The 60,948-nt window shown below is 34.7% G+C and overlaps 2 protein-coding genes across 2 annotated transcripts; both read left to right on the top strand.

The window, feature by feature from the left end:
- The first annotated feature begins 894 nt into the window (after positions 1-894).
- On the top strand, positions 895-8,741 carry LOC308658542 (protein mago nashi homolog). Its single transcript, XM_081311297.1, has 5 exons — positions 895-1,030; positions 2,923-2,981; positions 3,613-3,723; positions 6,578-6,660; positions 8,382-8,741. Exons 1-5 carry the CDS (start codon positions 937-939, stop codon positions 8,479-8,481), a joined length of 447 nt encoding a protein of 148 aa, XP_081167423.1. The 5' UTR covers positions 895-936; the 3' UTR covers positions 8,482-8,741.
- An 8,291-nt stretch (positions 8,742-17,032) lies between these two features.
- LOC308658328 (killer cell lectin-like receptor 2) lies at positions 17,033-28,507 on the top strand. Its single transcript, XM_081310883.1, has 7 exons — positions 17,033-17,170; positions 19,557-19,728; positions 20,944-21,033; positions 21,942-22,166; positions 23,448-23,590; positions 25,085-25,191; positions 28,382-28,507. Exons 1-7 carry the CDS (start codon positions 17,156-17,158, stop codon positions 28,497-28,499), a joined length of 870 nt encoding a protein of 289 aa, XP_081167009.1. The 5' UTR covers positions 17,033-17,155; the 3' UTR covers positions 28,500-28,507.
- The last annotated feature ends 32,441 nt before the right edge of the window (positions 28,508-60,948 follow it).

The following is a 60,948-nucleotide window of genomic DNA, read 5'->3' as shown; positions in this document are numbered from 1 at the left end:
GTTGTTTGCTATTCATTTGGTTGATGATCAAACAAGCTTAGAGATAGTAGTGAATTGTACAAGGTTAGGTAGTAACAGTGTTGGGACTGAATTCTACATCTTCTGACAACCATTTTCTACTAAATTCCACTGAAGATTGTCAGTCACCAGATAGGATTACTCTCTGTGTTGGTAACAGAGGGATGATCAATAATATTTGAAGAGAAGATTAAGCGTAAATGTTCACTGTCTTTTCCTATTCCTCAAAACCCACACTGGAGCATTCTTTCACTTCCCCAATTTAACTATACCTGGCAAGAAATGTGGACAAAACCATTATTTGACCTTAGATCAAACTGCCAAAGTTTCACAGGCCACCACAAATTAAACCTTATTGAAAGAATTAAATATCTCAGAAGTTCTATTAAAGACTGGTCTGTCACTTTATTTCTGGAATGCATTTTCACTCATCTCACCAATTATAGGAAAATAAAGTCACACTCAACTTCACAGGATGCCACAAAGGTCGTGAGACCCAAAAAGTAAAAGGCTCTTGGAAAGCTTATTTTAAGATCACAGAAGCCATACCCATAACGGAGGAAGCCTTAAGAATTAGGAGGGCCGAAAAGTAAAATCGATTCCATAAACCTTGCTTCTAAGTCCATAAAAAAAGCTATTACATTTTAACACTTCTGTTATTTGTTAATGTAATGTACTCTATTTCGTTTAGAAAAGAACGCGATTCGATCTTGATAAAACGAAGGTCTAGCAGCTGCTAAGCTCCCTGCAGCACTGGAGAGCCTCTCACGCTGGCGGTTTCTTTCAAGCTTTTCTCCCGGAGTTCCGGAGGCGGAAGAGACGCTGCTGCAGTGACGCACTTATCTGTGTGACTGACGTCACTGACAAGCGCCAGGCGGCACGCTGGCCAAGCTTTCGGCGGGCTTCCGGGAGACCAAAATGTCTATGGCTAGTGATTTCTACCTGCGCTACTACGTAGGACACAAGGGCAAGTTTGGACACGAGTTTCTAGAGTTCGAGTTTCGGCCGGACGGTGAGCAGTGGACCGGGTCAATGGTGGGAAAGGGGAATCTGGATGAGAGGCGGACGAGGAGGCGAGGCGGGTAGAGTGGGCGAACCTCGGGCATGAATGGGATACAATGGCCACTACTCCTGGCGAAGGAAAAAAAATAAAGTGTGTGTGTGTGTGTGTGTGTGTCGCTTAAGGCTATAGAAGGCCTAAGTTGTTTTGTGAATAAAAGAGAATTAATTGCTGTAAATTAATTCAGAAAAGCGGACGATGCCACGTATTGAAAAGTTGAACCTACATTAGTCCGAATCCTACAGTCCGCGCACTAAAAGGGACTTCAAAAGCCATATCGTTATCAACTTAAAGTTTTAACATTGTTAAGAAAACCGGCCTCAAGTGTTGTTCCAAGGCTGCATAAAATGGGACTACTTATTCATTCAGGCGGTGTGTATTAAGGTCTTTATAGAGGAGCCCATCATATAAACAAATAGACGTATTTTAAGTACTTAAATACAGTTTTTCACCATGCATATGCATTAAGAATACCAAAAATGTAGAGAGGGGTGGGATAGGGAGAAGTTAGGTCTACCGGAGGGAGTGAGAAAAAACTTTAAATGATAGACAACGTGAGATGAGTTTTGGAATAAGAGATTTTCTTGGCTTCTGAGGGAAGGAAAAAAAATCCGACTGGGAGAGTAGCATTAGCCTGTAGTGTACAGCAGTACTGTCTTTGATATTTAAAGAATGTTACAGTATATTGAACTCTGTCTACCTGCAATAGGACAGTTCAGCTGCGTGGATTTTTATTGACACCATATAGCTTGTCCAAATAACTTTTAGCTAGGCACATAAGTTAATCACCCTAGTATTATCAGGGAAATTTCATGTTAAAACAGTGATTCTCATTTATTTAGTCTGTCACCACATCGCTTCACTTACTTAACATTAGTTATGATAATGAGTCATGAAAATTGCAGTTCCCAAATAGTATATCTCTTTAGGTTAACCTGTCATTGTAGAGGATCAGGATCACATCATAGCTGTGCTTGGGCAACTGAGTCGCCTTGTGGGATTGTGTGCAGTAGCCAGTAAAAAAGTTGTGATGGATTACAGTTAAATATACACCAGCTGATAAACTGATCAGTTTTATTGAGGAACAGCACATAGTTTATGTGCATCTTATTTACAATTCTGTTTTTTTTTTCTTTTTGGTTACCAGGAATTGAACCTTGGGGGTGCTTAACCACTGAGCCATAGCCCTCTTTATTTTTTATTTTAAGATAAGGTCCAAGTTGCTGAGGTGGCTTTGAACTTGGATCCTCCTTTCTCAGTCTCCTAAGCCTCTGGGATTATAGGATAGAGCTAGCATGTCCAGCCCCTATTCATATTCTAAAATAATTACTATAAATATGTACACATTAATTGGAAGGAAAATAATTAAAAGAGAACATTTTAGTGGATAAGAGAAAGCATTAAGGAAAGTAGATTTAGATCTTAATCTTGCGTGACCCTGGTCAACTTACTTTGCTCAACTGTGAATAGGTGAGAGAATAAAACCAACTTTATTGTTTTATGCATTAAATTTTCTGGGCAAAGTACTTAGAACCAAAACAGATACATTAAACTTTAAAGGAAATGTTCCTTTTTCAAATTCTTTTTCTAGTTCATGATATGGCTTTAAATAGGCCTTAAAAGTGACCTATCATATATTAAAGGCACAGAATATTTTAAAATTTGGCTACCCGTAAGTATTTATTATTATGACTAGCATGGATCTTACACTTGAGGGAGGAAATAGTAGTAAAATTGATAGTATAAAATGGTCTTTACCTTCAAAATCACAGTGTCATTTTTTTATTTTCTATTTTTTAGTATTGTTTGCTATTGTACATTGAATTTTTTCCTATTCCCCACAGGAAAGCTTAGATATGCCAACAACAGCAATTACAAAAATGATGTCATGATCAGGAAAGAGGTAAGATTTTCAAATGTCTTAATTTTTTTTACTTTTGGTCCATTTTCCTCTTTGTTGAATTTACAAAAGTTAATCTAAGACTATGTTTTAAGGAAAAAGGCAATTTATAGTTTGAAAAATTTCCATTTCAATTAGATATGATTGTAAACAAAAGTAATCTCAATAATGAGATATTTGAATCTATCATTTAAGTCATTTTACAGTTAACTTTGTCTTTTTACTCTGTTCATTATTTAAAATAAATAGTCATGATGTAAACATAGTCTGAAAAGAGTTCAGAGTACTAACAGTGATGTGGAATTGGATTTGTCTTTTTATCTCTTAGATATTGTGTTGTCACCATTAACCATTCAGAGGTACTTGACCCCGTGTTACAAAGGAAGAATATAGGATTTTAAAGGGGCCTGTGATAGGAAGACGTAAATATTAAAGGAAAGGACAAGAGAGTACAGAAAAAAATAATATTCTTGAGAAGAGTAAATGTCATCCTGTTCTTTTGGAATCACAATTAAATTTTTCTGTGGTGTTCTAATTGAAAATTCAGAATTTGTAACTCTTTTTTAAAATTTCCTGTTGAATTATGGAAAGATATAGTTGGACATTGTGAAATTTTATTATAATTTATTTTCAGGCATATGTACATAAGAGTGTAATGGAAGAACTGAAGAGAATTATTGATGACAGTGAAATTACAAAAGAAGATGATGCCTTGTGGCCTCCCCCTGACAGGGTTGGACGACAGGTTTGTATTTAGTGATTCTTCACATACATAAATGTTAAGTTTTGTTAATGATTGTTTTCTCTTATTTTTATAATGGTTACTTGTTGATTCTTTGGTTTTCCACTTAAGTAGGCATCTGGTAAATAGTCTACTTTTATTTCACTTAGCTTCATTTTCTCTGTTATTTCCTTGTGGTAAAGGAGTCAGCACATAGTTCTAAATTTAGGTAACTTTCTGAATAGTATTTTCCATAGCCACTCCAACCACAGTTATGATGCTTTCATTCTGTTGTTAATGGTTTCTACTATATTTTATTTACTTATTAGAAATAAGTACAAGTTGTATTTGTGGAATTTGAGACTTAGGATTCTCACGACTATATAAAATTCACTTTCTTCAGATTTATAACTTTAAGAGTTGTTATTTGTACCTTTATGCTCTAGAAAAAGATTTGATGGATTTCTTTGTTCAAATGGACCATTGTATTTGCCTCTCATATTCCCTTCAGAATAATTGATGTTTGTCAAGGGCGTCTGAAGAACTCTTAAAGGTGTTATTTCACTCTGTAAAAGGATTTGCTTTCTGGATTAAGTCTTTTCAACTTTTGGAAAATTGGATACTACCCATGAAAGGAAGAAACATTCTATTTCACTTTTGTGTATTCCTAAAGTTGTACTTTATGTCACCTTCTTTGACTAGAGGAACAGTGTGGAGAAATCAAACATGATGACACTCAGTAACTTAACTCTTCTATTTAAAGGAGCATTGTTTAGGAAAGTAAAGGTAATAGTCAACAGTTTATTTTATCCATTTTTATCACTTTTAAAGAGTAAATTTAGACTTTAGTTTGTTTTATGCATTTATACATGTGTACTACAAAACAGCAACATTAGCAACTAACATTTTTTATCTTTTAGATTCAGGGAGAGAACCTAGTTTTTCATCTACCCACTTGAGCATGTATTCATGGGTTTTGGTTAGTGGGGAGGAGTAGACATACTCCAGAAACTACCTGTTGGATCCTTAGGTCAAAAATTTTGTGATAAATCTTCATTCTCCATTTGGAATGTGCCATAAATTCTGCATAATTAGGTTTTCTAATTACATATATAACTAGAATTTCCTTAGTGACATCTGTTTGTTAATTTAACTTAAAAACTAGTTACAGAGAAGCCCCTTAATTATGAGTTTTAGATTTGCTGATAAGCAATATAGAGAAAAATTTATACACACTAGGAACCACTAACTATATTATATTGTATTTGTTTTACAAGTTCTTAATTTTAATTGGTGAATTCAGAAAAGTGTATTAGTCTTTAAGTCTTATAGTCAGTAGTATCACTTATTAGTGGTTATAAATCTTTTATATGTTTTATGAATTTTATATATATAAATTATATATTTATAAAATAAGGCTAATAAGACCTACTTAAAAGATTATTTTAGGGATTACAAAAAATGTAAAGTTCAAGCAGCAGGGCCTGAAACATATTAGGTACCAAATGGTAGCTATTATTAATGTCATGTATTTTATTTGTAGAACCTTGTAGAAAGGGAAAATATATTTATAATGTTAAAAATGGGCTTATGCAATAATAAATGCTGGAGTGGGTATGGAGAAAAACAAACTTTTACACTGTTGCTGGGACTCTAAATTAGTATAACCAGTATGAAAAACAGTATGAAAGTTCCTCAAAAGACTAGGAATGAAACCACCATATGACCCAGCTATACCACTCCTCAGTATTTATCCTAAAGAATAAAGGTTGGCATACTACAGAGATACATGCATGCCTGTTTATAGTAGCACAATTCAAAATAGATAAATTATGGAACTAGCTTAAGTGTCTGTCAGTGGATGAATGGAGAGAAAATGTGGTATGTATACACAAAGAAGCTGTATTTAGTCATAAAGAAAAAAGAAAATATGTTGCAGGACAACGGATAGAACTTGAGACCATTATGTTAAGCAAAATAAGAAACTCAGAAGGTCAGAGTTTGCATGTTTACTCATTTTTAGAATCTAGAAAGGAAAAGAGAAAAGAAAGGTGTGTTGGGGTTTGTGTCTCATGAATATAGAAGAGAGATCAGTAGAGTAGAGGAAAGGGACCAGCGGGATGGAAGAAGAAAGGGAAAGGAAACCTAGGGAGTGACTGTTGAGGGCCACAGCCCAGCCAGACTGCGGCAAATGACAATTGGCCAAATTATATTGTTATGTTGTATCTGTGAATATGTAGTAGCAAATCCCACCATTGTGTGCAACTATAATGCACTAATAAAAATAAAAAAGAGAAAAAATAAATGAGAAAAATAAAAATGTATTTAAGACTATGTAATTATTTTTACTAAATATGCCCAGTTATATCTCTAGTGTTTACTAGCATTATAATAAACATTTCTGTGTTGATTTATTTTATAGTATCTTCTATAAGCAATTCTTGGTTTGTTCTAAAATTGGAGATAGTGCTTGTAACTAGTCAGTTAGTGACTAGTCAGTGAGGCTGTTAGTTTTTTTTTTTTTTTTTTAAAGAGAGAGTGAGAGAGGGGAGAGAGAGAGAGAGAGAGAGAGAGAGAGAATTTTTAATGTTTATTTTTTAGTTCTCGGCGGACACAACATCTTTGTTGGTATGTGGTGTTGAGGATCGAACCCGGGCCGCATGCATGCCAGGCGAGCGCGCTACCGCTTGAGCCACATCCCCAGCCCGAGGCTGTTAGTTTTAAGGACAGTGATGCCTGACAGATTTTCTTTTTTTCCCCTCTGTTCTGTTGAATGCTAGAAAACTTGTAGCTAAAAATGGGATCTTTTTGTAGCAAGAATTCAGATATCTCTGGGATAGATTTTATATTAATTATAGTTCTCTCTCTTTTTTTTTAGGAACTTGAAATTGTAATTGGAGATGAACACATTTCTTTTACCACATCAAAAATAGGTTCTCTTATTGATGTAAATCAGTCAAAGTGAGTATGTTAAAACATTTTGGCTAAATTAACATAAATTATTAAATTTATCTTATAAATTATTAAAAAGGCTCATTTTACAACTATAGTCCATTTGCGAGCCAAGATTATTTCAGTAGTATCCTATCAATTTATTATACAGAGATAATTCTGATTTTTATGTCATTAAAGACTTGGTATCTTATCTATCAAAGAAGTTAAGGTATTTCAGTGTCAAATATTACCTTAATCCAACATTATATAGTAATGCCCAGATTTTATTAACTATTTATAGAAAAATCTGCATATAATGTTACAAAATTTAAAGGAAAATCCTTATTGGATTATATCAGCCTCGTTAACTCATATATTATTACTCTGTTTCATGGGTTTAATACTTGAAAATATATTTTCCAGTATAGCTTAAGAATGCTTTTAGCTACCTATCCTTCCTAAGTTTTGTGTCTCCTGCCTTTGGCTGATCTAGGCCATTTCTTCTTGCCTCTTTCCCTCAAAATGTTCCCAAAGTGCTTTTACTGTTTTCCCTCTTACCTTAATAACTTGTTTGTCTGCTTTACTGATTTGAGTGTAAGCTCCATGAGAATCTTGTATCTTCAGTTATTATAGGGCTTGACACATAATCTGTGCTTTACATAAAAATTTATTTGAGGAAAGGAAAAAGAATGAATGCATAATAACCACTGGACACAAACAGCTGTGCTCACAAAGAACGACCAGATACTTTTAAAATATATTTTCCTGTAGTTGGTGAGGATGTGGCATTGCATTTTGGTAATATGCTGCAGAAACTATTAATATTTTTCATTCATCTTTGCTCTAATAATTTCATTTCTGAGTGTCTATTTTTGGAAGTATTCTCAAATACTGGAAAAGCTATATTACACATCAAGATGCTCATTGAAACATTTATAATTGGGATAATCTGAATGTTTATCAAGGAGAAAATGTTTAAATTAATGAAAATTATAAGTGAAGTGTTTTATTTTTTAATGCTGTGGAAACAATACCAAAAAAAAAAAAAAAAAAAAAAGGACAGAGAATGATTAGAGTTATGGGAAAAAAATACATAGAAACACCAAAATATTTATCATTATTGCATGAGAGTGGTAGCATTATAGTATTATAAGTATTATGTTTTTTTGCTTTACATGTTTTTGTGATGCATAGCTATTACTTTCCATAAGGAGGTAACACTTTAAATATAAAAATGAGGGCTGGGGATGTGGCTCAAGTGGTAACGTGCTCGCCTGGCATGCGCAGGGCGCTGGGTTCGATCCTCAGCACTACATAAAAATAAAATAAAGATATTGTGTCGTGCTGGGGATGTGGCTCAAGCGGTAGTGCACTCGCCTGGCATGTGTGCGGCCCAGGTTCGATCCTCAGCACCACATACAAACAAAGATGTTATGTCCGCCGAAAACTAAAAAATAAATATATTAAAAAAAAGTTGTTGTGTCCACTGAAAACTGAAAAATAAATATTAAAAAAAAATATATATAAATGATACTAATAAAAAAACTTTACATGTTTCCTTACAGAAAAAATAGAATTGTTTGTTCCTCTTAGTTGTCATTCAGTTTGTCATTTTAGTTGTCAGCAAGATTCTTCCTTTATCCTTTCCATTAACTGAATTGTTACAGATTTTTTTATATTGTTTAAGAAATTTATAAAATTATGTTTCATTAGGACTAAAAAGTAACTTTCACCTTTTTATATTTTAGGGATCCGGAAGGCCTTCGAGTATTTTACTATTTGGTACAGGACTTGAAATGTTTAGTTTTCAGTCTCATTGGATTACACTTCAAGATTAAACCAATTTAAATTGTGTTTTTGAAGCTCTTTGTATATTTAACTAAGGGATAGGTAAGGGAGGGTTTATTTGCCATTTCTAATACTGGGATTTTTATGAATGTGAAACAAAATGTTTTTCTTGTACATAAACTGAATATTGGAAATAAATGAATAGGCTTAATGATTTTTCTCACTTGGGACCAAGTGGGCTAGACATCCCATATACATTAAATTCTGTAAGTAAAAGTCACTTTTGTTGAAATTTTGTTTTAATAAAACATCAAAGCCTGGATAGTGGTTTTATTTTGTTCTATTTGTTTTCAGGAGACTATATCTCTGATTCACTTTAAAGATAATAAGAAATTGTTCTAGTTGATATATCTTATGGCAGAAATTCTTAGGGTAGAAATATGTGGCCAAATTTCCATCTATTAAAGGCAATTACAGACCTCTTATTTCTTCCATACCTGGTGGGATTTTTTGGTGCTTATAGGACTTTTTACAGAAGTTTCTGGATTTTATACATTAATCACAAATCCCTCAAGATAATTCACATTTAAACCTTTTTGGTGTAAACAATGATTTTCTAAAGTTAAAAAAAAAATGTAGTCAGACTCATCTTTGATGATGTCCTTATTTTTTTTCTCATTTTTCAAATTTGTTCCTTTTAAATATACATGACAGTAGAGTGTATTTTGACATATCACACATGGAGCATAAGTTCCCATTCTTGTGGTTATACATGATGTGAATTTACACCGGTCGTATATTCATATATGAATATCGGAAAGTTATGTCCAATTCATTCTACTGTCTTTTCTATTTCCATCCCCACTCCTGTCACTTCATCTCCCTTCGTCTAACCCAGTGAACTTCTATTCTTCCCTTCCTTGCCTCATTGTGTGTTAGCACCTGCATATGATTATGCCCTTATTTCTTATTCATATGTTTGTGTCTAAGAACTGAATGAGTTTTTAGCTTTACAAATTGTATTAAATTTGTATTTATCTATAAATACTTATTTAACTCCTAATGAACACAGGTTCCAATCATGCTTCCCACTTCCCTTCAACCTCTTTCTTTTAGACTTCATCTTTCATTATTTCTGTTAGTAACTGGGTCCCTGGTGTTCTGTTCCTCCTCCTTCTGAACCCCAATCTAAAATTTGTGCTGTCAAGATAGTTGTTTTTATTCACTTGCTCCAGGGACTGGTAATATTGACTTTATAGTGGCAGAGCTTCTGAAGGCTTGCTAGGCTTCTAACTTGCTTGGAGCACAGCAATTCTAAGAAACTTTGCAGTAATGGGAATGTTCTGTTTATGTGCAATCCATACAGTAGCCACTGGCCACGTGTGGCTACTGATTACTTGAGATGTGCCTAGTATAACTAAATTTATAGAGTGATTTAATGAATTTGTTTTTACATTTTATTATAATAAATTTCAAATATACAAAATAGAATGTTGTAAACACGTGTCATTCTAGATTATAATAAATCTTATAGATTTTATAATCTGGTGTTTTATAAATTTTATAATTGTGGTATCAAGTGGCTGGGTCTGTGTGTGTGTTTGTGTGTGGGGTATGTGTTTAATTTTGATGAAGTAGTAAGTAAACACATGTTTAATGGCTACACTTTTGGCAGTGGCACACCAGCTGATTTCATTGCTCAAAATTGCATGGCTTGAATGAATTGGACATAACTTTCCTATGTTCATGTATGAATACACAACCAGTGTAACTCTACATCATGTACAATCACAAAAATGGGAAGTGATACTCCATGTCTAATATGTCAAAATATATTCTACAAATAAAGTAAAATGCATGGCTCTTCAGGTTTGTTGTGGAAAGCCAGTTTATCTATATTGTGCAAGATAAGACTCATCATCTTCAGTTTTACTGTATGGAAATAAATATTCCTGTTCAAATTGTAGGCCTTAATGAATGTACAGTGTAGAACATGTTATAACTCTCTTTCACTTATATGTCCACACAAGGAGAAAGGAACAAATGCTCTGAACTTCTAGGGTACTCACAGTTATTGGTTATTTCTCAAAATGGCAGTCTGAGGCTCAAGATTGAGCATGGTTAGGGAGAAATATTCCTTAGATTAAAAAGTTAACATATGAACTCTGAATCATTCTCTAACTTCTCTCTAGTATTTATTTACTTATTTTGCTCTATCCCCACTCTCTGAAGATTTCTCATACTCAGATCAAAATCAGAGAATAGGTGACTAGGATTAATAGCTTGTATTTTTATCTATGGTTTTCTTATACCTTGTGTGTTTGAACTGGCTTTTACTTGATTGTAAGCTGCTGATAGACAATGCTCATTTAAAAGTTCAATTTTGAATATCACTAGTTTTATTTGAAATTAGATTTACATTCTGCACTTAGGTCAGCCAACACATGTTCCCCCTTACCTCCTCCCTTAATAGAGATACTTCTCAAAATTATCAAACTTTTTCCCAATTGATGGTTTGGCATTCAAGGCCTTAGAGTAGCCAGCACCTGGTAGTCTTACTGCCTTCAGATTATTTGCCTTTGTAATTTACTCTTTTTTTTTTTTTTTTAAAGAGAGGGGAGAGAGAGAGAGAGAGAGAGAGAATTTTTAATATTTATTTTTTAGTTCTTGGCAGACACATCTTTGTTTGTATGTGGTGCTGAGGATCGAACCCGGGCCGCATGCATGCCAGGCGAGCGCTCTACCGCTTGAGCCACATCCCCAGCCCTGTAATTTACTCTTAAGGCAGGTGATATTCATTTTTGTTGCTGTGGAAACCTTTTTCATTACCACAAATCTTTGCATATGTACATACTCAATACCACAGAATCTCAAATTTGAACATAAGGTAAGGATGTGTCTTTTGGATGTGGTGTAACTGTGATTCTAAATTCTCATGTATAGTCTTGAGTAGAGCTCTTTAACTTTGCTCAACCAAAGCAGCATATACAAAACAAGAGAATATGGGAATATTTATGATCTGCCACGCTTTATTATGCTCGTATTTATTTATTGCCTTTCCATGTTCTATGCCTCTGCTTCTAATAGAGTGCAAGACAAGCATTTTATGAATAATGTTAGGGTTTAAATCTGGAATGTCCCTCCAAAGTCTCATGTCACAATCTGCATAGTCCCCAATGCAGCAATGTTCAGAGGTGTGGTTTTAGGAAAATGATTGGATCATGAGGGCTCTGACCCCATCAGTGGATTAATCCGTGGACTACTGGTAGGTAAGACCTTTATGGAAGAAGTAAGTCACTGGGGGCATGTCCTGGAAAGGTTTGTCATCTCTGTAGCTGGCCTCTTCCTCTTGATTTCTCTGCTTCCTGGCCGTCACAGCTGAGCAACTTTTCTTTGCATGCCCTTCCATCATGATGTTCTGCCTCACGTAGGGCTCAGAGCAATGGAGTTGACTGTGGACTGAGACCTCTGAAATGGTGAGCCGAAATAATCTTAAGTCCTAAGTTGTTCTTGTCAGGTATTTTGCTCATAGCTATGCAAAGCTGGCTAACAGATCAAACTAGGTTTATTCAGGTGGACATTTTTAATATGAATACAAATGTTAGCTGAGATCATTTTAGATATCCTATTGTTTGACTACCCTATCTTGGTTTAAAATGGGTGAGACTTGTGAACGTGGTGTGTGTGTTGTAAATCCATCCAGTGATACCTAATGATTATTTTAATAATTGGATTTCTAGCTTTAATGAATAAAGAGCTAGAATAAAAGAATCCCCCCAAATAGTAAAATGCCAAAAGTAAAAGAATTTGAAGGTGAGCTCAGAGTTTGCCTTGGAAAATTCCCCAAGTGAAGAACAGTAAAGTTGAAGAATTGCTCAGTGTCTTTAGTATCTGCCTTGTCTCATTTCTCTGAACTGTGTGATATAGTTTACTGAACACTGATTTAATAATCAAAAATCTTAATTATGGATTGGTACTTAACTATTTTCTCTTGTCAGTCTGTGCACTGACTTTTTATTCATTATTGGCACAGAGCCCAAGTAGCTATCTGAAATCCTTATTTGCCATTCTTTTATTATTATTCCTTAGTTCTGAAGGTGTCTTTATTTTGTTACTTTTACTGATTGAGGTCTCGTGGTCCTGTTAGGATAATATGGAGTATTTAAATCTAGAACAGTGAAATCTTTTTTTTTTTTTTAATAGAAAAAGGACAGGTGGTTAGAGTAACAGGAAATCTCAAAATAGAGGCCCTTGTTTTTTTACTCTAAGAGCTCAGAAACTTTGTATTTTTCAGTGGTATAAATATTAGTCATGAGGATGAGTATACAAAATGGGAAGCTTGGTCAGGAGTGGTTATTCCTCTCAATAAGGTAGTTCAGACCATCATTCCCTGTGAGCTGGTAGACATCTTTCACCTCAGCCTGGGACAGGAAGAACTACATAGAGCTGTGAAATGATAAAAACCATTGAGGTTTGAGGGTGTGACCGGAAAGTCTGAAGGTGTGATCATAAGCTGTGTGCAAAGCTTCTGGCTAACTGTATCACCAGAAAGGAATGAGTAAAATATGTGGTTTCCCAAATTTTAAAAAAAACCAAAACAACAAAAACCAAAAGCTTTTTTAGCAAAGCAGCCAGAAAATAAATGAATACATATTCATGTTTATATGTATATGTTTTATGCAAAAGTGAATTTGAAAGACAAAGTTCTAGAGCTTTCAAAACATTCTTCCAATTTTTCATCTTTGTTTTATTAATTTTGTTATAATACAGCTTAGTACTTCCAGTTTTGTGCTGCTTTGATCAAAGAGTTAGGAGTTTTAATCAGTTCTCTCTGAAGTTACTTCAAAAGTTAATTGTCTTCTCATTAAAAAAATTGCCTTTTTCAGAAATTTAGAGCTTAGTAAGAAAAAGAGTTTAGAGGAGCGTTACACAATGTAGCTTTCTAATCACTTGTATCATTCTGTTCTAAAACTGAAAAAAAATCTAGATTTTATGGTCATTTACTCAACATTTATCTCATTGCTCATCAAGCACACTAGTAGGCATCATGGCTCTTATTTGTGCTGCTGTTACAATAGTGAATAAGACGGATATGTTACTCACCTTTGTGGACTTAATGTTAGAAGAGGCAATATGTAAGAAGTATAAGAAAAAGTGCTCTGACTTCTTTAGCCTCCATCCTGAGGACTCTCCACCCATCACTGGCTATGTGGATGTAAATTAAAATGGGCAAAAAACCTTAATATCACCAATATCTTCATGGGGCAATATAATATAAATTTCCTGATCTGAAGCCATAGAATGTTTTTCTAAAGCAGTAGTGATATACTGCTGTATGTTTTACAGTTCCTAAATTATGTGCTGTCCTTACCTTGTTCTTCCCAATACTTGCATTCCAGGTTTGATGTGGTTGGATAAAGGGTGTGCATTGGTTTATTTTATGTTACTATAGCAGAACACCTGGGAGTGGGTAAGAATTTTATTCTGGCTCACGGTTTTGGAGGCCGGGAAATTTAAGATCAGGTGGTCTCATCTGGTAAGGGCCTCATGATGTTTCAATTCATGGCAGAAAGTGAGGACAATTGGAGTTCATGGAAGACAGAACACCAGGAGTGAACTAGTAACTAGTCTTGCCAATGAGAGAGGCATGAATTATTCATGAGGCTCCATCCCATAACCCAAACGCCTCCCACTGCTTTCTACATCCCAGTACTAGTGTGTTGGGGTCCAAGTTTCAACATGAGTTTTCATGGGGACAAACCATATTCGAACCACAGCAGTCTATTAGCATTTCTGGGTTGCAGTGCTGGTATTTCCACTCTAGAAATTAGGAGAGGAAACCAACCAAACAAACAAAAAATCCCATCTTTTTTTGAAGTCCAAGAAATCCCATCTGCAGTACTAATTTCATTTTATTCTTCCAAGGCTATGAAATGGCAAAACTCATATAAAACATGAACAAACTGAGTTTTGCAGATTCAGTGATTTATTCAAATTTTTATGACTAGGAAGAATTTGAATCTTGGAATCCAAGTAATAATAATATTTAGAATTCAGTGAGCACCTCCTCTATATATACTAGGTTATAGTCAAGCACTTTACTTACATGCCTTAATTCTGACAGCAACCTTGGAGGGCAAATAATTACTACCATTTTACTGTGTTGAATCTGAGGCCTAGAGAGCTAAGAGATTTGAACTAAGAGAACTAGAGAACACGAGAGCTAGAACTGGTATTCAAACACATTTTCCTGATTCCTAAATTCATGCTTTGTTGCAGTCCATTCTGAATTCATAGTCTATCCATGTCCTATATTGTCAAGACTTATTTTAAACATAGGTCAAGAATTGACAATTGGGCTGGGGATGTATCTCAAGCGATAACGTGCTCACCTGGCATGCGTGGGTCACTGGGTTCAATTCTCAGCACCACATAAAATAAAGATGTTGTGTCCACCGAAAACTGAAAAATAAATATTAAAAAATTCTCTCTCTCTCTCTCTCTCTCTCTCTCCCCCCCCCCTTAAAAAAATCAATGTCTTTATGAAAAAAAAAAAGAATTGGCAATAATGTGTTCTTAGGTCAAGTAACCTTTTAATAATAGTTTCTCTATTTGTAAAGCGGGGATAATAATATACAACTGCCAGTGTTGGGAGGTTTCAATATGGCTATGCACAGTGTCTCTGCCACTTTCTCAGTTACCACTATAACTTCCTCTACCCTCACTCTCTAGCTTTTCTCAGCAGAGTTTTCCTTCTTTACTTTTTTGACTTTGAGATAGAAGGCTAGGAATCTTCTTTATCTGGTTGAGAAAACCAAGGATTAGCAAGGGAGAAGAAAATGCCAAGCAGCAATATTCTGGTTTACCTTAAAACTCTGCTTACATTGTTGAATTAAATGAGTCTCTGGTAGATATTTTATCCAACTTCTGGGGCATGATGACAAGTGGCAGACTTCAGTAGTAATTCAGAGACCAAGGATTGTCTCAGGACACAAGTAGGGCAGGTGGAAACAAACAAACAAACAAACACACACACACACACAAAAGACAGGTAGCACAACTTAGACTATATCCAAGGGGTTAGAACACGTAGTATACTGTCTGAAGTAGTTTGGAGGAAAGATGGGAGGAATGACCAAAGTGAAGAATATGGAGACCCTCTGAAGAATAATGGTTCAGTGCTGACTAGAGGTTGGTGAAGGAAGAAAAGAATAAGCAAGGGATTTGGTTAGAACTAAACAAAGTATGGGTGGGGTTTGTCTCCGCATAATCCATTTTGCCTTCTATTCTCCCCCTCACTCCACATCCCCACACTCTATTAGCAACCATCATTTGATTTGAAAAACAATTTATTTACTTTAATTTTTTTTAGGTTTATGGCATATAGTTTAGGTAAACACACATACAAGGAGAAAGGAGAAGGGGAAATGGAGGTGTCAGAAGCAAAGCTGAGTGACAGTGAAAAACAATTTAAATTGGTTTCATAGAACCAAAGTCAGAAGATTTTAAAAGCCGGATCAAATGGAAATGAACTTCATCAGGCTCTTAATAATAGTTATAGAAATGAATTTCTTTTCTCTCTCCTTTTTTTTGGTTCTCTTCTCAAGTTTCTGGGGATTGAACTCAGGGCTCTATGGTTGTTAGGCAAGTGCTCTATGACAGCTACATTGCCAGCCTTAATGGATTGTTTTTAAGTGTTCTGCATATGTGAAAATGGGAGGCCTTGCTGAAAATTTGTAGAGGTAAATTTTTTCAAGTAAGAATAAGATTCATGATAATATGGTATTATATATATATATGTTATATATATATAAATGATAGTAATACTCTTTGACCTCAAAATATTTTTTTGATACCAGAAAAAAAAAAAAAGAAAAAACAAAACCCAAAACAACAAAAAAATTGGAGGTAACCTAAATATCCAATAGTAATGTATTACTGAAATATTTTTTATATCCATGTTGATAATAATTATATATGGTTTTAAAAATCATGTTTTAGATAAGTATTTCTAAATGAGGAAATACTTATTGTTTATTAGAAATTGATAAAAAATGCTGTGTGTGGAAAGATATCAAATTTAATAGTGAATATAACATGGATAAAAGTTATAAGAATACACACCAAAATTTTTTATGATGGGAATGTAGATGTTTTGAAGTAATTTCTAAAATGTGTTTATCTACAACAAATATAAATGAAAAAAGAAAAAAAAATTCCTAAGTAGTAAGAGAAATAATAACAAGAGGAAGTTTTTAACAGAAAGACTAATGTTTAAATTAAGAGCTAAAGAATTTAGATATAACGTTTCTCACAAATACGTATATATTTATATTTATATATGTAGATTTTTTAGTCATATCTTTTTACTAGTAGTTGGATTTTTTAAAATATATTTTCTTGTTTTTCCCAAAGATGTACTCCTCTGTCTTTTCAGTCCCCAAATGCTGATTTTGAATGTTTTGAATATTTTTCAGAGTACCAAGTTGTTGGTTAATTCAAGTGGAGGAATATATAACTCATGACCATCTTTCTTTTCCGTTAACATCAGCTTTTACCATATGATTTCCTTTTATCACTTTGGTCAAGAGGAGGGGTGGAACTTTTTGAGTTGGAGTGTCATTTAGAAGTAATTCATTTCTGCTTTTTGTCTTACTGTCTCTAAGGGATCCAGGACCAAAAAGGCCTACTTATTCCTCATTTTTGGTTCAGTTGCCTCCATCTGCATCACTACATGGCACAAATACAGGTAACATCTGCCTTTATTTCCTCAGAGCTTTGTACTTTATCCCACTTATTCTAGAGATATGGTATTTAATTACAAATGGCTGGACATGAGATTGAGATTGGTAGGCAAGTATTTATTGATTGCATTAGAATTGTATTAACTCTGAAAGATATGAAAACTGAAGTTTACCATTTTCTCTTTCTCAATATGCTATGAGTTTTGCTCTTTGCTATCAAAATAAAGGAAGAGGGATTTGGGAAGTTTTTTTATTTTAATTTGGGTCTAATGATTTAAATATTATCCATCTTGAAGATTTTAAAGAAAGATCTTTTTCTTAGGAAACTAGAGGAAACATGAATAATTCAATTTAGAAAAATTTGTACATTAAAAAACTTAGAAAAGAATACAGTTACATGTGCAATTTTTTGTATTTGCTATTTCATGGATGTAATCTTATTGAACTGATTAAGATGCAAAGTAAATTTTAAATATTTACTACTTATTTCTATATTGATATCCATTACTAGATTGAATCTTTTACTCATGTTAACTAATGAATGCCTATTGACAAATTTTATTTTTACATAGACTCGTTTCTGTCATCGTCACACACTAGAAAATTATTCAGAAAATCTTCATGTACATGAAATTATTTGGGATTGAAAATGCAGGTATTTGGGCTTCAACCCAAGAGATTTTTATTTATTACATTTTGTACAGGGCACTGGAATCTAAAACAGTTTGCAATATTAATCCTTGAATAATTATTTTGCTGATAGTGTCTGCAATATACTTGGAGAAACACTGGTATAGTCATGCAATATAAGTATTTTTTATATGTATGCCAGATCATGTGTAAGTTTTTTATGTATATTAAGCAGGTCTTAAAGCTAGATAAATTTTATTTTTATTCTAATTTGTTACATATGGCTGCAGAATGTATTACATTTCATATTACACATAGAGGACATTTTTTCATATTTCTGATTGTATACAAGGCATATTCATACCATTCTTGTCTTCTTACAAGAACATGGAAGTTTTTAAAAAGCAAAGGTATTTTTATTTTTCAGAATGCTTTGAATTGACAGTTTAAAAGTGCTTTCAGAATACTTTGATTTGACAGTTTTATTTGAATTGACAATTTATAAGTGTTTTGGTGGTTTGAGGTGGAAACAATTTGGCCTAACATTTGCATATGTATATTGAACATTTTAAGCAAAATTGGCTGGGCCAATAGGAGCATAATCTATTCATGGATTTTTCTCTTTATATTTTTTAATAACCCTGACAGTGATTAACTAGGTGCATAAATGACTTAAACAGAATTTTTATTTTAAATTTACTTATTTATTTATTTTACAGTAGAATGCATTTTGACACATAGTACACAAATGGAGCACAACTTCTCATTTGTCTGGCTGTACATGGTTCAGAGTCACTCCAATAATGTAATCATACATAGATTATTACACTATGTATATAGGGTATATAAGACATATATATCCTATATACTTATGTAATAGGGTAATAATGTCTCTTTCTACTGTCCTTTTCATCCCCACCACCTCACCCCTCCCCTCACTTCCTTCTACACAAACCAAAGTTCCTTCATTCTTCCCTATCCCCCCACCCCACTCTGGATCAACATCCACTTATCAGAGAAAACATTCGGCTTTTGTTTTTTTGGTATTGGCTTATTTCACTTAGCATGGTATTCTCTAGTTCCATCCATTTACCTGCAAATGCCATAATTTCATTCTTCTTTAACTAATATTCCATTGTGTATATGTAACACATTTTCTTTATCCATTCATCTGTTGAAGGACATCTAGGTTTGTTCCGTAGTTTAGCTATTGTGAATTGAGCTGCTGTAAATGTGGCTGCGTCACTGTGGTATGCTGATTTTAAGTCCTTTGAGTATAAACAGAAGAGTGGGATAGCTGGGTCAAATGGTGGATCCATTCCAAGTTTTCTGAGAAATCTTCATACTGCTTTCCATAGTGATTGCATTAATTTGCAGTCCCACCAACAATGTATGAGTGTACCTTTTCCCCCACATCCTTGCCAACACTTATTATTGCTTATATTTTTGATAATTGCCATTCTGACTGGAATGAGATAAAATCTGAGAGTAGTTTTGATTTGCATTTCTCTAATTGCCAGAGATGTTGAAAAATTTTTCATGTTTGTTGATCTATTGTATTTCTTCTTCTGTAAAGTATCTTTAATCAGAAATTTGAAAGATGTTTCATTTCTTTCATAAATAAGGTTCAGTCTACAAGCTTTATGCACTTAAAGGAGTTAATAAACACACACCCACAGATACATGTACACATACATACCTCTCAGCATCAAATCCTGGTTTGTTTATATAGGCTCACATTTTCATTTCTTCTTTATATAGAAGTCATCATATGGCAAGGTTTTTAATGTGAAACACACTTCTCTTCTAATTCTAAAGATGAGCAATCAGGAGGTGACTTATTCAACCCTGAGATTTCTTCAGTCTCCTTCAGAATCACCGAGTAGATTAAGGAGTGATTCTACTCAGAGTCCTAGAAAAGCTGTTGACAAAGGTATATATTTAAGCATCTAAATTAATGTTTATTGTGAATTGCCCAAATTTTGCAATTTGAATAAAAATTCTATTTGCACTTCTGGTTTTCTGCTGGTAATATGAACCATAAATAGGATAGAGTTGTAGAATGAAGTCTTTAAAAAATTTTGTGACAATGGGAAAATGAGTAAATATTTTTGAATTTGAGAAACTAATGGGATGTTTTGATTCAAATTGGACCAAAAAAATTTATGAGGGCTTTAAAAGTAAAGGACATACTGAAGTCTGAAGAAACATTGAATTTTCTAGAGAAATAAAATTCTTAGAGAAATGAAAAGCTTATGTTAAGAGTGATATTTTCACTTAGACAAAAGATATTTTAGGTATCTTAAATAGTTACCAAACTTTAATGGTAATGAAGCAGCAAAAATTTTCAAATCAGGGAGGAGTTCTAATTTTTTGATTCTGTATTTCTATTCTCCTTTCAAATATTGTCAAAATTAAACTCTAAGTTGAAAACTTACTTCTTTGATTTAGTGATTATCAGAGATACAGGCTTCAGATACCAAGGACTTCAAAAGCATAAGAGTAAATATAGTATTGCCTAGAGAAAACGATAATTGATGAAAGAAAACAGAAAGTTGATTTCTAGAAATTCCTTTAAGTATGGCCCTCTATCCAATTTGAGCTTCAGAGTATTCACTTTTGGCTATTAATTTATCAAAACTACTGACTTGGGGCTGGGGATGTGGCTCAAGCGGTAGCACGCTCGCCTGGCATGCGTGCAGCCTGGGTTCGATCCTTAGCACCACATACAAACAAAGATGTTGTGTCCGCCGAAAACTAAAAAATAAATATTAAAAAAAAATTAAAAAAACTACTGACTTATCTTTCTCTCCTCTACATGATTGTTTACGATCATAAGGACTGGGAGTACACATCAACTTGGGGTCTTCTATATGAATTGTGTCTATTGCCTTTGGTGTTTTTGTAAGGGATGTGCTTTTAGAATCCTATAGAACTGTTCCTACATGCAGGATTTATACAATTGGCATGTCAACTAGAAACCTAAAACTTGAAAATTGTAATTCCTAGATTACAATTTAAATCAACTTGTATAATATGTTTTTTAAAAAAATTTTATTTCCTTTTTTCATATGGTTTCCCACATTAAGGTTAATAGTGGGCCATAGCTTTTTCTGTGATGCTTATTTTCTTCTTTTTTCATTTAAAGAGTTTTCTGTGCCCTGGAACTTTATTGCAGTGACTCTTGGAATTTTCTGTTTACTTTTGTTGACGACAGTCATAGTGTTGGTGATCAAGAGTGAGTAACTGAAATCCATTTTTTCTTAATCTGAGTACTGAGCTTTAGACACTAATTGTACAGACTTTAACATGCTTCATCCATTAGTTCCTGTCTGTAGTCAGGGAAAGACTTAGGTGGCTCTGAACTTTGAGTGAGGCTTTTTTTCCTGGACATATTGCAGTGTCATTTTAATATTACTTACCTATTCCATGGACTCTGAGGCTGTGGTGAGCTATACACTTAATCTGATACATGGTCATAATTCTTCTGGTAGAGGATTGAGTGAAATTCTGCCATGGTATTCAGGTTATCATGAACCTGAGTTAAACATTTTTGAGAAGTAACTGTTCAAAGAAACTATAGCTTTTTCTTCTAATAATATAATTAGGAAATAGCTTATTAAAAATATGTATGTAGATGTTAAATGATCTTGAATTTAAACTTTATCTTTTTTTAAAATTCTGTCTTATCTTTAGAGAAAATCATTGATATATTATTATTAGATAAAATTAAATATCCCAATATTATTTTCTTGGTCCTATGGGCATTCCATCTGCTTCAATAATAGTTATGCCACCTCCTCATGTTTCTTAGTTCAGATTTTCATACTCAAAAGATGTATTAAATATTGACTGATTGATTTTTACTTTGATACTTATTTATTAAAAATGAACTAAACTGAAAGGTAAGGTGTTATCATCAAAATTTTATTCACATAGCTTATTTCTTATTTTACATTAAAGTTGCTAATACTGAGAAATTTGATGATTCCATTTCTATGATAAGTTCACTGAGGTGTTACTTTCTAAATGTCAAATTACTAATATGAGTTGGTTGTCAAAATGAAGCTTTTTCTTTTGGCTTAAATTTCAATGTTTATTCATTATGAATACTTTTTTGTATTACATCTATGCTGTTAATTTTAGTTATTCAGTGTGTTCAAGAAAAACATCACCAGCAGGAAATTCTAAGAAACATCAGCAAAGAGTATGACATTATGAAAAATGACGACTACTTAAAGGAACAAGTTTGGATAAATAAGTCTTTAGAATATGATAGTCTCAAAAATAAAACCCTTCATTTGGAATCAAATCATGAGAACAAATGTCATAAGAAAATTAAGATCTATTCAGATTTTTTGCAAAATAAAGGTATGGAGGAAATCTTGATTTAAATTACTATTTAAATAATATTATTTAAATAATTGCACTATTTCTTTTCCTTCAGAAGCTTTGAAGTCTAATAAACTGGGTTATAATACTAGTGATCTCTGGGCCTACTGGAAAGAAATTTGATTTGTCCCTCTTAGATATGATGTAGGTATTTGGGTGTGCTTATTTCAAGTATAGGGTTGGGGCCCCCAGAAGCCATACTTGGATTAGTAGGACCCTATATAGTGTCCCCAATTCAACTGCTATTCTTAAATTCCTACTCCTTTCAGAAGGTGAAAATATGTCAGTTACCCTGAAAATTCAGAGCATTTTGTTCCTGCAGGAAAATCAGACTCCTACTCTGTTGCTAACATTGGACATGGAGGCTGTCATTAAAAGTATATTTAGGCAAAAATGGGCTCAAGGACTTTTATTTGGATACTATTTTAAAAATAATTTTTGTGTATATATGTGTTTTCATTCTGCTATGGCTTCATATATTTGGTAGATAGATTTATGACCAGTGTAAATACTTATTACCTGCAGTATATCGGCAAGATTTTCCATATGGTTGATGTTTGTGCAATTCTGTGATAATGCCATCAAAACACCCAAGAGATACAAATGTTAAATTTCATGCAGTAAATTGTTACCTTGCATAATGACCTGATTATCTTGAATTGAGTTGATTAATCAACAAGTACTAAATATTTACTTAGGATTTAGAGTTTATAAAGACCTTTTTCATGTGTAATCTCACTTTGGTATTGTGGGATTTACTGTCTCTTATTAAAGGATGAATACTATTTACAAATTCCGTACATTATGACATAAATAAGAGAAAAAAAAGTTACAAAAAATGTTTCTCATATTTAGACGTCATTCCAGAATCCAGCATTCTTATCTGTTAGATATATCGTATAAGTAGAATCATGAAATATTATTTTTCTTCTGTGATTGGCTGATTTCATTCAGCATAACATCCTCAAGGATCATCATGTTGTCACATAGAAAGAATTTACTTCTTTTTAGAGGTTGAACAATATATTTTCATATGTAAACATATTATTTTAGGTTGTTTTCATCTTGGCTGTTGTAAATAGTACTGCATTGAACATGAGAGTGTGGATATCTCTTGGTATTCCAGAATTTTGGTGATCCTCATATTGTCATTACTGATAGCAATGAGATATTATTTAGACACAGAGGACTAATAAATGTATTTCTCTAGTTGACAGACTACCAGATAATAAATTTAAAGTTTCATATTATGTGTTGTAGGTTTGATCTGTGAAGGCCAATGGTCCTGTTATGGAGTAAAATGTTATTATTTTACCAAGAACAAAGAAAAATGGGAGGGATGTAAGAAAACTTGCCAAGACAATGGATTATCCCTTTTGAAGATAAATGATAAAGATGAACAGGTATTATGAACTCACATCCACTTTTTTTTTTCTCTTGGATGCTGTCACTTACCCTTGGATCTAAGATACTGAGGACAGGCAGGGGTTCAGAAGGAGGGACCTTCACCTATTCTTTGTGTTCTGTCTGTTATGTGGGCAAAAATTATATAATTGAAAGTTTCCTGGAAGATTCCTACCTGCTAAGAAGTATATAAACCGGCTATCTATCTATCTGTATAATCTGTAAGTATTCTATCTGTATAATCTATTATGATAACCATTATTATTAAGGACACAGTTTGGTTCTTTGCAGTCATTTCCCTTTCAAAGGAGTCTGTAAGAGTAACAGAAAAATATTCCCTTCCCTGAATGATATTTAACCCTTTGATAAATTACAGCCTGAACCAACAGTTATTTATCCCTATAAAATGGCAACTTTGGGCTGGGGATATAGCTTGGTTGGTAAAGTGTTTAATAAATAAAAACTTAGAACTTCCTGGAATCAAATTTATCTCTACCACTTACTAGCTGAGTGACTTCAGGTAAATGACTTAACCTCTCTGGCCGCCTTGAAAACTGGAGATGATTTTTAAAAAACATTTATTGTTTAGTTGGACACAATATCTTTATTTATTTATTTTTATGGGTGCTGAGGATTGAACCCAGTGCCTCGCATGTGGTAGGCAAGCACTCTACCGCTGAGCCACAACCCCAGCCCCACAAAATAGAGATGAGTTTAAGGACCATAAAAGTGATAACAGTTTTACCAGCTAGTCTCATGATGATTTTCATTGCATACATAGGCAATATTTACTTGGTTAATGTTCTTATATAAGAATATATAAAAGTGTGTATCATTTAAAATCTCAGCATAAAAGAATTCCTGATATCAAGTCATGAAATAATTTTGTTTGATATGGTAAAATATAGTTAAACATATATTTTAAAATCCACTTAGTCATTTAATCTAACATTAAGTGCTATATCACTCTGATATATTTCATTTTAGATAGTAGATTCTTCCAAATATTTTTCCCTTTTACTTCTTTCAGTGCTGAACTACAGAAAGACTTTCTCGTAGGATACTGAAGCTGTAATGTGCACCCTTTTCACATAATACTTCTTACTTTAGTAAATATGTTTTGAAGATTCCTTTTACTTAAAGTTGTGTGGTGATCATTTTTTCATATTCTTCATTATTCTTTTGGAGTAGGAATTTGAATAGTTTTGTAAAGTGTCAAAAATGATTTAACAATTTAAATATTTATTATTGCTAAATAGGTTTTTACATTATCCATGTTTTTAATAATTTACAAAAGTTATACTTTTAAAATAAATAATCTACTAGTGGAAAATTACTTTGGAAAATGAAAATGCAAGGATTGAAGAGAGAGAGGTAGAGGAGAATTAGCAGAGTACTGGTCACAGGAACACCTGGCCTTATGACCTGTCATTCTCTTTGTTTATCTAATAGATGAGAATTTTGTGACATAATGTTTTTTGTTTCCTGTATAGGCCTTCCTTAAAAAACAGACTTGTAAAAATAATTACTGGATTGGATTATCATATGATGAATGTGAAGGGAAATGGAAATGGGTTGACAGTGACACATCTTCTGGAATGTGAGTTTCTGGAATACATTCAAACTCTACCATTAGTGTGGGAGTTGGAAGGATTATGTCTGGAATGAATATTCTCTCATTTCACACAATTTAACACATTTTCAAATGGAAGTCACTGGTGAAAATAAGAAGAATGGGTTATAAAGTGTTTTAGAAAGTATAGTTAAAAAAGGAAGAGAGGTGTCATACAGAGTTATTAATAATAATAGTAGTATGATGCTCAGAAGTATGTGTTATGAGATGCAGAAAATGAAACAATCATAACTTTTTTGATGGCGGCACTCTACCACAGAATTCCATCCCTACCCCCTGACCTCCATTACAAAATTTATTTTGAGACAGGGTCTTACTAAGTTGCCCAGGTTTGCCTTGAATTTGTGATCCTCTTCTCAGAAGCTAGGATTACAGTGTGCTTGAGAGATTATAGGTGTGCACCACTACACCTGGCTCAAAATCATGAATCATGAATCATGAATTTTAAGGTGACGTGATTGGACCATCTGACTTAGCTACAATGAATATTCTGAATATCCCAAACATTCATTTGAAACTTCTTTATATAATTAGTTTATACGTATGTTTGTTTATGTTATTTATTGACATGAATATAAGAATTTGCATATATATACAATCATTCATATGAATATACATACCTTCCATTTTGAATTGCAGCAGTATGTAAACAATTAGGTTTACATTTAGTTCTAATCTGCCATAAAATTGTTCATTATTTAGAAATATTAAGTATTGTATTTTTATTTCTAGGAATTCTCTTTTGTGTTTTCAAATAATCTTGCTAGACATTCATATTTTCAAGCTGCCTTTTATTTCTTAAAACAGAGTGAAACATATTTCACATTTGATATCTGATAATTCTAGTATTTTTCTGTTATTTCTGCTGGCTTTTTTCATGATATAATTTTCTTTCCTTATCTATTTCTTCTTCTTTTTTTGGGGGGGGGGTTACTGAGGATTGAACTCAGAGGCACTTTATCATTGAGCCATATCCCCAACCCTTTATATTTTTTATTTTGAGACAAGGAAGTTGCTTAGGGCCTTACTAAGTTGCTAAAGTTGGCCTTGAGCTTTTGATCCTCCTGCCTCAGCTTCCTGAGTCACTGGGATTATAGGCATTCACCACCATGTCTGGCCATGATACAATTTTCTTTGTGGTGTTTAGGAATTTTTTTTCCCTCTTTAAGCTGCAGTGGAAACTATTTGAGGTCTGAGATGAAGATGGTGGCTTCCTCAAGAAAAAAATTGCTTTAGTTGGATGTTTGGCAGCACTGAATCTGGTCCACTTTTCACTTGGGGTGGGCAAGTATTGGAGCTCTGAGTTGTAAACCTGCAAAAAATGACCTGAAATCACCTTGACATACTTGTATTTTCCAAGGACACTGTTAGATAAATTACTCTGGAGGTCATAAAACAGAAAGACTCACAGGCCAAATTAAGATGCTCAGATCAGATGGTAAATCAAATCCACCTAGAACCCGTAGCTCAATGCAAAGGGAAAGATATAGGTAGGCTGTCATAGATACAGTAAGGTACAAGATGGGGAGAGGGCCATCTGAAACCTGGGTCAAGCAATCTTTTTATGCCCTGATGCTCTCTGCAGCAGAATCCTTCCCTGATGACAGTGTGGGTTATAGGGCCAGATTTGAGGTTTGAGTTATGAGGGCTGAAAAGAGAAAAACTATTGTGGTCAGCACACATATTTTCTCTACTGGGGAGTCACAGTAGCATATAAGCCTGGCTACAACTTTACCTCTCCAATTAACCTTATGAGCAGTTTTATGAGTTTAATTTGTGTTAATTGGGCAGGGGCTAGAATGCATGTCACCAATGGGAGATGGAATGACCTTGTGAATGTTGAGGATATGCTTCATGTATATTTTGTACATAGTTAGTGTCTGCTTAGTCTTCTTTTTTGTTTATGTTTATCACACATGATTTACTTACTGTATCTATACCTAACATTTCTCATAGGTTACTAATTTACCTATCTCTTCAAAACATCTTATGTGTTCTACCTATGCCTCACAAGTTACTTGGTTTCATTTATCTTTCTTATTTGTTTCTTATCCAATAGCAGATTTGAATATTTTAAATAATGTATCAAATATGTATTACATGATTTTGTGATTTTGAATTCTTTGTGATTTTGAATTCTTAGGTGAGGTTATTCTTTTTTTTTTCCTTCTGCTTAAATCTAAGGTTCAAGATAGTTCCTAGGGACTTTTACTGATGATATATCCCTTTGAGTTCTCAGCACTAGGTAGCTTGTGTGGCATTCATTATTTAGAATCCCCATGATGTAGAATTTATCATTCATCCTACTGTATCTATTAAGGGACAATCTTCCCTCAGTGCTTCACTTATCCTTTTCAGTTCCACCTTTACTTAAGCCTCAGCCTCTATAGACATTTGCTTCTTACCAAAAAGTTTTCAATTTTTTCTATTCAACATTTAGAATTATTTTCCACTGGAAGGTAGTTCTGGTACTTAGTACACCATTTTGCTGAAACTGATGTCCTGCTATAGACAGTACAGTTAATGAATTATCATGTTTTACCAATAACTGCTAGATATGGGGTGGAGGAGGAAACGATACAAAACAAACAAAAACTTCAATCAAGAAATCTTATCTCTAACTATATTCTAATTTTCCTTTAAAATATAGACATATGAGACCTGGTTATGTGTTACAGAAATTATTTTTAGTCTTTCACTTTATTGAAAAGATTGACATAAGAAAGCATGTTTGGGCTGGGGTTGTGGCTCAGTGGTAGAGCGCGTGCATAGCATGTGTGAGGCACTGGGTTCAATCCCCGGTACCACATAAAAAAAAAATAAAAAACAAATGAAATAAAGGTATTGTGTCCATCTACAAATAAAAAAAGATTTTAAAAAAGAAACCATGCTTAGTATATTGTAATCCCATGGTAATATTGTAAATTAAATGTTGTCTAATGATCCAAAAATTGCCAGTGTAAACATGGGGGATTATGAGTGTGATAAAGAGACATGATTCTATTTAATGGGCCTACAGCAAAAGAAAATCTCATAATTAAGTTATGATTAATATTTCTATATTCTGAATATTTAAGCAATAGAATTTTATATCATGATTTATATTATTATAAACTTCAGAATTAAAGAGTTGCCCCCCCTGTTTTCTCTTCTGTAGTCATCTTCCCGTAATGATGTCTCCTGCAAGAGGACATTGTGTTTTTTTATCTGCAGCAAGAGAAGTTGCTATTGAATGCAATAATAGCTACAATTGTATTTGTGAAAAAAGACTGTAAAGTATTTCATCTGCTTTAATGTGTGATGAGAATAAAAGGTAAACATGGAATATTGTAGTTTTTGTTTGTTTACAGTCATAATTTGTGATTACTTTCAAATAAATGTTTTTGACTTCTGCTATGGAAGCAGAGAGAGATGAGCTGCAAGAGGAAGAAAATGTCTTTTTTCATTACATGACTAGGAAATCAGATGCCATGTTTTTTTTTTTTTTTTTTTTGTAGAAAAGAGAGGAAGAAGAGCCTGTCTGTGGAGAGCAGTTTCCCTTTTCTGTAATGGCACTGAGGATTTATTCTTCTTTTCTTTTTCCTGAGACATCCTTAGAACCAATTAAAGAACCCTGATAAATAGGATCAATCATTTCAATGTCTTCTGGCTTTTATAATACATTTAAGAACTAGAATATAGTTGTGTTTTGTTCACATCTAAAGCTTACCTCATCTTTAAAATATTTTTTATTTTGTCATAAAATATAATTTTTAACATACTGAATAATTGCAAGGATAGTTCAAAGAATTCCCACATAACATTCACCCGAATTATCAGTTACAATTGTTTATATTTTGCTTTATGGTTTATATTCTACCCCCACCCACCTTTCTGTCTCTCTCTCTCCTTGCTGATCCATTTGATAATAAATGCCATCTTCTTCTTTTGTTTAAATATTTTTTAAGCACAAAAACTTGTCTTATATAGTAATACTACAATGATCAAAATCAGGAGATTTAGTATTGATACAGTACTATGATCTAATCTATAATCCATGTTCATATTTTATCAGTTGTCCCAGTAATGTCATTTATAAGTTTTTTCCTCCATGTTCAGGATCATGCAGTGAACTGTTCTTTAGTCTTTTTTTTTTCTCGACCTTGCCATTTTAAAAATCAACTTTTTAAATTTGTACTGTGAATATCATAAAATGCACCCACTGTAAGTTAAGAAGAATATGGGTTTTAACAAATATGTACCTCTAATACACTATCCAGCCAAGATGTAGGACATATCCATCACCTATAAAAAGTTTCTGTCTGTCACCACCCACCTGGCCCCATGCAAGTGGTGATATGCTTTCTTCCACTGTATATTAATTTTGCCATTCCAGCATTTTATGACTCATGTACTCTTTGTAATTGACTTTTTGCTCAGCATGTTTTTGAAACAATCTGTACTTTTTCATGTATTAGTAGTTCATTCTTTTTGTTTGTCTATTGTACTGATAAACCACGTTTTTTTATTCATTCATTGATAAACATTTGATGTATTTCCACTTTTTGGCTTCTATGAATAAAGTTGCTATGCTATGTACATTTGTGTGCAAATCTCTGTGTGGACGTGTTTTTTTGATCATTTCTAATTTCTTTTTTTATTAGTTGTTCAAAACATTACAAAGCTCTTGACATATCATATTTCATACATTTGATTCAAGTGGATTATGAACTCCCATTTTTACCCTGTATACAGATTGCAGAATCACATAGGTTACACATCCCCATTTTTACATACTGCCATACTAGTGTATGTTGTATTCTGCTGCCCTTCCTATCCTCTACTATCCACCCTCCCCTCCCCTCCCCTCCCCTCTCATCTTCTCTCTACCCCATCTACTGTAATTCATTTCTCTCTCTTGTTTTTTTTTCCCCTTTCCCCTCACTTCCTCTTATATGTAATTTTGTATAACAATGAGGGTCTCCTTCCATTGGACATGTGTTTTTATTTTGTTTCTAGAAATATCTGGGGGGCCTGATTATTGGGCATGTTTAATTTTATAAGGAACTTCTAGGTTATTTTCTGTGGTTATATGATTTTATTTTCCCAGGAGCAACAAATGAGTGTTCCTGTTGCTCTTCATCATTGATGATACAATATTATTAGTCTTCTTAATTTTAGCTATTATGGGGAGTGTGTAGTGATGTTTCACTGTAATGTTTTAATTTGTATTTCTCAAATGACTGATGACATTGAGCATTTTTTTGTTTGTTAAAAATGTGTATTTTCTTGTGTAAAGTATCTCTTTGTGTTTTGTTTACTTTTTAAAAATTGGGTTTGCCTCTATGAATTATGGAGTTTTAAAGTTCTTTATATAAATATTCAGATTATCCAAATAAGTCTTTTCTTAGATGTATGTTGTTATGATTTGGATATGAGGTGTCTCCCAAAAGCTCATGTGTTAGACAATGCAAGAAAGTTCAGAAGAGAAATGATTAGGTTGTGAGAGTCTTAACCCAATCAATGAATTAATTCCATGATAAGGATTAAGTGAGTGGTAACTGAAGGCTGGTAGGGTGTGGCTGGAGAGGTGGGAATTGGGGGCATGGCTTTGGGGGTATATATTTGTCTCTGGCAAGTGAAGATCTCTCTCTCTCTCTCTGCTTTCTGATCATCATGTGAGCTGCTTCTCTCCATCACACTCTTCCTGATGATGTTCAGCCTCACCTGCACGCCTGAATGGTGCTGGACTTCTATGGACTGAGACCTCTAAAATTGTGAGCCCTCAAATAAACTTTTCCTCCTCTACAGTTGGGCTGGTTGGGTCTTTCAGTTGCAGCAGTAAAAAAGCCGACTAAAACATGTAATATGAATATTTTCTGTACCTTACTTCTTCATTTTCCTAAGGGTATCTTTCAAGAAAGAGAAGTTTAAAATTTTTAATGCAGCCTAATTTATCATTTTTCATGCTTTTTTATATTTGAAAATCTTTCTATATAAAAATCACAGAAATTTTGTCCTATAATTGTTTCCAGAAGTTGTATAGGTTTAACATATTCTTTTAAAATATTCTTAACCTATCCTCATTTCAAATTAATATTTGTATATGAGAGATAAGAGTTGAGATTCACAGTTATTTCATATGGATATCTAGTTGTTGCACTGTTGAAAAGACTTTCCTACATGGCGATACTTGAATGTCTTTGTAGAAAATTAATTGACCCATCCGTGTGGGTCAGTTTCTGGATTTTATATTCCATTTTAGAAATCCATATTCCTATTCCCGCAGTCGCACGATAATGCCTCAGTTACCACACCTTTATATTAACCTTTGGAATCAAGTGCACTAAACCTCCAAATTTATTCTTTTGCAAAAGTGTATCACCTATTTCAGGTTTTTGGATTTTCTCAAAAAGGATAGGATTTTGATTGTGATTGCATTGAATATAGATTTATTACATAGATCTGATATCTTAACAATATTAAATGTTAAAATTCATGACCATGATTTTTTTAAGGGAAAGCAGCTTTATTAGGAAAATGAAAATGATTATATGCTAAGTTGAATAGCTAAGTTGTACAAGGAAGGAACTGAAAATTCCTTTACTGATGTTCTCCAAGACTTGTATTCTATTGATATGCACCTTGTTCTTTACTCAGACCTGGAAAAAAAATAAACCCATGTTTCCAACAGTGATGATTCTTTCCTTTACCATGCACAGAGATTCCTATGATTCCCTCACACAGGTCCTTCTGGACCAAACTTTCCTCTTCTTCCTCTACCTCATGGCTGTGATTTATCTCTTCATTTAGTTAGGTTTTCTTGCTCTCTCTCAACAATGTGCTACATTTTGAAATACAGATCTTACGTGTATTTTGTTAAATTTGTGTTTTTATGCTACTTTAAATGGTATTTATTTTTTCAAATTATGTTATTAGTTTGTAGAAATATTTTTTTTTGTTATAAATTTACCTCATATCCTATCATCTTGCTACATTTACTTATTCCAGTAGTTTATGTGCACGTTTATGTATTCCTTCAGACTTTTTCTTTTTTTTTTTAAATTTTTAATATTTATTTTTTAGTTTTTGGTGGACACAACATCTTTGTTTGTGTGTGGTGCTGAGGATCGAACCCGGGCCGCACGCATGCCAGGCGAGCGCACTACTACCGCTTGAGCCACATCCCCAGCCCCAGACTTTTTCTTTTCTATGTTCAAATCTTGTCACCTAAGAACATAGAATATTTTTCTTTTTCCTTTCCTTCTTCTCTTTCTGTCATTTTATCTTACTAGTGAGGACATCCAGCACAATGTTAGAGAACTGATGATAGTAGTCTTCCTTGTCTTGTTCCCAGTATTACAGAGAAAAACATTTAGTCTTTGATTATTATGTGTTAAGTTAACTGTAGTTTTTTGGTCAGAGATCCTCCTTGAATAGGTTGAGGAAATTGCCTTCCATTCTTTTTTTTTTTATTGTGTATACAGTCTTTTTTTTTTTATTGGATGTTCACAACATTACAAAGCTCTTGACAAATCATATTTCATACATTAGAATCAAGTGGGTTATGAACTCCCATTCTTACCCCAAATACAGATTGCAGAATCACATCGGTTACACATCACATTTTTACATACTGCCATATTAGTGACTGTTGTATTCTGCTACCTTTCCTATCCTCTACTATTCCCCCTCCCCTCCCCTCCCATCTTCTCTCTCTACCCCATCTACTGTAATTCATTTCCCTCCATGTTTGTTATCCCATTCCCCTCATAACCTCTTATATGTAATTTTGTATAACAATGAGGGTCTCCCTCCATTTCCATGTGATTTCCCTTTTTTTCCTCCCTTTCCCTCCCGCCTCATGTCTCTGTTTAATGTTAATCTTTTCTTCCTGCTCTTCCTCCCTGTTCTGTTCTTAGTTGCTCTCATTATATCAAAGAAGACATTTGGTATTTGTTTTTTAGGGATTGGCTAGCTTCACTAAGCATAATCTGCTCTAGTGCCATCCATTTCCCTGCAAATTCCGTGATTTTGTCATTTTTTAGTGCTGCGTAATACTCCATGGTGTATAAATGCCACATTTTTTTTATCCATTCATCTATTGAAGGGCATCTGGGTTGATTCCATTCTTGTTTTATAGTTTTCTTATGAATGGGAGTTGAACTTTTTTATATTTTTAAAATACATAATTTATTTAATGTAAATTACAACAAAATTAAGGTGTCAAAATAAATAGAGGGGAGGCTGAGGCAGGAGGATTGAAAAGTTCAAAGCCAGCCTCAGCAACTTAGTGAGGCCCTAAGAGCAACATTGAATCTGTCAGAAAACAAAACAAATACAAAAAACAAAACAGATTGGGGATTTGGTTAAGTGGTTGTTAAGCGCCCCTTGGTTTACTCCCCTTTCCTCCTCCACAATAAATAAAATAAAAAATAAGATAAAACTCTAAACATTCACATATGAAACCTGTTTTATTTAAACACTTATTCATTTAGTGAGACACTGTAACATAGGAGTTGAATTTTTAATACTCTTTTTTTTTTCTGCATTTACTGGAACAATTACATAGCTTTTCTCTTTAAGTCACTGCTATGGTTTGGAAGTAGTTTGTCCCCCAAAAGTTCATATGCTGGCAAGTTATTGGTCCTAAGGGTGGCAGTGTTTGGGTGGTAAAAGCTTTAAGAGGAAGAGCCTAGTGATAGATTCTTCGTTTATTGTGTCATTGGGGATGGTGCCCTTGGAAGGGATTAATACCAGTCTGAAGAATGGATTAGTTCTCCAGAGAATGGTTTGTTAGAGAGAACAAGACTGTCTTCTGTATGCTCTGGCTTGCTGTCTCATCATGTGTTCTCTCCCTTTTGCACATGCTTCTCCATGTTGTCATCCACCACATTAGATAGCCAAGGGGCCTTCACTAGACGCCCAACAGACAAAGCTGCCTAATCTTGGACTTCCAACCTCCAAATCTTTGAGCTAAATAATCTTTTATAAATTATCCAGGCTCAGTAATTTGTTACAGCAGCAAAAACTGACAAATATAGTCACGATCTGATGATTTGCATGGATAAATTTTAAATTTTTGAATGTTAAATAAAACTTGTACTTTGATAAATCCCACTTGGTTGTAATAAAATCTAACCTTTTTCATATTGCTAGACTTGCTTAGAATTTATATATATATATATATATATATATATATATATATATATATATCCTCTCTCTCTCTCTCCTCTCTCTCTCCTCTCTCTCTCTCTCTCTCTCTCTCTCTCTCTCTATATATATATATATATATATATATATATATATATATATAATATATATATGTTGCTGAGAGCCTTGCTTACTTGCTGAAGCTGGCCTCTAGTGTGCAATCATCCTGCCTCAGCTTTTTGAGTTGCTGGGATGATAGGCATGTACCTGGCTTGGGTAATATTTTTGAAAGGATTACTTTTTGTTCATTCTCATAAGAGATTTTTTAAGCATATTTTTGTTTATGATATAGGTGAAACACTAGCCTTATATATTCATTTGGAATATTTTTGAATAGCCTGTTCTTTTGAAAAAAAAGTTGGACAAAATTTGTATTTTCTTAAATGTTTGATCAAACTTACCAATGAAATAATCTGGGCCTGAAGTTTCCCTTGGGAGAAGATATTTAATTAGAAATACCAGTATTTAATAGATTAAAGGCTGTTTGGACATTGTATTTCTGTCAATTATGGTAAGTTTTGTCTTTTGAAAATTTTTTGTCTAAATTATCAAATTTATTGTCATATTGTTTTTCAAATAATTATGTTAGTTTTCTGGGTTGCTCAAACAAAGATCACAAACTTGATAGTTTAAAACAATACTTATTCTGTCACTGTTCTGCAGGTCCAATGTCCACAATTATGGTGTCAGTTGGGTACAATTCTTCTGACACTTGGGAGAATCTTTCCTTGCCACTTCCTAGATTCTGGTGTTGACCATCAGTCACTGGTGGTGTTGTCTTGCAGCTGTATCAATTTCTTCCTCAGTGGAATTCTCCCTGTTTCTCTGTGTTCATATGTGGTTTCTTCTTCTTATAAAGGCTATCATACTGGATTAGGGCCTACCCTAATGGGTTCATTTTTACTTGATTACTTCTGCAAAGACCATATTTTCAAAGAAAGTTGCATTCATAGGTATGGATGTTTGGAGTCAAATATCTCTTTTTTTGTGTGTCAACTCATAACAGTAATATTCCTTCAGTATATATGCATTGACTGTCTATAGGACAGTATACTGCCTGGTACATTTTTTCTTTTCTCATATTGATGTAGTTGTATTTTTTTCTTTATCAGTCTAGCTATTTGTATAAATTTTATTGATGAACAGCTTTTTGTTTCATTATTTTTTTCTATTATTTATTCACTTTCTGTATTGTCTTTTGTCTTTATTACTTTAGTTTTCTTCCTTTTGTTACTTTTATTAACTGCTTTCATTTTTCTGGCTTACATTTTATCTCCCCTTTTTTCATACCAAACTATTTTAAAGATATATATTTCCCCCAAGAACTATTATCCTGCATTCCACAAACTTTGTTACATATTTTTATTTGATCCATATCTTAAAAGTATGTTTAGGGATTTTCCAGATATATTTATGGAACTGATTTCTAATTTAATTTTTTGTGTGGTCAGAATATACTCTATGGTTTCAATACTTTAAAATTTGTAAATGTGTGTCTTAGTACATGGCCTATCATGATGAATATTCCATATGTACTAGAAGCAGTGTACATTTTGTTATTTTGGAGTATTTTTTTTTTTTTGTGTGTGTGTGTGTGATGCTGGGGATTGACCCCAGGGCCTTGTGCATGAGAGGCAAGCACTCTACCAAATGAGCTATATCTCCAATCCTGGAATGAAGTGTTCTACAAATGTCAGTTTGTCTTGATTGGTAGCTTAGTGTAGATCTTCTATTGCCCAGATGACTTTTTGGTCTAATTATCAATTTTTAAAAAAAAATTGCTTTGAGGTATTCAAATGTGTCTGTGACTTCTGTACTTGTCTTGTGTTTATTTGGGCTTCAAGTATTTTAAGGTTTTATTCTGTCTCATACACTAGTTTATGTTCTATTAAACTTAAAATTTATCTTTGTTTTCCTTAGTTATATCCACAGTTCTATAAAGGGTCTATCTCTTAGTAGATACTAAACAAATATTTGATGAATGAATAAATGAATTATATTCATGGTATGGTCCTGGGCATGGAAATAATTTCTTGGTATGTAATTGTTTTTGACTGTTTGGACTATTATAACAAAATATCATAAACTGGTCATTTTTAAATGCAGGAATTTGTTTTTCACAGTCTAGAGGATAATCCAAGGTCAAAGCACCAACAAATTCAGTGTTTGGTTGAGAGTCTGATTTATATTTGGCTGTTCTTGATGAGTTCTTTCGAGGAGGAAAGAGTGAGGAAAATCTCTATAGAGTTTCTAGAATACAAATTCCATTCACAAGGGATTTGCCCTCATGAGCTGATTACCTCCCAAAATCTCCATCTCCAATAGTATCACATGGGGAATTATATTTCATAATAAATTTGGGAGTAATATTATCACTCAGTCTATAATAATAGGGAATAGTTTCTTTTTAGTATCTATAATTAATAGAGATATTTATAAATTTGTAATTCAGTGTTTGATTTTCTTATTTGGATAAAAAGATAGGACACAATGATAATCTCATCTCAGCATGAAGCAGGAAAGATTGAAACAACATAATTGGCTTAAGAATGTGAAAGAGAAAAACTGGAATAGTGGCTTGGTTGCTGAAGCTGATTATGGTCATGCAACAAGGGAATGCAGAGAATAGCCCAAGAATACATAATGATCAATGTCAGTGGGTCTCAGACCGTAGTGAACATCAGAATCACCTGGAGGATTTGTTAAACACAGCTTTATGATTTCATCCCAGAGTTTATAATTCAGTAGGTCAGTGGGTTGAATCATATCCCCCAAAAGATATGTCCAATTTCTCACCTCTAGTACCTGTGGATGTGACCTTACTTAGCAAAGGATATCTGCATATGTAATTTAAGTAATGGTTTTGAAATCATGTTGGATTATGACAGGCCCTAAGTCCAATGATTCCTCACTCAGGCTCTGCTTCTATAATTTAATCAAGACTGTTATGCAAAGGAAATATACAATATGTGACCTCACCATAATTCCCTGGAGGTATCAACATTTTGATACTTTTTACTGATGAGTAGTATTCCTTAAAATGGATGCACCACACAGTTTGATTAACCATTCACCTATAGAAGGACATTTTGGTTGTTCCAATAGTTCTTTTTTTCTATTTTATACATTTTTTATTTTTTTATACCAGGTTTGTATTACTTTTATAATTTGAATTACAATTGATTTTTAATTTAAAATATTTCAATAAATACAATAATTTTTATCATTTGGCCTTAAATTCCACTTTTCTTTTTTATTAAATTATTTATTTATTCTAATTTGTTATACACCATGTCAGAATGCAATTCATTTCATATTACACATATAGAGCACAACTTTTCAAGTCACTGATTATACACGAATTATTTTCACACCATTTGTGTCTTCATACATGTACTTAGGGTAATGATGTCTAATTCATTGCATCGTCAATTCCCAACCCCTTGCCCCCTCCCTTCTCCTCCCTCCCCTCCCCTTTGCCCTATTTAAAGTTCCTCCATTCCTCCCATGCCCCCACCCCCATCGCCATTATGAGTCTGCATCCTTATATCAAAGAAAACATTCAGCCTTTGGTTTTTTGGGATTGGCTCACTTCACTTAGCATTATATTCTCCAACTCCACCCATTTACCTGCAAATGCCATTATTGATTCTCTTTTTTTTTTTCCATTGTGTACATATATACCAAAGTTTCCCTATCCATTCATCTACTGAAAGGGATCTGGGTTGGTTCCACAATTTTGCTATGTGAATTGTACTGCTATAAACATTGATATGGTTGTGTCCCTGTAGTATGCTGTTTCCAGTAGTTTTTTTGTTTTTCATTTTTTCTCTTTGTGATTACAAATAAAGCTGCTTTAAACAGGTCTAATAAATTTTGTGTGCATATATTACATTTCATTTCCTTGAAATAAATGTCCAAAGTTCATTTGATTAACCATTCACCTATAGAAGGACATTTTGGTTGTTCCAATAGTTTTTTTTTATGAAAAGGAAATTATACAATATGTGACCCCAATTGCTGGGTTCTATGGAAGATACAAGTTTTTTATTTATAGGAAAGCACCAAACTATTTTCCAAAGAGGCTGTAATATTTTCCATACAACAATAACATGTGAATGACCCATTTTCTCTAAATACTGGTGATCATTTTGGGTTGTCGTTCTTATTTTATGTTATCTCTTTTGATAGATATGTAGTGATTTCCTTTGAATTATTATTTTTTTAATTTTCTATTCTAAATTTTATTATTTTTTATTGATTTTTTAAAAATGAAGCGGAATGGGCCAAGCCGAGACATTGGCATTTGGCGGCCCGTGCGGGGAGCATCTGAAGAGAAGTTGCCTGTTCATAGAACTTTCTCAGGCAAACTGGGGAAAATGGTTGACTCAAGGTTTGAAGTTGTTCGCCTCCGAGGAGGAGAAATTGTTAGAGGTAGGAGGCACCCCAGTAAGACCAAGAACAGTTAGGACATATGTTGATAAAATACAAAAACGTAGCCCATGGCTTTTAAAAGACGAGTTATTAAATATATCAATGGGACCATCATGGTATCCTGTAGAAGGATTTTTCTTCAACAAGAAAGAGATGGCTAGTTTTGTTTACTACATTTGTCTAAGATCTTGATTACAGACATCTAATTAATTTAGAAAGCTAAAGTGTTAAAATATCAACCACAAATATGAAATCAAGTACTCTTTACTTATTAAGTTCCATAAGGTAATATATTTAAACATTATGTGTGTTTTCATAAATTGCCTCGTGGGGATGTGAAACCTCTAGTAATAGGACCACTTTTCGGTCCCCTTCTTATAGTTGCTGTAGGCCCCTGCCTAGTCAATAGAATAACACAATTTATTAAAGATCAAATTAACATTTTGACTTCTAAGCCAATACAGGTTCATTATCAACGCCTACAAACCAAGGATGATTTTGCTGAAGTTTGTCTCCGACCAATTCGAAGATGATTTTTCTACAATGATCCCTGCTTCATGCCTTCCTCCTTTCACCCCCCTTTCTTCTTTATTTTATTATACTTCTCCTCTGACTCTACGCCCTGTTGAACCGGAACCAGTTAAAGACCTAATAATGACTGGCTGAGTAGATACCACTAAACGCCTTGGCAACAACGAGCTGATCTTGTAGTACCCAGAGACGGGCAACTTTCACGCTTGCACTGCAACCTAAGACAGGGGAATGGGGCCTCCCCAAAGACGGGTAAGCAGTGTAAGGGCAGTGAACGACCTAAGACAGGGGCTACTTGATTCCCTTTGACGTGCAACAAACAAAAGAGGGGGAACTGCTGGCACGGACTCCCCCTGGCCCCCGGGGCTTGGGCCCAGCCCTGGTTTCTTGTTGTGCACGTCAAAGAGGCCAGCTCACAGGGCCTTGAAGGAGCTCACAAGGCCTTGAAGGATTTGTGGTGTCTGTTTTCATATTATTTCAGCCTGTAATGGTCATGTGGGGACGCCCTGACCTGCTTGGGTCTGATAAGGTTCCTGGTTGAAGGCTCATTATGAGTCGACATGAACCACCTGTTTTCCCCTCCTCCTTGCTCCCGCCTACTAGTGGCTTTCTATTCTATCTGAAAGAAATATATAAGTATGAGCTGAGATAATAAAGTCAGATTCCCCCTGGATGAAGGACCTCGGACTCCTGTGTCTTTTTAATCCCGACGTCTCCCGCCAGACTCGGCCCATTCGCCGAACGCGTGCGGCACTTACTAATTTAAATTAGGTAAACAGCTGTTAAGGATTGTTTTTAAAGGAGGTTAACAGATCTGTTTGTTTACTTTCACCTTTCCTTTTCATTATATTTAATAATTCTGTTCAGGATAATGTCTCTTTAGCATCTTTGCCAGAATTCCCATCTCCATCCCAGTGCCGGTGAAGACTGAGATAAAACCAAACTACAGCTTCTATGATAGCTATCACAGTAAACTGCATAAACTGATGCATCAATGAATATAACTCAACAAGTAATGCTCAATCAAGGACTCGATTTACTTTGGGAAGAAATGGACATATTGATAGACTCTTCCACTTTGAACTGCCTGCAGAACTTGCCTGGACTATACATCAGTTGTATGCATTGTGAACTATCGTCTGGTGCAGCGAATCGTGGTACTGCTGGCATATCTTTGCTGATGGTGTCACCAGTGATGCAATTTCCTTGCCAGCACACCCCATGTTAATTGTGGTAATGCTGGCATATCTTTGCTGATGGTGTCACCAGTGACACAATTTTTCCAAAGGAGCCGTCAATTGGCTTGGTGTCGTGGCATTTCTGTATCCTCCTCCCTTCTACTAGTGATGGTCTAAAATTTGGGGGCCAACAGAGGTGAAGCAAAGAACCTCACCCCCCCACTGGCACCAAGGCTAAATTTGGGGGCCAACAGAGGTGAGGCAAGAACCTCACCCCCCCACTGGTGCATAGGCCTATCCACAAGCATGGCTGAATGCTGGACCGGTAGTCAGTGACGGGTTGATCTGATTGCAGTGGATTCAACCTAAGACAGGAAGCTGACGCCTAAATGTCAGTTCTCCCATGACGGGTAAGAACCATATGTTGAATTGGACAACCTACCAGGCACGGTCCTTAAGCCACATTGCTTGTTGTTTAATTAATCAGAAGGGGGGAGATGCTGAGGGCCATTGCCAAGTAGGAATGACGCATCGATATTTCCTTGCCAGCGTACCCCATGTTAAATGGACTTGCCTTGGAAATTTGCTGTGACCTTGCATGTGTGTTTGAGAAAGGTGACCCTGCTCAATGACCAGGGTGGATCCAGGTTTTAGGAAGTATCCGGGTTTAAGATAATTTGGTTTTAAGGCGTTCCCGGTTTAAGACAATATGGGTTTTAGGGAAGTTGGAGGTTGAAGATTATTGCTGCCGGGATTAGGGTGTTCCTGCTGCTTGTTCCCGTTGAGTTCTCGTGAGATTCAAATGGGATATTGGAAAAAAAGCCTCATGGAGTAGGTGAATTGGGCGGAGGAGAACGGGGATTGCCCCAGAGCATGTGTGGAGGCCGGTGTGAGTTCGGGAATAAAGATTGCTGTTTGAATCTAAAAAAAAAAAAAAAAAATGAAGCGGAATGCATTAAAATTCTTATTACATATATATATACCACAATTTTTCATATCTCCGTATATAACGTATTTATTTTGACACCCAATTGGTGTCTTCATACATGTACTTTAGATAATGATGTCTATCACATTCACCATCCTTGCTAGTCCCCTGCCTCCTCCATTTCCGTCCCACCCCACTTCCCTATCTAGAACTCATCTATTCCTCCCATGCTTCCCCTTTCTACCCTACTATGAGTCAGCCTCTTTATATCAGAGACAACATTCAGCATTTGTTTTTTTTAGGATTGGCTAACTTCACTTAGCATTATCTTCTCCAATGCCATCCATTTTCCTGCAAATGCCATGATTTTAATCTCTTTTATTGCTGAGTAAAATTTCATTGTATATATATGCTACATTTTTTTTTATCCATTCATCTACTGAAGGGCATCTAGGTTGGCTCCACAGTTTAGCTATTGTGAATTGTGCTGCTATAAACATTGATGTGGCTGTGTCCCTGTTGTATGCTGTTTTTAAGTCCTTTGGGTAGAGTCCAAGGAGAGGGATAGCTGGGTCAAATGGTGGTTCCATTCCCAGATTTCCAAGGAATCTCCATACTGCTTTCCTTATTGGCTGCACCAATTTGCAGTCCCACCAGCAATGTATGAGTGCACCTTTTTCCCCACATCCTCACCAACACTTGTTGTTTGTCTTCATAATAACTGCCATTCTGACTGGAATGAGATGATATCTTAGAGTAGTTTTGATTTGCATTTCTCTAAGTGCTAGAGATGACGAACATTTTTTCATATATTTGTTTATTGATTGTATATCCTCTCCTAAAAAGTGTCTCTTCAGGTCCTTGGCCCATTTGTTGTTTGGGTTATTTGGTTTTTTTTGGTGCTTAGCAAACACCATGGATTTAGGATAACAAAAAACTAGAAGGCAGGTGTCCCTTTATCACTGGTAAGTATATCAGGTCTAATTTACATGATTTCTCTGATCTGCTCAGCCCTGTCTTCCTCACTTATTTGGATGCTTGCCCAGCTTCCTGGCCAGAGTAGCTCCAGCAATGCCCATTTTGTGCCCAGGGTTATAAAACTAGGTTCTTACAACCTGTATGAAGGCCAGGCTTTAGCATAGCCTCTAGTATGTCTACCTTGGCAGGAACCATTGCAGACCCAGTGCTCAGGTTGAGCAGATCTCTCACATTTTGACTTTCCAGAGGCTGCCTGAAGTGTTCAGGTAACACAATCTGGAAATGCAGAAAAGTATGCAGAAATTTGCCATATGGCAGACTTTCACTTGTGAAAAACAAGAGACAAGGAAGTGGCTGCCAGTGAATTGCAACACGACTATCTAAAGATGAAGTGTTTGTCAGATGTTCAAAGTAAACAAGTAAAAAATTTCTTTTGAACCTGTGGCCAGCCTGAAAATATCCACTCATACTCACTTTTCTTTTTTCCCTTCATTTCCCTTTCCTTTACCCTCCCATTGTTGCTTTCTTTGGATCTCACCCCTCCCTCATTAGGTGTTTCACATAATAATTGCTTCAGACATTGTTCTCCAAGGAAATCTGGGCTAAGATGGTGCTGTCTAATGAAAGCAGTCTTAGAGTATCCAGGGGAAGTTGTGATGAAGGTTAGTCTGCATCCTATAATGCCTCTCAATATAAGCATAGTCACCAGTAGCCGGTGAGGAAAAATTATATTTACAATATAACAGGAGGGAGAAGTCTCTGTTACTTTCAGTCCTTTCATCAGGATCCAAACCACATCTGGAGAGGAAGTGTAGGAATAGCTGGCCCCAGGCTATCATAAGCCTGCTTTGGAAATAAGAACTCAAATCTCTCCCCCACAAAATATGCAATTACTTGTACCACTACTATTGTGTTGTCAAATCATTCAGGGGGTTTGAATTTAATCATGTGTGATTAAAAATTATTACTTAAAACAGTCTTTTGAATGTAAAAATGCTAGTAATTTGTGACTACCATATACACATGGAAAGCAGTTGTTACGAATAGCTATCAAGTGTCTAGAAGATATAAAATATTGTTTCTTGATCTTTTGGTTAAGATGAAGATATAAACTTCAATATTTTCTCCTCCTAATCCTTTTCTTCCTCTCTCTCCTCCGCCTCTCCTAGTGACATGCTAGCTACAGCCTCTTGTCTTACCTTGCATTGGTTGAATCTGTGTAATCCTGGTGCTGGAAACACCACCGTCTTCCTTCCTTGCTTCTAATTTAGGGGTGATAGTCTCCCTGACATTCCTAAACTGAGTTTTCTTATTGATTCCTAGATTGTTTCTTAGCATCTTTGTCACCTGCTTCATCAATTCCTTGAGTTAAATTCCCTCTGATTACAGGAAATAGATTTCTGTTCTCCTTGCTAATCTGGACAAATATGGATATATTTCCTCATCATATAATTACAACATTGCTATGAAAGAGTATCACCATCCCCATTTTATACATGAGAAAACTGAGACTTAGAGTATGTATGTTATGATTTAGATGCAGAATATCTCTCAAGAGCTCGTGTGTAGAAAGGATTGTCAAAGCAGCAATGTTCAGAGGTGGGGCTTTTAGGCAATGATTGGATCATAAGAGTTCTGAGTTTATCAGTGGATTAATCCATCTGGTCAGTCGATTAATCCATTTAAAAGCTGTATGCATTTCTGGTAGGTGGAATCTAGCTGGAGGAAGTAGGGCACTGGGGCTGTGAACTAGAAGGGTTCATCTCGTCCCTGGCCTCCTCCTCTTTCACTGCTTCCCTGCAGCCATGAGCTGAGCAGCTTTCCTCTGCTGTGTCTTTCTGCCATGATGTTCTGCCTCACTTTAGGACCAAAGAAAGGGAGTCAACCTAATATGAACTGAGACCTCGGAAATTGTGAGCCCAAAATAAATGTTTTCATCTCTAAGTTATTCTTGTAGGGTATTTTTGACCACAGTGATGAAAAACTGACTAACTCAGCCATTTTGTGAGTGCAAAGTCATTCACCATAACCAGGAGATAGAAGAGTAAAGTTTATTATTAATACAAGTAAGGAAAGCTCTGGGGATAATTCCCAAAGCAGTGTATCTCTCCAAATAATGAGAACAAGGGGCTTTTATTGCAGAAACTATGTATGTTAGTATTGGAAAGACTATCACATGTAGAGGCAGGTACATTCCATGCTGCTTCATTCATCACATGTTCAAAAATGGCAGCCAGGAATACCTCCTGGGTAGAGAATTTAGTATTAAATTTAGCAAAATTTACATTAGATCACCTAAATGAATTCATCAGAGTTAAAGAAATTCTGGTATATATACACAATGGAATAATACACAGCCGTAAAGAGGAATGACTTTATGACACCAGTAAATGGTAAGTGAAATAAGCCAATCCCAAAAAAACAAAGTCAAAAAATTTTTTTCTGATATGTGGAAACTAAACCACAATAAAGTGGGGAAGGGAGGGAAAGAAGAAAAGTTCAGTAGATTAGGCAAAGGGGAACAAAAGAACGGGAGGGGGATAGGGATAAGAAAGACAGTAGAATAAATCGAATATAACTTTTCCTATGTACACATATGGAATTACCTAAGTGAACCCCACCATTGTGCCTACCCACAAGAATAGGTTCCTAATTAGGATAAAATATATCTTATGCTTGTATAATTTTGTCAAAATGGATTCTACCATCATGTATAACTAAGAAGAACCAATAGAATAAAAAAAAAAAAAAAAACCTCATCAGAGTGACTCAGTGATGTTTGACAAGTTGCTTGTGCATTCTGTGGAGGGCCTTATGTGAAACAAAAGAACAACTTGAGGGAGAGTTCACAGTCTTTTAAAGGGGCAAGACACCCCTCTCCCTGGTTCTCTGAAAGCATAGGTATTCCCCTAAAAGTTCCTTCCTAGCAGCTAAAAAAATGGCTTTCCTTTTCCCATTTGTACAGCTAAAATGGTTTTTCTCTCAAGAATCAACTTAAATGGCACATCCTCGTATAGTTGCTTATATTTCACCCCAGTGGGAATAAACACCTCATTTTCCTGCTCTATAGAACTTTGTCTCTTACCATGGTAATTTGGATTACATTGCATAAATGTTTGTCATTTGAACTGCACTGAAAAGTATTTCTTCACACAATTTCATAATTTTTATAAATTTCAAACATAATTAGTATTTGTAGTTTGCCTTTTGTAAGTAAAGTAATATGAAACAAAACTCATTAGTGACTTTTATCAGACAACCCAGAAGAACAGTGGTGAAAAATATAAGCAGAGGAATGCTGTGAGATTTCATTTGAGGAATCTTTCAAGGTAATTATTATAAAAAGAAAACTGTTGGAGAAAATAAAGCCCTGGGTGTCATGTATTCAAAATGGACTTCAAAGATAAATTATAAAGACATACTTAAAAGTTTATTTTTATTCAAGAACTATTTATTTAGCAGTTGCTGTGTATAGGAAGCTATGGTAAACACTGGCAATTAAAAATGAGTATGACATAGTCACAGCCTAAAATCAGGGAACTTGGCAAAGACAAAAACATTAATTAAAAAACAAGAATCTATGACAGCAAATTACTTCTTAATGAGGAATGCATACTCTAATTAGGGAGAGGCTGAGAGTATACAGAATATACAAATACAAGTTGGGAAGTACAGGTAATGTTTTTCTTCTACTTTTTAGGGATTAATTACTTCTGGAATGTGCAGGTTTATACTGTGAAAAATTTTGGAGACAACTCAAAAGCATATGCAGAGATTGATAGAAATGTTGCATTCATGTGAAGTAGCTATTCCTATTGTGCATAACACATTGTTAATGAGGGTTAATACTTTGAATAGATCATGCAACACCATTGTGTTATACAAATGTTATTGTATAACTTTATGTTTCCAAACTTGTTGGTCAAGTTGTACATATAATGTAACACATCCTATATAACTTACATATTTTGGCCATTATCTTTTTTTTCTTTCAGTGAAAGAGAAGAAAGTTGTGCTATTTTCTTTTGGATAATTTAGCAAAGTAAAACCTAAGAACAGTGCTACTTACCAAGTTAATTTTTAGTATTTATAATTTTTTTTGGCTAATGAAGATATAATTTTTCTTTCTCCCCATAGTTTGAATTTATAATGTTTCTGAAGCAGAGTTTTCTCTTTTGCATTTTCTCCTTTAACTCTGTCTGCCATGGAGTGGGAGGTGCTGCCATGACACTCTGATCTCCTTTGAATTCTGGGTGGGGCTGGGATTTCCTCTCCTCATGCAAAATCGAGGAAAGATAAGATCTTTATATGGAAACTACATGCAAAGTGATTGCAGAGATTCTGAGCTAACTCATTTACAGTTTTTTTTCCAGATTTATTTTTATTTTTTTATTGGTTGCTCAAAAGATTACAATGATCTTGACATATCATATTTCATACATTTCATTCAAGTGGGTTATGAATTCTTGTTTTTACCACGTGTACAGATTGCAAGATCACATTGGTTATACATATTTCCATACTGTAGTTATTTCTCACTTCCCTTTCTCTTTTCTTCTTACCTCTTTTTCACTTTTCTCTCTGTTTTACATACCACAGAACCTAGAGAGCAGAATCTCCTTCTTTTCTTTATCTACTCATTTATTTAGTTCAGAAGTACTTGTTTGGCTCCATTCTCTAGGCAAAATAGAGGAAAAATGTCCTTAAAATAATAAGTAAACATTTGTAAGAATTCTGACCAGACTAGCAACTCTCAGAATACCTGTGAAATATCAGGATCTCCTGAAATATTTTAGATACCGGAGAATATTGCTGCTGTTCTGGGTATCATATACTTTCTTCCTGTTCAACATTGATCAGGAAAAGCAAGCCAACCTCAACTCTGTTTCTGAACAAATTATTTGTGGATCTTTCAGGTAAGGACAAAGGAGTCCTAGGCTACTGATTCTGGAGAGTGAATGAACATCCTTAATTGTATCTGGTGGGTATTGATTTGAAGTCCAGGAGCGATAGAGTAAACTCAGAACACTAGAACTTTAGGGGAGAGAACTAAATCCCTTTGGTTAGAATATTTTCAGTAGAACCAAGTTAAATTTTGAAAGGTCTGGTTAGAGAATAATTCTGGACTATTCAGTATTTCTTTCTTTTGCAACTGAATAAAACAAATTACACAATGAGAAAAGTGAAGCAAGTATGTTTACCTTTTCCTTTCAATAGAAATAATATTATTTAGTTGAATATTTTGTGTTATTTTTTTCAATTTAGCCTTTGTTCTTAGTTTAAAGTAAACTAGACAGAGATGTTTTTTATTTTCTGGGGGCATACAAATAATCTATGGTATGAGATTTTTTCTTTATAAGTTAAAAACTTTTAAAAGATAAACACTTGTATTTTAGTTTAGGAACAAAATCATTCAAGGAAATCAAATAATTCTTTCATCAATACCTTAAAACATAATTAATTGCTTCTTTTAGTTTTCCTTGTCCATAATCGTTTCCTTTAATAGAACATTTCATTTACTCCTTTATTCCTTTGTTCAACAGTATTTAGCTATTGCTATGAGAGAGGCATTATACTTGGTACCGACATTATAAAGTTAAGTGAGTCACAGACATTTCCCTGAGGGAGTTCAAAGAAGGCAGATATACCTATAAATAATTGAAATGCAACATGGTGAAGACATCAGTAATTTTACTAGTAAGATGTTCTCTTGGAGTTGACCATACTGAGGTACAGAATGTTACTAGGGATGACTTTTTAAAGACATCCATTCAGTTGAGTTTGGAAGAAGAAAATGCATTTTTCTAGTTGGACACATTAGCGACCTATCCATAGCTGTTATCAGTTTCAATGTGTCCCTTATCATGCAGAAGAGAAGACTCACACTGAATTAAATTACAAGCAGATTGTCTGACAGGGAGGAACAGACTTATAGGAAAAGTAGAATGGGGACATCAGAACAATTTTGGATTTATTATCACAGTAGCTCTAAGTTTTGTTCTTACCTTATGACATCACAGTATAGAGTGTACTGTGCTAAAAAGCAAGATGGTTTAAGACTAAAAACAAACACAAAACAAAGCAAAAAAAAAAAAAAACCAAAACAAAACAGGAAACCATTGTGATTTGTGATTGAGGAATTAACAGTCTTAAATCTCTTAGGTAATCAAAGCTACTGCAGTTTTGGTCTGTTCTTTTTCTGAGAGCCTTCAGGAAGGTATTGCAAGCTGTTACTTTAATTATTTTTTTTTCCAGATCATAGTGGGAGAGTTTCTTTGAAATGATAATATCTTATAGTTTTGTCCCCATGAGATCAAACTATTTTTCTATTCATCACTAACACAACAGCATTGCTCAGGCCTATAGAAGACCACAGATGGTGGGAAACGCCAACTTGACTTAGAAAGGGCTTTCAAAGGAATTCCTGTAAGTGAAAAAGAAAATCTACACCAATATGCTTTTTGTTACCAGCTACGTGTTGTGTGGGATGCATGAATTATAATGACTTTTTTCTTGAGTCATTGTGGAGGAAGTTCCACTTTCCCATATCTTATTATGTTTCTCTGCTCTCCAGAAATGACTGAAGAGAATATTTACACAGTGGTGAAATTTCATGACAAAAAGAAGAAAATATGATGCAGAACTTCTGAAAGGAAATATGATTATGGTAAGTATCTATTCTCACAGAATCATAAGCTTTGAATAGGATCTTATATGTCCAGTAATTCAATGAACTTGTGTTTTTCTCTCTATAACTTCCCTGCCTTATCTACCATATTGGAAAAACTCCAGGGAAATATAACTCATTTTCCCCTTAAGGAAATCAATCATGAACTTTAACTTCTTATTGAATATTTTTCTTTATTAAAATATTTCTTCCTGTACCTGATACACATGTAACCTATTTATACACCTTTAAGTAGTGAGGATGTCCAAGATACCTAGTGACCTCTGAGGCTGAGTTTAACATCTCAGGGCAACAAGTCACCAAATCTTCTTGCATCTGCAAATCACTACAGTACTGTGCAGAAAGTGCACTGCAGTACAGTGAAGATGTTTTATTTGATATGGAATCCAATAGAGTAAGATAAGACCCTTGTTATTTGAGGAAATAATACTAATGTTGGGCTATTGTGTAAATGCAACTTACAGTAATGTTAGGGTTCATAATCATTCTTTAATCTCTTTTGATTATCCTATTCAATAATACAAGTGGATACTTCATGCCAAGACTTGTTTCTTCTCTCAAAAGATGGCCAGTAACACTGAAAGAAAAAATATTGTCGTTTATGGCTTTTAAAAGCTTTAGCAAACACTTTACATATAAAAGTCTGATTTATAATTTTTTTTTTACCTTTGTAGTTATAGCAGTTGCAAAAAAATTGAAGAAAATAAATTCACATGATATATTTTGTAGTGAGTGACACTGGGAATTTGGATTTAGGATGGTGCAAATCTTATCATTCCAATTAATGTTTTAGTAAATATTAAAATTCTGCATATTCGCCATCATTTATTCCTAGATAATGTAAGGAGTCATTACTTGTATGTGTAAAGTGTATATGTCTGCACACATGTGTAGATGCATTAAACAATTTGATAGCATGTTTCAGTGAAAAGATATTTTCTTTCTTTCTTTCTTTTTTTTTTTTTTAATTTATACTGGGGATTGCACCCAGGGACACTTGACCACTTAGCCACATCTCTGGCCTTTTTTATTTTTTATTTTGAGACAGGGTGTCACTAAGTTGCTTTGGGACTCACTAAATTATTGAGACTGGCTTTGAATTTATCATCCTCCTGCCTTGGCCTCCTGAGCCACAGGATTATAGGTTTGGGCCACCATGACCGGCCCAATGAAAAGATTTTCTTAAACTCACCTTTTTCATTGTCTTTTATTGGGCTGTGTTCCAGTATATGCTATACCATCTCTGAAAATTTTATGCTTCTGTAATTGTACTTTGACCTACATCATTAAAATGTTTTGTTGGAAACACTGTTGTAATAATGGTTTAAAAAATATAGTCCAGTTTCTTTTACCTGGTTTATCATCCTAAGATGCTCTTGCTTTAATATAATTAAAAATCACTTTCTTGCAGGTCAACCCTATTCTAAAGAAGATACTGTATTTTATTTTTTGTTGATGTTTACTGCAATGCTTTCTTCAGTTAGACTAAAACATTCTCAAGATCAGAAATTATACCCAAATACCTGTTTTGGTACATATGAGAGCCAAAAGGAGGTCAGTGTGGGAAGAGATTATGGGAGTAGGAAGAGTCACAGAAAAGGAAGCTAAAGAAGGAAAGACCAGATAATCAGGCAATTATGGATGTTTCTCTTACATTCAAAGGAAGTCATTAAAAGCTTTTATATTGAGGGGAGAAAGGGTAAAATTAGAATTTTAAGAGAATAGTCTGGATGCTATGTGAAGGATATATTAGATGAGGGTGAGTAGGTACAATCTGAAATTTCAGTGTTGTATAAAGTTGATGAATCTCATAGTGTAGGAAAAGTAGGCAGTGGCAAACTCATATGTTAAATAAAAATAAAATAAAATGGACTGAAGTAAAAAAAAATCTATGACTATAAAACAACTTCATCTCCCATGGTGCTCACTTAAAAAAATGGCAAAATAATATGCATTTTGCTTACTTCACATTGATGAGCCCTAGTTCCAAGCCTTTGGACACTAATGTTGTTAGCCTCTTAAGAGAACCAGAAGTCTCTGAAATTCAGCCAATATCATATATTGAGAAGGGAAAAACTGAGGTTGGACCAGTAATACATTTTACTGTTATCGGTAAATAAGGTAACACTTAAGACAAAGGGTACTTCTGTCAAATTAAAAAAGACATACTGGCACAAGTAGTCTTACAAAGGATAAAAAGTTAAAAGAATAACAAAAAATGAAGTTAGAAACTATCATGTTTAGGATTAGGTATAAAAGTAAGAGGTGTTTAATAATATTGTAATAATTTTTTTCTGTGTTTGTGTGTATATATATATATGTTTTTTTGGGGGGTAGGGGTGGGGACTAGAGATTGAACCCAAAGGTGCTTTACACTGATCCACATCCACACAGTCCTATATACTTTTGTTTTGAGATGTTCTCACTAAATTGCTTGGGGGCTTGCTAAATTGCTGAGGCTGGCCTCCAACTTGAGATTCTCTGGTCTCAACCTCCTGAGCATCTGGGATTATAGGGGTGGGCCTTTTGCCTAGCTGCTTAGGTCCTCTCAAAATTGGTGGCTGGCCTTGAAATCGCCATCCTCCTGCCTCAGATTTCCTAGTCACTGGGATTATAGGCTGGGCACCACCACACCCAGCATACTTGGATGTATTTGTAAATTAACATGTGTGAACTATTCAAAAGAGTTAGCTAAACTAAACCTTGATTGCAGTTTAAATTTTGTAAAAGACTTCATTTGAGTTGTTGAAATTAATGTTCAAATATTTGAATATGTTTCAAATTCTTTTAAATAATGAATTTGTTAGCTATTTCTTTGTAGCAAATTATCCCCAAATTTAATCTCACATCTTTTGTGAGTCAGGTACGTATGCAGGACTGAGCTGGGTGATTCGGAATTAGGGTTTTTCACAAGGCCATCGTAGAATACGGATGAGGGCTACATCCATTTGAAGGTTCAACTAGGGAGGATCCGGGTTCCAGCCTTACTGGCTTGCTATATTGGCTTTTCTTAGGTCTTCCCAGGCTACTTATGGGAGACATCACTTCTTTTGCCACATAAACCTCTTGCTGGGATTATTCACAGTTGATTGTTTCCTGTGGGAGTGGCGAAGAGAGAGAGAGAGACACACACAGGCTTACAGGATAAGACTTCTGGGAAGAGGATTAGTAAATATTATTTTGTATTTGCAAAAGCTTTTGGTCAAGTTTGTAATGATAAGTTTGCTTTCATGTATCCTAATTAAGCTTTAAAGTCCTTAAGGCCACACACTGAAACTTCCTCTCTGACTTCAACCCTAGATATGATTATTTGCCATGTGAACGTGGGAGGTGCTCCAGAAATTCAGTGGTACAGATGAATTTTAGAGTATCATGTGAGACTGTTTGTAAACTTTATTTCATATGGCTTCCAGGAATTTTAAAAAGTTCAAATATGAGAAATGCTTTTTTGAAAACTTTTAAGACCTGGGCTATTTGCTTTAACTTTAAATCATATTTCCGAAACGTCTTTTCCACTTCTGATTTTGTCATTTTGAACTGTGGCCACCAGATGGCATCACCACATAAACCAAACATCAACTCTTGAAGTCTTGTTGGTCAGAATAAATTAATAAATATATTCTCATAATCTATTATTGGAAATATTAGAAGACAATTCATTGCACATAAGTTTAGCAAAATATATTGGTAGCTTTAAAAATGGAAGTACTTTTTGAGACTATGATTCTACTTCTAGTTTTCTATCTTCAGAAAATAATACATGTGTACAGATGCCACATATTTTACATGTTTAACTAATACATTATTTGAATTACTAAATTCCAGGTTAAATCTTGTGTCCAACAATAACATAAGGGTTAAGTATATATGATATGATCATATATATATATAAATACAAAAATTTAAAATGACTTTATTAAGCATTCAATGATATGAGAAATGCTTCTGACATGATGCTAATTAAAAAATGGAGTCATAAAATAATGTGAGACTGCTACTGTATATCATAGAAAATATATAAATGAAACATATTTTTTTTTTAAGAGAGAGTGAGAGAGGAGAGAGAGAGAAAGAATTTTTAATATTTATTTTTTAGTTCTTGGCGGACACAACATCTTCGTTGGTATGTGGTGCTGAGGATCGAACCCGGGCCGCACGCATGCCAGGCGAACGCGCTACCGCTTGAGCCACATCCCCAGCCCCATAAATGAAACATATTGATGTAATTTTATAAGAGACATTAGGATTTTTTTCTTCATATTTTTTCCTTGTTGCTCCAATTTTCAACAATGATTCACTGAAAATGACAACATGTTATTAATAAAATGAAACCAGGTTGACAACAAAATAGCAAAAGAATAAAAGTTTTTTAGTACCTATTATAATTTAAAATTCTTTGTCTTGTATTATATTAAACAATTAAAAAATACATTCATGTAATATTTATCTCATGGGGTTTTTTTTTTGCAGTACTGGGGATTGAACCCAGTGGTGCTCTACTGCTGAGCTATATCCCCAACCCTTTTTATTTTGAGACAGTGTTTTCCAAGTTGTCCAGGCTGGCCTGAGACTTGCAATCCTCCTGCCTAAGCCTCCTCAGTCACTGGGATTACAGTACAGGTAGGTGGACATTGCTCTGGGTGTTGGTAATTCAAAAATAAGACACAATTTTTGCCTTTACTAAACATATGGTCCACTTGAAGAGACAGATTTAAGTAGATGTTTAGAAAAAAAGTATAACAAATGCAATGCTAAGACTCATGATGATGTAATACATTTTCTTTATCTCATTCAATAGTCTCAACTTTCCTAATTTGAATTCTTCTCTAATATTTGATTTATGGCTGTGACATGCTGAACTTTGTGCTTAGTTTTCATTGTTTTGAGATTTACAAGAGCAAACAAGGTAAAAGAGTTATCTGTGCATCAGTTACAACTATTATTGGTGCATCAGTTACAACTGTTTTTGTGGGAAAGGATGTTACCTATGTGTTAGAAAGGGGCTACTGGGGGAAAAAAAAAGAAGCAAGGGGCTACTGAACATGGTGTGGCGATGCATGCCTGTAATCCCAGGGAGGACACTGAGACAGAAGGATTGCAAGTTTGAGGCCTTCCTGGGCAACTTAGAAAAACCTGTCTCAAAATAAAAAGGACTGGGATGCAGCTCAATGGTAGAACGCCTCTGGGTTCAATCTCCAGTACAGAGAGAGAGAGAGAGAGAGAGAGAGAGAGAGAGAGAGAGAGAGAGAGAGAGAAGGAGAAGGAGAAGGAGAAGGAAAAAAGAAAATATTGATGCTGTTATTTAAGGAATATCATGATATAAAATACTGTTACTAAAATATCTTGATTTTTTTTGCCAACATTTGGATTGTGAAACCAAGATGATTTTTAATAACATGGATTTCCTCAAGATTCTTTCCACCAGAACTCAACTTTTTAGCACAATAAAGAGCATATGTGAAGAGGGAGAGGAGCATGTGTAGGCAGCTATTTATGAGCAGAGGAAGGAGTTTAGTAAGCTGCCTTTTGGGATGGTTTTCCCATTTTAGAAGCAGATGATTGAATTAGTAAGTGGAAAATCTGTTAAATTTGAAAAGCTCTGGGCTTTGGACTTAAGGGAGGTTTTGGAGAAAATGAGATCTTACTTTAAGATCTCCTTTTAAACACTGAGTTTATGATGCGGGTCTGGTCCAGGGCTGTCAGCGGGCTCACCATAAAAAAAGCAGTGCTGACAAGAGGGACACTGAGCAATCCTTCTGAAGCTGAAAGGCGAGTGGAAACACTCCAATGTGGCAACGACAGTGAACATCTTTCCTTATTTTGGCAGCAAAATGGTGCTGGAGGTTAATGGCTCTCGCCCTATTGCTCACAGGTTTTCTACCAGAAAACTCCCAGTCTGCCTAATTTTGAGCTACTTCCACTCTCCTCACTGTCCTATTATCATTGTGGGCTCATATTGGTCATCTGGAGGCAAAAATGTGGCTTCCTCCAGGATTGTTCCTGTTTCTTATAAGGAAATTTTGTGCATGCTGTATCTTGAATGTAAAAAGCAAAATTTGGGAAGGCCATAAAATTAATATCTTCTGATATTAATTACAGAAAAGTAGGACAAGAATGTTATTCTTCACCTATAGATGTATAATAGAGTACCAAAATATACTGCATAAATGCATAGATGTGCATTTATCAATTGAGTGCCCCTTTGGGAATCACTTAATATTCCTAAATCTTTTTTTTTTTAATCTGAAAAATGAGGAAGGATATAGTCCTAGGTTCAGTTTGTTGAGGATTAGATGAAGTAATTTATGTCAAACAGTAACAACAGCAATGACCCCCCAGTCCTCATAAATAATACTTGGCATATGAATTCCTTACATACTGGTTTGCCTCAGTAAACCATGGAATTTGGATAACAGCACCAACAGCCTGCATTCATTTTTATTTTATGTGCAATTCTGTTTATTGTTGAATTATAATTGCACATATTAGTTAAGTTTATTATTACATATTCATACATGTACACAACATAATTTGGTCAGTTTCATTCCTTGGCCTGAATTCACTTGTGAAGAGAGTCAGTAAAGATTAAAGAAGTCAGTTATGGTCTTACTTTCGTAAATAAAACCACCAAAGTAAATATATTACAAAAACAAAGAACCTAAAGTTTCCATGACTGTGATAAAGTGTAAAAAAAATACAAAAACCAAAACAGAATCAACCAAAAAACCAAAATAAACTCCTACTGCCCTCAACAAAACAAAACAAGTTCTGGAGCCAAGCACTGTTATTTTGAATCATCATACTGTTTAATACAATATCATGTTCTCATGTGAACGTTTGTTAGAGTAAACATACTAGACAATCCATATTCAGGAAGCCAAACTTAAAGTCAACCAAGGAGTTAAGGGTAAATCTTGAATCAATGTTATTTCTTTTTTAAATTAAATTTCTCCTAGTTCTGGCCGTTGGATGCAAGGGAAGAAAAAGGGACGGTCCTTGTCAAAGTCTCTGCTGGTCTCTGGAGGTTTACAGTAAGTGAACCCTCAGTGAGACTTCCTGTGTGGTTTTAGTTAAGATACCCCAGGGAGCTCCAGCCACTTCTCTTTCTCTGCTGGGCTAGATGTGTTGTTAACCTCTCAGGAAGTGTCTGGGTCTATTTTTATGTTTTATTTTTTATAGAGAATTGTGTAGAATGTTTTATAATGGACTTCTGCTTCTCATGATGGTGGAGGGTTGGGTTGGCATAGGCAAGTCACAGGTGGTCTAGAACTTGCTCAAGTGTTATTTAATCATATTTTATATTTTAGTATTGATTTGAATATGCTTTGACAAAACAATATCAACTGATGGCATTTGCTGAGTTTTAACCAATGAATGTCCAGTAAAAGTAGTATAAGAATGGTGAGGTGCCAATAGGAAGCTAGTTAGGTGTGAAAAAAATGCTATGTAAATTCACTAAGTCATTGGAATGTATCACTGAGAAGGAGTTCAGAGCCATACCTCTTTCTGGGATATGAATTGACCCCCTTTGGTCACTGTGCCTATTTGTGGTATTATTACCTTTAGGTGAGGGGTGATGCTCTACTAGCCTAGACCTGGAGATTATCTTTTTCGGGTATCAAAAATTGGGATGAAAGCTGGGCACTGTGGCTTTTGCCTGTAATCCCAGTGGATCCGGAGGCTCAGGCAGGAGGATATGAATTCGGAGCCAGCTGTAGTAAGTTAGTAAGGTCCTAAGCAAGTCAGCAAGACCCTGTCTCTAAATAAAACATAAAAAAGGGATGGGAATATGGCTAAGTGGTTAAGCGCCCCTGGGTTCAATCCATGATACAAATATATATGGATGAAGAAAGAAACATATACATCAGTCTGGTTTTCATTCTCTAATGAAATCCTGTTACTTGTCACAACATGGATGAACCTGAAGGACATTATGCTACTTAAATTAAGACAGGCACAGAAAGATATTGCATCATGTCTCTTATATGTGGAATTTAAGAAAGGTGAACTCATGGTAACAGGGAGTGGAAGAGTGGGCTATTAGGGGTTGGGGAAAATGGGAGCTATTGGTAAATGGCTAGAAACTTTTAGTTACAAGATGAATAGGCTCTGGAGACCTAATGGTTAGCATGTTGCCTGGGCAGGAGGATGTGAATTCAGAGCCAGCTGTAGCAAGCTAGTGAGGTTCTAAGCAACTCAGTAGGAGAAATTATATGCTTGAAATTTGTAAGAGAGTAGATTCATGGGTTCTCACCACTCATACACCTAAGTGGTAGCTAACTGAAGTCACAGATATGTTAGCTTGATTGTTATGAATACATATATTCATAACATATATAACTCAAAATTTGTACACTGTAAATATATGGGTTTTTTTGTCAATCATATCTTAATAAGCTGTATAAAAGCAATGAGCTATCATGTAAATGAGTCAACACATTCCCATTTTGTATTTAGGTAAAGAAAGAATTTTATATCCAGCTACATCCTTACTTCTGAACTGTGGTCAGCCTCTGATATTTAGATTGCTAGTTTCTCAATATTTTTATTTGTTCCACAACAGAGTTTAATGTTGGGGTTCTTCATAGCTGTAATTCATTTCTTCCAGCACTCATACCAGTGGGTTTCCAATTTTAGTTTGCATTAGAAACACGAGTAGAGCTTGTTAAACTACAGATTGTTGGGCCCCATCTTAGTTTCTGATTCAGCAATTTGCATTTTTAATAATGCCCAGATGATGCTTATGCTGTAGGTTATGGGACCACACTTGAAGAACCTCTGGTCTATGTTATTTTCCATAATTTTACAATGGGAATACAATTAAGCTTACCAACCCTTTGGTCAATCTGAGAATTCCCTTGTTGGAATTGTTTTCTCTGGCAGGAGAAATCGCTGTTCATTTTCTTAAAGTCCCAGTTGGCTTTTTCTTTTCAGAACCATAATTTCTGGTCAATTTTTTTTTTTCAGTAGACTCACCTCTCATCCCTCATCAGGTTTCCCCCTTTCTTCTGTAGTAGTGACAGAGGAGCTTTGTCTGTTTATACAGGAATTCCACACATGAACAAGGAGTTTCATCCAGGTTAGGGGCAAGAGTGCCTCTTTGTGATTCCAAAACCCACCTGGGTATCCAAGTTTCCTACCTTTTCTTGAGTGGAACTTAAAAGTGTGCAGTACTGTTAACTGGCACATTGTCCACAGGTGACAGACAGATGGTAGGGAGTGCATGACCAGGACAATTGGGCTCTTTCCTGCTCTCTAGAAGTTCTACTATGTTCAAAGTGTCTCTGTTAGTCTGTACTCCCACTTCATCTCACACTCTGCTTCTCTGCCTTCCCTTCTGGAGTGTCTGGGAGAAATGTCTGGATCAGCAAGTGAGCATCTACTTCAGACTCTACAAGTAGAAGAGTGCAAATTAGTTCCAACTTGGTGAGACAAAGAGGGCCTTTCTAGGGTATGAGTGGGAGGAAGGGAAAGCCCTGAGAAAGAAAGTAATCAGAGTGATAGCTCTATAACTCTCGATTTATATAAAAATTCATATATATATATATATATGTGTGTGTGTGTGTGTGTGTGTGTGTGTGTATTAGTTTAATCACAATTCTTTTTTTTTTTTTAAATTTCACATTAGGAATTTATTTAATTAAATGCCTTCAGTAACACACATAGAAAAAATCAAATTACAGTGGGTCAGGAGTATTAAAATAATGGAGCTACTAAACAAAAATTTAAAAAACTACACTCTATTGAACAGTGGTCTTTAGTATAATAGAAAATGTTATGAGGTACATAATGAACTTAATTCTGAGAAATAGAGAATTTTGACACAAACAAGAAAATAAAAAAAAAAATGGTCAAAGAACAATGATTTAAGGAAAAGAAAATGTTAAAATTTATAATTTTGTGTTCTCAGGAATAAGCATCTTAATTATTTGAATTCCTGAGTTCTAATTAATAGTAAGAAATAGTTTACCTTTTAACAATGAACAAATAAATGTCTTTTTTATAAAGTTTCCTCATATAATCTATCTTGTATAAAATACCACATTGAACCACTACTTAAATTTCATAGCATGTAATCTTACAAAAATATACAGTAAAACTGACATACTTAGGTGGCAAATATTTATAGCTCCTTTTCAAGATTTATTTTATTTTTTATTGATTATTTAAAGCATTACATAGCTCATGATATATCATCTTTCATACATTTGATTCAAATTGTGTTTTGAACTCCCATTTTCACCCCAAATACAGATTGCAGAATCACATCTGTTACATATTCACATTTTTACATAATGCCATATTAGTGACTGTTGTATTCTGCTACCTTTCCTATCCCCTACTATCCCCCCTCCCTTCCCCTCCCCTCCCATCTTCCCTCTCTACCTCCCTTGCTGTTGTTCAATTCTCTCCCTTTTTTTTCCCTCCCCCTTGCCCCTCATAACCTCTTATAATTCTATGTATCATTGAAGGTCTCCTACTATTTCCATGTGCTTTCCCTTCTCTCTCCGTTTCTCTCCCCCCATTCGTCTTTATTTACTGTAGTCTTTTCCTCATGTTCTTCCTTCCTGTTCTGTTCTTAGTTGTTCTCTTTATATCAAAGAAAACATTTGGCATTTGTTTTTTAGGGCTTGGCTAGCTTCGCTTAGCATAATCTGCTCTAATGCCATCCATTTCCCTGCAAATTCTATGATTTTGTCATTTCTTAGTGCTGCATAATACTCCATTGTGTATAGATGCAACATTTTTTTTTATCCATTCATCTATTGAGGGGCATCTAGATTGGTTCCACAGTCTAGCTATTGTGAATTGTGCCGCTATAATCATTGATGCAGCCGTATCCCTATAGAGTGCTTTTTTAAGGTCCTCAGGGAATAGTCCGAGAAGTGCGATAGCTGGGTCAAATGGTGGATCCATTCCCAGCTTTCCCAGGAATCTCCATACTGCTTTCCAAATTGGCCTCACCATTTTGCAGCCCCACCAGCAGTGTACAAGTGTACCCTTTTCCCCACATCCCCGCCAACACTTATTGTTGTTTGACTTCATAATGGCTGCCAATCTTACTGGAGTGAGATGGTATCTTAGGGTGGTTTTGATTTGCATTTCTCTGATTGCTAGAGATGGTGAGCATTTTTTCATGTACTTGTTGATTGATTGTATGTCCTCCTCTGAGAAGTGTCTGTTCAGGTCCTTGGCCCATTTGTTAATTGGGTTATTTGTTATCTTATTGTTTAATTTTTTGAGTTCTTTGTACATTCTGGATATTAGGGCTCTATCGGAGGTGTGGGGGGTAAAAATTTGTTCCCAGGATGTAGGCTCTCTATTTACCTCTTTTATTGTTTCTCTTGCTGAGAAAAAAACTTTTTAGTTTAAGTAAGTCCCATTTGTTTATTCTTGTTGTTAACTCTTGTGCTATGGGTGTCCTATTAAGGAATTTGGAGCCCGACCCCACTATATGTAGATCGTAGCCATCTTTTTCTTCTATCAGACGCAGTGTCTCTGATTTGATATCTAGCTCCCTGATCCATTTGGAGTTAATTTTTGTGGATGGCAAGAGAAAGGGATTCAATTTCATTTTGTTGCATATGGATTTCCAATTTTCCCAGCACCATTTGTTGAAGATGCTATCCTTCCTCCATTGCATGCTTTTAGCCCCTTTATCAAATATAAGATAGTTGTAACTTTGTGGATTAGTCTCTGTGTCTTCTATTCTGTAACATTGGTCCACCTGCCTGTTTTGGTACCAGTACCATGCTGTTTTTGTTACTATTGCTTTGTAGTACAGTTTGACCTCT

Source organism: Spermophilus citellus, assembly GCF_964194105.1.
Source record: "Spermophilus citellus genome assembly, chromosome: 10".
In the NCBI taxonomy this organism is placed as follows: Eukaryota; Metazoa; Chordata; class Mammalia; order Rodentia; family Sciuridae; genus Spermophilus; species Spermophilus citellus.
The sequence above is the reverse complement of the archived record's forward strand: the minus strand, read 5'-3'. Positions and strand labels throughout refer to the sequence as shown.

Coding starts and splice junctions, on each gene's coding strand:
- LOC308658328 (XM_081310883.1), top strand. Junction 21,034..21,941: donor CATAGTGTTGGTGATCAAGA/GTGAGTAACTGA, acceptor TGTTAATTTTAG/TTATTCAGTGTGTTCAAGAA. Junction 23,591..25,084: donor TAAATGATAAAGATGAACAG/GTATTATGAACT, acceptor TTTCCTGTATAG/GCCTTCCTTAAAAAACAGAC.
- LOC308658542 (XM_081311297.1), top strand. CDS start 937: ATGTCTATGGCTAGTGATTTCTACCTGCGCTACTACGTAGGACACAAG. Junction 1,031..2,922: donor GTTCGAGTTTCGGCCGGACG/GTGAGCAGTGGA, acceptor TATTCCCCACAG/GAAAGCTTAGATATGCCAAC. Junction 3,724..6,577: donor CTGACAGGGTTGGACGACAG/GTTTGTATTTAG, acceptor CTTTTTTTTTAG/GAACTTGAAATTGTAATTGG.